Raw genomic sequence first — 63,281 nt, forward strand, 5'->3', positions numbered from 1 at the left:
CATATTTAAGATATGTATTCTTAAAACTGAATTTTGAGAATTAATTAAGCTAGAAAATATGTCTTCGATGGGTTCCTAAGTTTTCCAATATTTACGCATGACTAAAATTAACTCTCTCGTATTTTAAATTTGGGGTGTAGAAACATGTGTTTCCAATATATGTTATTGAGTTTTAGGTTTCTTTTGGAAGATGATGCAACTTTTATGCTCAATATTTTTTTGGATGAACACAACCCAAGTTTTTACTAACAAAAGAAATAACATTCTCTTGGAGATGTTGTAAGATTGACTGAGAAAGTTTCTAGGTTGCAAACTCCTTTTCCCAAAATACAGTACAAAGATAGGTGTTGTTAACATATGCACACTCACCTCATTTTCTGATATCATATTTTTCGAACTACTAAACGGTGTGATTATGCATAAAAGTTGCTTTTAAAAATCAAATAAACTCATTTGTCATGTTTGAGGTAGTTCATACTTAATTAGTCATGCGCTAATGACTTATCTCGTTTTACCTGGCACGAAGTTGCCACGTTTAGTAGCTGGATCAAGTTCACACTAATAGCTATTGTATTTGAAGTGAAATGCTAAATGACATGCCTCAGTTTTTTCTCCTCCAGCTTCGACAATCTCATCGTCTTTTTCAACGCTAACGGCACCCCAACTCTAATAGAGAATGTACAAACTAGGATTTAGGGTTAGGACGAAGGAGAGATGGGAGAAGAGGGTTTTGTGAGGGATTGGAGAGATGGGCTTGGGGGCTAGTAGTAGATATGAGAAAGTGATGGTGTTGCAGCCACAAGGATAAAGGAGGGTGGTCACTCGATATTAGAGGTAGGGTTGAGTGAAATGAGAGGGTCAAGAGATAGGGACGACAGTGGTGTTGCTAGCGGCAAGGTAGTCGCCATTGATGAAAAAGATGGCTATGGCTGGGGCACTAACTACAGCAAAGATTAAAGATGAGGAGAGGCGGGGATGGAGAGGAGGGTTGGGCAGCGACAAGTTGGTTGGAAGTGGTGGCGGTAACATCGAGTGAAGCAAGTGATGCATAAGAGGATATGAAAATGGAATACGATGAGTTTACTGTAGTGGCATGGACCTCGAAGCGATAATGGACCCTGCAAAAATATCTAATTTTTTAGAATGTACTGTGCAGTCCTATATTTTAAAACAGAATTTTAATTAGAAGTTGTTATATTTCAGCTTAAATAAAATAGTTTGTACTAATGTTTGTGCATAAGTACAACTAGTACTGATATGAAAATACACTATTTTGAAGGTGGACGGAGAATAAGAAGATCATCACACAAAACAAGTTATTGTAAAATTAAAAATCAATTCATATGCTTTTTTTTAAAAAAATTAGACAAGAATTTTAAATACGCTATTATCAGTTTAGGAAACATGCTGGAATTTTTTAGCCTATCCATTAGAAACGAACGTACCCTAAATAAACATAGCACAATCGTTATAAATCCTATTCGAAACGCCCTCTGTGTGTACTCGTGTACTACGATTTGAGTCCTAACGGTTAAAGTTATACCAGTACCGACAGACATATGGATCACCATGCAGTTTCGTGACAGATAAGCAGCACCAGTGAACGCACATGATAACACGTGCTCAATATTTAAGAAGGGGTGATTATCCGACATTTTCAGAAAAAAAGCCAAATAGACTATTTATATATTAAAAAGTAATTTATGAATAAAACTTTTATACGCACTCTTCGCAGTTTAAAAGCAAATATAAAAAATAAAGTACAATGAAATAACCTAAAACTAAATTCAAATTTAAATTCAAAAAATTTAAATTTTGGCTTATAAGCATATGCTGAAGCGAACGGTCGATGGAAAGTACCACACTTTCTAATTTAGATTTATGATACCTTGTTCTGCCCTAGTATGTTTCTTGCTGTCGAACTCCAGGAAGGCAGGAATGCGTTTTTGGCAAATTCTAAGCGATCCTAGTACAGAATCACTGAAGCGGTACCAATAGCATGGAGTTTTCTACAAGAACAAACGAGTCCTGGTGTTGAAAAAATGGCTACAGTCTTTTGCATGGGCCTTGCAATGTCCCTCTTCACCTCTCTAGCAGGACCCTAATTACAGGTCCTGGGCCTTCGTTCCTAGAAGCCCATTTCTTGGGGCCCAAAGCTATTGTGCCGAAGCCTGGTTCAACCAGTTCTTCGCTAGCTCTGATAAAAGAACCAAAAAAAATCCATTTGACTCTCTCAACTATTGATACTTACCTCTCAACCACGAAACCGGGTATAAGATATCTCTTAACTATTAATATCGGTGTAAATCAACTTCGTGAATTTTAATGTGGTTTTATACTACATGGCACTTTAGCATAGTGCGTAGCATCTATGTGACGCTTAGGTAACATTTGTATCCAAATAAATAAATAAATATGTGCCTACATCCCAATCTCATGAAAAATAAAAAAACAGTCCTCTACATAAGCATCGTCAATCCATCCTCCCATCTTAACCTCCCCCCGCCCATCATGTCAGCACAGGCAACAACCTCCTCTAACCGAGCTCAATGTTCGAAGCCACCATAGACGCTTGTGGAGAATTGGACCCTAGGTGACACTAGCAGGAGAAGCTCAATGTCGCCGCCCTATCATTTGGAGGCCGTAGTCGTCAGACACTCTCCCAAGATTTGGAGGCTGTCGCCGCTGTTAAGGACGAGTGATGTTACTTCTTGAGGGATGTAGGGTAACAGAAGAGCATCCCATGAGTTCCAAGGGCCATGACCACTGACGAGAAGGGAAATGGAGCCACAATCGAAGTAGAAGAGGATAGCAAGGGCATGGTATGGACGGTATCCTACATGTCGATGAGATTATGCTCGTCTGCACCAAGATGAAGTGGTTCATGCTAAAAGAGTGGTCTTCACGCATGATGTTCAGCAGTGACGAGGCCCTGATGTTGATAACGTGCATGTTGCATGCGATGGAGCTCAAGGCTTCCTCCCGTTTTACATCGCCGTCCTCTTCGCTCGCCGTCTCTTCCCTCTTCTAGCCAAGCCAAGTTTGGTGTCGAGGGACCGAGGCAAGAGGGAGCATGGAGAGGTCCGAGCCTGACGAAACTAGCCTATTGCTCCTAGCTAGGGGTGGAAATAGGTCAAGACCCGTGGGTTCTTTCACAACCCTATTTAATTTTTAAAATTTTTTTAGCTCAAAACTCTATACAATTTTATTTTCAACCCGTTTTGAACCTAAATTTTATAGATAAAATAGTTGAGCCCATTATCACCCCTACTCGCAGTAGAGGTGATGTCCAACCTCCTACTCTTGGTGGCAAGCGTCTTGAGCTCAACATCATGGGGGAGCTTGACTGGAAGGGAGGATGGGAAGAGAAAAGATGGAGAGACAAGCGATAATAATCAGACTCAGCCAATAATGGAGAGAGTTCAATTGGACCTTTTTTCCCCTATGATATAGACCTGACTGGGCAGTCTGCAGACCGTGCAGCCCAAACATAGGAGCAAGCCAAGGCCGCTTGGTTATACTAGGCCAGAAACTGTTGAATATTAAACTTTAGCGGACGAATTACATGTACTACTATTTGATTTCAGTTAAAGTAAAGACGTCGGTTTCAACAGGGACTATTTCGGAGCGACTATTTTAGAAGTCTGAGAATGCTCTTGAACGTGAGAAAATTTATAGAGTTGTATCTAGGAAAATGGCTGTTAGAAAAATGTTAATATTAAAGAATGGTTATTACAAGGACAAATACTCCCTCCTTTCACTTTATAAGATGGTTTCTTCTTCTCTAAATTTATCCATGGGTTTCTCTTTTCACGTTACAGGATGTTTTGTTTCTTTATAGATTTATCCATGGATCTATGTATGCGTTTTGAGAGATTTTATAGTGTTTAAGAGATACATACATATACAGGGGTGTAACATAAGCCATTAATATGTAAGTGGTAAGGTATGAAAACAAAATATTATAAAATCGTTAGCAATGATACAATTATAATGGTATTTTAATGGCAAATGTATTTTGTGTAAATACCTTTCACATTTTAAAAGTATGGAGTTATTTTCGTTGTTAGGATTGTATGCATGCGCTCATTCTGTTGGTAGAGGTGTGAGTTCTCATTGTCTTTTTTACGTGGTAATTGTCAGAGGAAAAGGCGCCGGAGAGAGTGGGGCCGGAGGAAGTGGGGCGGCGCTGCCTTACGTGTTCGCCGGAGAAAGAGGTGGTGGCATGGTGTAGAGTCATCCGGTCCTAGAGTTTCTGTTATAGTTACATAGCAAATCTTTCTTGTTTATTTAGGTTGGTTGGCGTTGAATTTTGTTGGTTACGTAAATCTTTCCTATTTATTGTTCGTTGGTTTTTTTTTTGGTTACACAGCAACGTTCCGCGTGGCACAACCCCGTAAAATTGAAAAGTTATTTGAAGATCACACAAATGTCGATCTCTACCCTGTAAATCTAGCCGAACTTTAGAAATTGACTACAAGATGATGCAATTTTGGTCCCAACCACGTCAATTATATTTAACCATTACTTTTCATTCCGCTTGCACACTAGCAATGGAGCAATGGAGCACCTCTATAAATTAGTGGACCTAAATGCCTTTATATAGAATTATTTTTTTACCTTAGTACCTACATACCTTGTATAGAGTTATTTTTTTACCCTTAGTACCTACGTACCTCTAATGCTTTTTCTACCATATCTTTCACCGTGAAGCATCAGTTCTTTACCTTTTTGGAACGCAAACAACGTAAAAGACCTCATATATTTTATATATTTATTCAAATTTATTAGCACATATATATATTAATTTAAAAGAAAACATAACATCTTATAATATAATGAATTGGAGCTAATACTAGTTTAGATATGATATCCATCCTTATCTTTTCGTTTATACTTATGCTTCTAAACTAAAATTTGAATTTTTGATATTAAATTTGGAGTTGATTATGAGTTTTTTTCGTAGTTTATTTTTTGGCCTTAGGTTTAAGATCGCTAAGAATATATATATATATATATAATATTTTATTCTTAAATTATTTTTTGATTACAAATACATGTTTCACTTATTGTGGAATAAGTGAAAAGATATACACCGATTATCGGTTGGGTCTAAAGATATAGACAGACACAGCATGTGCTGGTACATGTGGACTGATGAGTGATGACTCGAACATTCCCCTCCGGTCTCCGGATCCTATCTCGGAAATTAGTGTTATTGGTTGGTATGGTTACGTTTAATCATCAGTATATATGCATGTATTATAATGAATCGCTCATCATGATAATGATATGCGAGAGAAATCAAGAAGAGTATCTCCATGCAAATGCCAAGGGAACAGTATTTGAACGTGACAAGGCTAGAGAAATGTGACACCACAGACAGGTGACAGCATTATATTAATCATAAAAAACAACTTGTTGGCCAAAGCTAAGCTGTCTCCGTACATAATCGCCCACATATTAAGTCGTAACAAACATAGTTTAAAAATATACAAACGACAATTAGTGTACAACTTTTTACCCTTTTTCTTTGGTAGGGGAGTGTACTTGTTTCATGACCTACGATACATATCGCAGACAACATCAGTTGACCACGACAAGAACAGTAACGCGGCCCAAAGTTCATATCTAGAAAAAATTTTAAGACGATTTATTTTAATGTTAAAAAATAAAAAAATTAAAATTTTTTAAAAAATCTTGTAGTGCCAAGACTTACTGATAATAAAGCCTGAACTTTTGCCTACGACAGTGAGGCTCTACCTCTGCCCATAGGTGCATATACGCTAATACATAATTTAGAGGCCTTGGGCTCTACCCTTCACCCTTAAAACAGGGGAGTAATATCCCCCATCATAATAGTAGTGTCATTAGAGTAACGGGAGTGAGACCATGGGAACCACATGTCAGTAGTTATAATGGCAGGGAATCCAAACCTTAAAGCAATGCATGCATTTGAATGCAAGTAAATGAGATAATTATATATAAGTCTATAAAGGATGTACTTTAGGAAATTTTATATATATGCCACTATAATGTAACCCAATTGTCGATGGATTGCTGAACAATGAACTCACCAAACCTCCACCTCACAGACGAACTAGACACTAGGAGGGGGAAGGGGGACAAGTGATAATCGGGAACTGAAGACGTGGAAAATATATGAAGCCGAGATGATGTCTCAATTTAATTTGCATTTTGGAGATTACAGTTCTTTTAGCCTTTCAGCTGGTATTTTCCTTGTGAGGATTGGGGATTTGTCCTAACATCTTTTGTTTCTTTATTACTACCCCGTCTTACAAATGCTTCATTTTTAACTTTCCTTATTTGTCTCAGAAAGACTTCATTAGAGCAATTATTGCATTCAAGTTTGGTAAAGAGGGGGACATATACATTGAAATTTGAAAACGTTGGGAACAAATGCATTCATTAAAAGGTCAAAAGTATTTGTCTTCGTTGTTTTGTATTGATTTGTATGAGGTAAGCTAAAAATACAATCTTTTTGATAGAGAGATAAGATTAAAAAATTATTCATTGATTGATTGTGTTATGATATAGACCGGGGACGTAAAACATTTGTATTATCTAAATATGTCTAATTAATACAACAATACAACTCGTCTTGGAAAATTGTTAAATAAACTGGTCCTATACTAATACAGGAGGTTATTCTACTTAGTAAAATGCTTTTTTTCAAAAAAAAAATATTCCCCTGATCTGTGAGGTTCAACGATGCTTTCAGGTACCAACTTGATCCGTAGCAAATTAGCATTCATCTTGCATTATTTTGGTGACCCGCCACTGCACCCAGCCAAAAATAAAATGTGGCAGAACCGTAGAAAAATGGACAGCACAACGTGACCGTCCCCAGCCCTTGATGCCTCATGGCCTCATGTGGCCTACCCAGCTACCCTAGCACGTCATGGGTGTGATTGTTTAGCTTTTTTATAAAAAAAATACCTAATTGTATATTTGCAAACGAAAAATATTTTATGAATTAAACTTTTATGTACATGTTCCTAGCGATCTTAGAGCTAATGCTAAAAATAAACTGTAATAAAAGAATCCAAAATTAACTTTAAATTTAAGATTAAAATTTTAAATTTTAACTTATAAACATAAACATAAGAAAAAAAAAGGCCGCTTGTATAAGCATAAGCCTAACAAAATACCCGTCCTCACTCGTTGGTCGCCATCTTGAGCCAAAATTGGAGCACACTCGTGGGTAAAAAAATGTTCCTCTTCATGTAATGTAAAAAAATGTTTAGGCTGAGGCCATGTATAACTGCCAAGAGTAAATATTTTGGCCCAATGAATCACACTATACATCTTTTGTTGCTGGATTCGGGCCTAACGAATTGGCATCTTGAAACTTCAGCTAGTCTTGGACCTATGTGTGGCTCTGCCTGAGATAGTTGCAAGAAATCTGAAATTTTATAGCTATTTAATAGTTTGAACAATAAAATTAACTAATACAAAATTAAAAATATATTTTAGAAAAGTGGAATGATGAACTTGTATATAGATTTTTATTTTTTTGCAAATCACCCCGTTTAGTTGTTCAGGCATAAAAGCTAAGTAAAAAACTAAAAAAATATGGAAGCAGAACGCAATACTGGAAGACAAGAAAAAAAAAACCTCCTATATAAACTAGCATATCTTACTCCCTCCTGACATAATTAATGAGGTTTAGGACCAAGAAATTACAAAGAAAACAAGCTTAAAATCCTATTCAAAATTTGTGGGTACCAACTACCAAGATTCGAACCGTTGTGTATCACTGCGCAACACTACTATGGCTAGTGTCTAGTGTAATTTTACGTGTTTTACTCTCGGTCACTGTATGCAATCGCAATACTCTTATACATATTGCTAATTAATCAAAAGGGACATTTTCTACCAGTAGACACATAACTTGCCTGCCACAAATCCACAAAGAAAATTAATCGCAAAAAACATTCCATTTACTCTACTTGCACACTCCCTTCTGCAAGAACCAAACTCAGATCAAAATGCACCACCTGCAGCAAATATTCAAAATTCCCTGACACAACCATTTTATTCTTATAAATATAAATACAAATCAAGACAAATAAATGTAAAAGAAAATCAAATAATAAAGCACAAAAATGCGCAAACTTGTCCATACACCAGGTCCACGCAGGAACCGAAGCACCGAGGCCAGGGAGAGCGATGGCGCGCCACGCCATGGCGGTTCCCCTCCAAACGCGGGAATATCAATATAAGCCGCGCCCACGATCCCCTCCCCCTCCCACGTTCTTCCGCCACCGCGAACCACCACCACCCCAAGAAGAAGAAGAAGACGCAGAGAGCGCGAGGAAAAATCCCAGGAGGTAATCGGGGATCGATCGATCGCGGCGAGCTACGTACGTCGGCGCAAAGATGAGGGAGATCCTGCACATCCAGGGCGGGCAGTGCGGCAACCAGATCGGCGCCAAGTTCTGGGAGGTGATCTGCGGCGAGCACGGCGTCGACCCCACGGGGAGCTACACCGGCACGTCGCCGCAGCAGCTGGAGCGGATCAACGTCTACTTCAACGAGGCCAGCGGCGGGCGCCACGTGCCCCGCGCCGTCCTCATGGACCTCGAGCCGGGCACCATGGACTCCCTCCGCTCCGGCCCCATCGGCGCCATCTTCCGCCCGGACAACTTCGTCTTCGGCCAGTCCGGCGCCGGCAACAACTGGGCCAAGGGGCACTACACCGAGGGCGCCGAGCTCATCGACTCCGTCCTCGACGTCGTCCGCAAGGAGGCCGAGAACTGCGACTGCCTCCAAGGTGCCCAATTTTCGTTCCTTTCTCCTCTTTCATGCCATCCTATGCATTTTTCTATCTATGCGTCCATGTTCCTCGAAGCTCTGCAATTCATCGTTGATTTTGTTTTTAAGATTCACCTCGTAAAATCCTTTAATTTTTTTTGGCAAGATGATTTTAAATTCTGTTGGGCTATTTTACGATGCCACCTTTCTGTGTGTACTTTTGGGTAAGGCAGGATTATGCTACACATTATTAGCCTATCAGGATGATCTGCATGAAAAGAATCTGGATTTGTTTTGAGACAACGAGTAATATGCCAACTTGGCAGCATTGATAGGCGATCCTGTGCAGATTAGGTTGTGGGTCTTAGTTTTTTTTTTTTGAAATGGTGGCGCCGGTTGGGTGATCTATGCGTATTGTTCAATTTGAGGAGCAAAACAAATCAGAAGTGCTGCTAATTTAAAGGATGAATTTTAGTGTGCAAATTGATCATACCATTTTAGGGCGGATCTTAATAGGAATACCCATCACCACCACTTGTTTAACCCAAATTTAGACTTAGATTGTTTGGGCATATTACAGCACTTTTACGGTTTCACCAGTCGCTAAAATTTGGGATCTCTTGAAATTACTGTTTTCAGTCCCCATCACCACTAGTATCCTCTTCATCTGTTGAAATGGGACACTCATCATGTGTCAATTTGATCCAGTGGTTGGTATGATTTGCACTGGCGTGATGGGAAATTTGGGATCAGCGTGCTCTAGAAATTTAGGTGTGATATGTTGCTGGTTTATTTTTTTGTACTCCTGCATTACATCCTTAAGTCTGATATCCAGTTGTATGATCAGCTCCAAAGTTAAAACACTAAAGATGCATGCATGTTACGAACGTTATGAAAACTACAAATCAACAAAATGAGCTTTTTTACCATCTTTGTAAAAGTATCTCAAGGTACCACAGTTTTTAGTGTAAAAAGCGTGGTACCTTTAGATACCAAAAATTTATACTAAAATTATTGGTATCTTGAGGTACTTTTTAAGGATAGTAAAAAAGCCCCAACAAAATTTCATAGAATACTTGAGCTACAAAGTACTGCTTATGTGGGCTGAATACTATCTTTCCCTGTATACATAAACTGATAAAAGGTGAATCTGACGTTGGTTATTCATTTTTTTTTTGCCAAGATGTAAGATATACAATCCGCATTTGATACCGTTTGCCCAAACGAGTTTAATCCAGCATCAAACTAAGAAGACATCCAAAATGCTACTACCTGGTGGAAAGGAGTTAGATTTATCGTTGAGAGATTGTTTTCGGTTGCTCAGGTGGCAAACAAGTGGTGTTGTCGGTCAGATGCGAGTTCTCAGTACAGAAATACATCACCGTCGCATCTCTCCATCTTTTCTTTTGCTGGTGAAGAAGGCTGATGAGGTTATCATCGCAATAATAATGCAGTACGAGTAGAAAAACAATCATATACTGTGACTAGTGACAATGCTGTACGACCTAACACAGAGTAGAGTAAGGATCAGGGGATGTATCAGCTACTGGAACAGCCTCGTCGTCGGTGGTTACAGCGGATGAGACACTCGAGACAGGCTGTTGCCAGTCTCTGGTGGTTGGGTTGGGTTACATGATAGATTAGATCGATGGATTAGCGATGATGTTCTGATTACTTGCATATGTACTTGCATGATTGCCTTTGGACGTATTTGGGGGCAAATGGATTTTAGTGAACGTAATGATTAGAAGCTGAGTATAAACACATTTTTGCGATGCAAATTACATCCTAAAAATTGCAAATCGTACATCGATTGATTTGTCCCGGGATATGATAGGACAGATAGTGTTAGTGCTGGTTTCTTGAATGGTTTGCACTTCCATGCCCTCTTAAACCGTACTGGACAGCTGAACTTTTGCAGGATTGGGCTCGGATAGATAGATACATGTCTGAACCAGAATGAACTGTAGTAGGATTCGGATCATTTTTCAGTTAGTAAAATGGATTAGAGTTAATTGTCATTGAAATACTGGATTTAATTGGATCGTCGCATATCTTAACTGAACTACCATATGATCCTAAGCAAAATGGGCATTATGAACTAGTGTACTGGCAAGCGTGATTTGACTGGGCATACATGCATTTGGGAGTGCAGGATTCCAGGTGTGCCACTCGCTGGGAGGAGGCACGGGGTCTGGCATGGGCACCCTGCTCATCTCCAAGATCCGGGAGGAGTACCCGGACCGCATGATGCTGACCTTCTCCGTGTTCCCGTCGCCCAAGGTGTCGGACACCGTGGTGGAGCCCTACAACGCGACGCTGTCGGTGCACCAGCTCGTGGAGAACGCCGACGAGTGCATGGTCCTGGACAACGAGGCCCTCTACGACATCTGCTTCCGCACCCTCAAGCTCACCAACCCTTCCTGTAAGCAGCTACCCAAATCCATATCCATATCCATGGTGTCGTGTTTTTTGTTTTGATTTGATTTTGCTTGGAACATCATCGATGGATGGATGAATGGTTGCGTGTGTGGTGGTTGGTTGGTAGTCGGCGACCTGAACCACCTGATATCGGCGACGATGAGCGGGGTGACGTGCTGCCTGAGGTTCCCGGGGCAGCTGAACTCGGACCTGAGGAAGCTGGCGGTGAACCTGATCCCGTTCCCGCGGCTGCACTTCTTCATGGTGGGGTTCGCGCCGCTGACGTCGCGCGGGTCGCAGCAGTACAGGGCGCTGACGGTGCCGGAGCTGACGCAGCAGATGTGGGACGCGAAGAACATGATGTGCGCCGCCGACCCGCGGCACGGGCGGTACCTGACGGCGTCCGCCATGTTCCGCGGCAGGATGAGCACCAAGGAGGTGGACGAGCAGATGATCAACGTGCAGAACAAGAACTCCTCCTACTTCGTGGAGTGGATCCCCAACAACGTCAAGTCCAGCGTCTGCGACATTCCCCCCGTCGGCCTCGCCATGGCCTCCACCTTCGTCGGCAACTCCACCTCCATCCAGGAGATGTTCCGCCGCGTCAGCGAGCAGTTCACCGCCATGTTCCGCCGCAAGGCCTTCCTCCACTGGTACACCAGCGAGGGCATGGACGAGATGGAGTTCACCGAGGCCGAGAGCAACATGAACGACCTCGTTGCCGAGTACCAGCAGTACCAGGACGCCACCGCTGAGGAGGAGTTCGACGACGACGACGACGCCGCCGTCGCCGACGACGCCTGATCATCATGCTTCGGTTTGCCCTCTGCCACGCTACATATTTCCAGTGCTACAAGCACACACATATTCCGTTGCCGTGTCTGCTGCTGCTGCTTGCGTACTGTATCGATCTGTGTGCTACTACTACGTGTTGTCACCATCCTAGCTTGTCAATTTGTCATCGTTCTCCAGGTTACTTTGTATGTCTAAATTTGTTTGTTCATCACTCTCTTCTCTTCTCTGTATATGCTAGGGATGTATACCATATATATCTACTTCATTTTCATGAACTAAATTTTATTGTATCGATCTTTATCTGTCAACCTCAATCTGCAGTTTTTCATTTGCAATTTTTTTACTACCGTCATGACCTTTCGTGGATAGAGTAGAAATAAAATGGGTCCCAAATATATATAATAAATCTCTCTCCCTCAACCTCCCAATGACTCTAATTCAAAAAAAAAAAGTATATTTTATAGGCATCTTAAATGACTATGGACTCTTTAGCAATTAATGTTACAGAGACTACACTTATAATGTATAAAGACAACTCATATGGGAATATTTATTATATAATAAATACTTTTATAACATATTTTGGATGTCCTAAAGAGATATGACTTAATCAATACTCCCTCTGTGTGATATTATAGCATATTTTAATTTTCTTGAAGTTAACTTCTCTAATTTTCATGAAAATTATATTAAAAAATAGCAACATCTATGACACAAATTAGTTTGGTTAAACAGATCATTGGAGATATGTTGATAGTATTTTTGTTTTATTTGAAAATCACATTGCGAGTGATTGTTTGGTTTTTTATTTACAAACCATAAACAATTTGTTAATAAAACTTTTATATACATGTTCTTAGAGCATCTCTAAGAGATGTCTAAAATTGATGCTAAAAACTAAATTTGGGGAATTGAGGTAGAAAATATATCTCCAACAGTTTACCAAATACATTCCTAATATTTACACATGCTTAAAAATAGCTCACTTGTGTCCTAAGTTTGGGAGAAGAATATGTGTTTCTAATACAAGTTATTTATTTTTAGAGTTTTGTTGGAGGAGTGTGTAATTTTTATGCCCAATAATTTCTTAGATTAGCCCAATATAAATTTTTAAAAAGTAAAATATTAGTATTCTCTTGGAGATGCTCTTAGTGATATAAAAACCAAGGTTGAAAAATAAGCTATGATGAAAAAAATTAAAATCAACTCCAATTTAAGATTGAAAATTTAAATTTTGGCTTATAAGCATAAGCACCAGCGAAAAGATGGGATGATTATGTTTTCTATAAACTTGGTCAAACTTAAAAATTTTCACTAAAATTTAAAACATTTTATACTAGGAAACGGAGAGAGTAGTAATTTATATATTTTCTTAAAAATAGTAATTTACATTGCATTTATCAGCATAGGCCGCTTTAAATTACTCCGCGTAGGGATGGCAATGGGACCCGTCGGTCCAGGGCCCCAACGGGTTTTGTACCCGGTGGGTGCGGGTATGGGTGGATATTTTCACACCCATGGGTTTATGGTTATGGAGCCCCGTGAAGTTATAAGCTGGGTACGGGTTTTAGATTTAACCCGTGGTTATCTATTGGGGCTCTAAAAATATAACGACGCCTTGAAATACTCGGTCAAGAGTATGCTTATTGTGTTCAGTATTATAAATCAGGAACGAGATAATTGTTGATGCATGGTTGGATGCTTGCATCGATATGATGTGATGACTTAGCGTTAGGATTCGACGAGCTTAGTTTTACTTGGTTCTTGTTGTACTCTTTCCATGTTACTATATTAATCAATTATCAATAATACTTGTTTGTTAACTGCAATTATATATTAGGAAATCTCAATATACTTATGAAGATGTCTCGTTTAAGATGTTTTTGTTTGACATGGTTTCGTCCGATGGGTACCCATTGGGTTTCGGATACCCAACGGGTATAGGTACGGGTTTAGTTTTGCACCGGTATGGGTTTAGCTTACTGTCACGGATTTTGTGACGGGTGGGTTTTTACAAAATCCGTCCCAAACCCGACCCATTGTCATCCCTAACTCCGCACCTGTGATGGCCTAATGGGCTCTGCATTTGGAGAGCTTTGCCAAAGGGCTCCTGCATTCTGCCTGTTGCTGTGTCACTGTCATATTAGCACAAACAAAAGACACGGTCCTAGTGTTGGAAGCACTGGGCTTTTTTAGTTGGTTTCAGTTGTTGCTGCAGATGTGGTGATCTCACTCCTATCCATCTAGTAAGATCTAAAGCAACATCATGACGCTTTAAGGATGCTCAAAAAAAAAAAAATTTGTCTTACGGGTTGTGCCTATCTCATGCCCAAATGAAACCCAAATGAAATAATGGTACTTCTAATATGGGTATGACCTTTTGTCATTCGGAAAACAAAGTCATAGTTTAGTGGTGACTTTCAGGCTAATGCTTATCCTAACACGCTGAATTCTAACCTTATCCTCTTTTATTATCCCTTTCTCCGATCCATGCCTGCTACATAGTACACGTTTTCAACCATAAGCTCCTTTAAGCTGTAAACCGATAGATATTCCTGTCCTGTATGAATGTCACAGTGCAGAACAAATCAATACGAGTGCATGTTTAGTAGGCTCTAAACTTCATATCCTAGTTCCAAACTCCAACTCCAGTGAGAGTTGTTTCTGAGGGAGCTGGAGAGCGGATCAAAATTGTTTGGCTAGTTTGATCTGCTCCAGAACTTCTAAAAGAGAGGATAAAGAGTATGTTGACAATAATACCCTTATGGATTATGTGTAGTCATGATTACGTTATAATTTAATTATGTTTCTTTTTTATGTAATTAAATACCGATTATTTTTTAATTTGAATAACATAACTATATGGTTACAAAATACTATATAAAAGTTAACCTACAATATAAATGTTTAGTAATAATATAGAGTAGTAGCATCGTCATTAACACAAATGAAATAAGCACAAAATAATATGCTATGATATAAATCTATTGTGCCGCAAGCACCGCTGCCAAGTCCTACACGCGACGTCGCCGCTACGAACCGCTCTACGCTAAGAACGGAGGGAGATGAAGAGAGAATAGATTATGGTACATGAGTACGTGACGGACTCGAGTAATTACAATAAAATAATAAAGAGTGTGGAGTGGAGCTATGGAGCAGTAAAAACTAGCTCCACCCAGTTTATTTTTTAGGAGCAGTTCGCCAACTCCGCTCCAAAAAAATAGAATACGTACTGTTTGGCACAACTCTACCTTTAGGTAAGTTGGAGTACATGATCATTGGCTAACCAAATTGATGGCACTCGTTCCATCCCAAAAATACAGTAACGTGTAGTATACAAAATTTATTCCAAGATATAACAATAATTTTGTCTATATTTTCTTTGTAACTAATAATAACTTTTCACAGTCTCACTACATCTACATTCTTAGTACTTTTTGTATAACCCCATAACTGTTTATAGTTTTTGAAACGGATACAGTACTTTACTTAAGCCAGAATAAGGCATAAAAAATGTGAGACACTCAGGGATCTTCTTGCTAGCCAGTTTAGGTTCAAAGGCTCAATTCAATCTATTTTATTTAATTGATATTAGGTCCTTCCTAATGTCTAAGTTTTTTTAAGGCAATAAAGAATGTGGCTGAAGCAAACACTGATGCTATCAGAAGGTATCATTCGTCGGCAATGGTTGAATCGATCGACCAGCAATTTTTCTGAGGTTCGTTAGCGACGTGTACTCTCGCGGATCGCTTAACGCGATGGCGGCCGACATGAAGCAGCAAAAGTAGCTATAGTGCGGCTATTTTCTGAAGCTCAAGTTGGTGAGGAATTCGCACCTGCTTTCCAAGCACAGGGCCACGCAAAATTCGCAAACTCTATTTCACAATAGAGCAGGTACCAATTATTATGCTATTATGGTACAAGACACTATAGTGGTTTTTCGGAAAAACAAACAACACATTTACAAACAAAGATAATTTATAAATAATTTTTTTATATGTTTATTCTTAACGATCTAAAATATAAAGCTGTGAAATAAATTATGATTAAAAAAACTAAAGTTAACTCTAAATTTAAGATTAAAAATTTAATTTTAGCTCGTAAGCATACGCCAATGCGAAAAGAGGTGACTGACAACTTTTTTTTTTTTTGGCTGATGAGATTTGGCTTTTGATAACAGCAACAGCAGCTAGCTGGTGTTTTTAGCGAAGGGGACATGCACGGTGAAAAGAACAAATGAAAGAATCAAACGGAAGATCACAACGAGTCGAATATTCACGTGATCATCAGTATATATGGACGAAATGTTTGCAGTGGATAGCCTTTATTCTTAGAAGGACGTTAAAAGGGGGAAAGGCAAAAGGAAACGAATGCAGCTGGGCTTCTTTTTTCCTTGTTAATTTTGACTCCGAAAAAAGGACAACGGAGAAAATTGATGATTTGCAGAGAATTCTAGGCTCTGATTTCAGTTCGCCTGGTAACTTTATTGGCGAAGAAAAACAGGTGAGATTCTGCTGAGTTAGGTCATCTCTAACAATAGAGATAACATACTATCTCTAAATATTTAAAAAAAATATTTTTTAATGCTCTAGCTGTTAGCAAATAGCTCATAATATAAATTACCTATAATTCATTCTCACTTGATATTAAAATATGTGTAAGAGACTATCTTTTGATTAAGAGATAATTTTTATCTCTCAATCTTCTATTAAAAAAATTGTATAGTATATCTTATAGATAGCTCAGAGCAAGTATAATAGCAGGCTGTAAGCCAGTTAAATGCTGAGGTGGAGGAGAGAGAAGGGGAGAGAAGAGAAGCAGGCTATAAGCTTATAGCCAGCTCTGGTATGAGAACCAATAAACTCTGTAAAAGTGACAAATGCCCTGTACTAATTGTAAACAGCTAAATATTATATGGATGAGTTAAGAGAATACTATAAAGATTTTTATAGGCAACAAATTGACTATATTATTAGCCTGATACCCATTGGACTACAGTCCATTTGACAGTGATGCTTGGCGTGGCACGCAATATATTCAGGATTCATGACAACGATGTGTATGCTAGGACATGTAGCATGCATGAAAAGTAGGTTTAATCAATCAGATCATGCAAAAAAGGGGGCAAAATGGGTGGTTTTGTTGTTTGGGCATCTTACACCACGTAATCTCTATTATTTGAGATTCTCACTGGAATGCAACAACAAGCAGCTAGGATCATTGTCGAGTTAGAAAGTGAAAATGAAACGAAACAGAACGGACCAATCACATTACTCACGTTCACTTTGGAGGAGCTTCAGAAGTTGCCCTGTTTGATGGTAACACAGAAAATGGTGCACTGATCCTGCGTTTTCTTTCGTGCATCTCATATAATGCTGTAGCTTTTGTATGTGTGCTGTAAAAGAGCAGTTATAGCATCGCCACGCCACTTTGTACAGCTATCACTGTATCATACATACCGTGTCACACTGTCACATGCTGTTTGGAAGGTTCTCCAGACACTAATCATCAGGCGTGCACTTGCTCTAGCCGCGCAGGGTTCGGGTTCACTCCATTCGTTTTAAAGAAAAAAACAAATGATCCCGGTCGTAAGAATTGGATTTCTTTGAAAATCATATGGTTTATATGAATAAAGTATAGTAAAAATTAAAGAAAATTTTCCTTTCCTAGAAGTTGCAGAGAGACAACATAGGAAAATCTATACCCACTTAAACCTCTTGAAAAAATTCATATAGATTGATGTTATCATACATTCATATTCCTTCATTTTTCATATTCTTATGGGTTGAAATTCCTCCAGACCGAATAAACCCATTTTGCAGTCAAAATGAGAGCGTGAGACAATAAATTTCATAAATGTCGAGTATATTTATGAAATTCACTCAATTTTATTTAATATTTGACAAAAAAAAAGGCAAGTTGAGGGAACTTGCCTCAAACTTTAGGTTTAAAAAAACAATTACATAGCAAAAGTGTCCACACACCACTATGGATGCAAACACATGTGCATATGTCCCCTAACACACGCTCAATGAGACGGAAACATGTTGAAATCACATTAACATATGTATAATATTAGTTTGTATAATGATTTGAATCCTGATAGATAGAGTCATGCAATGGGTCATAGTTTTGAATAAATTGTAACCATGTGTTCATACCCTGCCAAAACCAACTAGCAGGATCTGAACTGTGCCATTATATTCTTTCGAGAAATGCTCTACATGTCATATATGCATATGTCAGACGATGAAACTCCTCTAGCGGAAATCCGCGGGCCCCCTTTGTTGGTTCGGACAAGGGGCGTGGGTGAGACTGTGAGTGTAAGAAGAAGGAGGGGGTTAGGCCCCTCGGGTGTGACAAGACACAAAACGAAGTATACAGGTTCAGGCTGCTAAGAAACGTAATACCCAACTCCTGTGTATGGTTGCTTGAGGCGCAAGAAATTACACTCTAGCTGGGCTCAGTGGCAAATCGCACTGAGTGGCTGCTGGTTGTCTATTGGAGATAGGTCCTCCTCTTTTCCTAAGCAAGGACCTTCTTTTATACTATAAGGGGCTCCTACAGACGTCTAGACCAATCTTCTAACAAAAGGGAAAACAATCTTTAATGAACAATTAATGTCCGTCAAATCTAGGGGGCGCGGCGATAGCACATGCCTTTTCACGGAGTAGGCGATGTCCCGTTGCGACGTGGGCATAGAGGTCCACTTCACTTCATCGTTTGATGCCAGAGACTTCCGGTTTCGTCGTCTCCACGAAGCAACGGTGATGATGATGAGCCTCGAAGACGGAGCGTCGGCTCTCTCTGTAGGGAGAGGCAAAAAAGCCTCACATTAATGGTCGACGAGACGGGCTGACACAGATTACAACCCCCTGCCAGGGGCAGGTGCATGCAGACTCTGACATGCCTCCGATCTGCCATCACATCCGTCGGTCCCATTTGATGACTTAGCACGCCTCAGGCGCGTCGTATTCAATGCAGCGCCCTGCGTGTGGCAGAGCGCATTAAATGCGGCAGTAGGGCATCGCGTGCTGGGCGTTTCCTATGCCATGTGTCCTCCGCCACGTGGGGCGAGAGGACGCAGCCCGACCACTGACACGAGAAGGTGGTTGCCTCTTTGGTCTTGAGCCCGACCCCCTCGAGACGTGTCACGTGGCCCAAGGGCAGCTTCTTCCGTGTAGCAAAGATATTAAGTCAAGGTTTGCAACGTATTAGCTTTGACCTTACTTTTATTGAAAATAACATGGTAATGTGTTGGACAGCGTGCTCCCTTCATATGACATACCCTCGGGCCCATATCGCCGACAGTAGCCCCCGGCGTTGACTCTTGATCGGTGCCTCTTACAGGTGGGCCAGGGTTGATGCCATTGACGTTAGCTGATGATGTGTGGGCTCGGCTTGCCAAACATGCGGTTGTTGGGAGCACGCGGGTTGGCGCCTAATGTCGAACCATCTCCCGTAATGATGGGCTATCACATCACGATTTTCTCATCATCTGGGGTGGCGTACGACCGTTGCCCTATCACCATGGACGTGTTCACCGAGGAGAGCGGATCTCCCAGTAACCGCGCACGATTTTAGGCAACCAACTCGAATTTGAATGATTTTGTTTGTTTTTCGGTGGTTTTGGATGATTTTCTTTGTATGTGAATTTGAAATTATTTTAATTCTTAAACGTGAATATGGAGATCTTGATCTTGCAATGTGGATGGGTTCATAGCATCTGCTCGATCAAGGCGGCCTCTATCACTTTTTTTAATAGTTAGATATTAAGCTCTTAGGCGATCCTTAAAAAAGGAAAGAAAAAATTTTAAGTGGGTCCTATTTATCAGTGAGCGTGATGACACATCATTATCCATGTGGCATGGTATGTCAACACCACATACAATTTTGGAGGGTCTATGGCAATTAGGGACCAAAATAGCACACTTTGATAGCTTTTGAGATCCGCATTTTTGAGAGTTTTGGGACCGAGATGACACATCCTTGTAAGTTTAAGTACTTCTCATGCACTTTACTTTTATTAGAATAAGGATAATAAAATCAACAAAATCTAACATTAGACCGGATTTAAACATTTTCTAAAGTGAGGTCAACTAACATGAATGATAAAAGTACATGTTGGGGATGAGATCATGAAAACTAGAAGAAATGTAATGAACTGAGCAAAACTCTAGAGTAGGAGAAAAACTCATATAGACACATTATGAATTTCCTCATGATTAATAGAAGTAGATGTTTTAGGCCATGTTTGTTTCTACTCAGGATTATTGTAAAGTAGATTATTAAAAATAATTTAAAATAAAATAATAGATTATTATGACCAATTATTAGTGTAATATGATAATATTTGCCAAGTTTTTTTTCTAGATTATTAGGTAGTTAAAGACACACCACTCTTAGCTACTTTAAAGTAATTATCTACATTGACATCCATCGCTTACTTTAACATATACTCCTCTTGTTTCAAAATATAATTAGCAACTATAACTAACACAAAAGACAATAAAAATATAACCACCTCTTGTTTATAGTAACTTAGTGCATGCACATATGTATATAAAATGGTCGAGCATTTTGACAATGAAGAATTTAAAAGAAACCAAATTCAGAAAAGTGATATGTGTTACTTTTTTTTCCATGCTTTCGAGCACGTCTTATATAATAGAGAAAAATAGAAATAACTTATATTTTGCACGAAGAAACTAATAATATATGTTAATAATCTAGATTATAATAAAACTAAATGAAAATAATAAGGAACTTGGTCAGTTAGATAGAGGAATGGTTTTTAACCCGGCGTGGGCAGACATGGCCCATTGCTATCTAGGAGACATACAGTACAATAACGGGGCCCGAGAGAATATAGTCTGTTCTTCTCGTTAGCACACAGCATCAATCTTGATCCACAACAATAAACCTAGCAAGATTGCGAGACGTCAACAGGATCCTTTCGTATGCTTGTAGTTTACTGTCACCTGAAAGCATGTGACGACCCTGTTTACAGAATTGACCCCATTTCGAGAGTCATGATCAAACCTTAATTTTCGCTTCACCTTCCTCGAGTCACATCAAATCGAAATACATTGCGATAAACCACCAAAAGAAATGAAGCGAGCACTAAAAGGACTGAGATCCGGTGCAGTCATCATACTAACTGTATGTTAAGAACTGTACCGGATCTTAACCGTTCTTTTTTTCAACGAAAGACCATGATGTGATGCTACAGTATCCACGCTACAGTGCCTTCTACGGTGCTTTTTCCATGAACGGTGCCGTAAAATTTTTTGAGCCGTTGGATTGGGAGCAAACAACTATATTATGACTCTGCATAAGTTGCAGTCACAGTATCCACTAGACCTAATTATAAACTTTGATTAAGTACTATGGAATTATGATCGATCAATCAGAAAACAGTGATCAGTTAAGTGACTACGTGGAGGATAGCAAGGGCACTCTCAGGCACTGCAACGCCATGAGACCGGCACGAGATAGCCAGGCGGGTGGGTACGGTTGCCGGTTGGTTCAGGCAACGAGACCAATTCATTCCCTCTCTCTGGTCACGTCACACGCCCCGCCGCACATGAATCTCGAGAAAGTTGCAGGCGTAGCGCAGTTCTCGTGACAGATTAATCTCGTCATGTGGAAAAACAATCACTTCCCTTCTCATCGAAACAGTTGCTAAACTCGTCTGCCTTTTATCCTCGAGTCTCAAATTTAGCCATTCTAAAATTGACCAGCCCTGTTGTTTGGACTAAAAGAAATTACTTATTAATAATTCAAAAATAATATATACGTAAAATTTTATACTTAATTGGGAAAAATAAATTGGAGAAAAAATACACTTTTGCTATTGATCAAACGTTTGATTTTTTGTTTTTCTCTTAAACACGTGCGTAATATGGAGGGAGAGCGTGTATTAGTTTTTTGACTTACTTGCACGCCTTTAAATTATCATTTAACGATAATGACTGGATTTAATTGATAAAATTAAAATTTTTAAACATTTGACCACTGGACCGACCAGAAAAAATGTTGTCTTAGAACAAGTTCAATAGTAGTACTGGCTCCAATTTATCTATAGTCAATCTAATAATCAATTCATATAATGTTATCTATAAAACATTAATATATGGTCTCACATATCATACACGCGGCGTTTTGAAGCCCACGATACAACTAGCCATAAAATAGTAACCCACTATTTTCTCTTTTTTCGTATCTCTTTAAAATATATTTATAGCTTGTTTATAGCATGCTATTATACCTGCTCTTACGGCCGGAAGAGAAAAACGAAAACGGGGAGGTTTTCTTGTTCGCTGGAAACGCAAACACGCGCCACCTGTGTCGTCGTCGGTCGTCCACTACTATTCTGGCGAGTCGGTCCGTCTCCCACGGCAGGCACGCGCACAAAGTGTGAGGCGAGCTAACCTACCAATCCGCCACCAACCCAGACCACGGAGACCGGAAGGGGGGAGCCCAACCGCGGCGAGGGTGCGTGCGTGCCTCGGGGCCGCCGCGCCGGGGTCCTCCTCCTATGCCCGCCGCCGCCCGGCGATGCCCAGCCCACTGAAGGAGCGCTCCACCGGCCGACTCGGCCGCCTCCTCGCCGCGCTCCGCCCCGAGCGAGCTGGCCCGCTCCCCGTCCAGACCGGCTTCCCCACCTCCCTCGCTGACCTCGTCGTCAAGAACCATGGACGCCTCAAGAAGCCCTCCGCCTCGGCGGCCGCGGCCTCCAGGCGCAAGAAGCGCGGCGGCGGGGCCGAGGCTTCCCCCGCGCCTTCCCCTTCGCCCTCGCCCTCCACGCAGCCTTCCTCTTCGCCGCCACCTCCGCCGCCTGCGGCCTGCGCCTCCGTCTCGGTCTCGCCGTCAGCCCAGCCGAGACCGGACCTCCCGCCGGTGGAGGCTGTCCTCCGCCATCAACCCAAAGGCCGCGTCTTTGGCCTCGGTTTGGGGTTCGTCTCGCTCGTCGGCGTGGTGTCGCTCGCCCTCCTGGTGATCTGGAGCAAGAAGGTGGTTGCGGCCGTCACCGTCGCCTCATTCTCGCTATTCTTGCTCGAGTCCGTCAGGTCCTCCGCGCTTTGCCGGCGGCGGCCGCCCTCGCCGCTTACCAAGAAGCTGGATTTGGACGGACGCGGATACGTCTCGCCGATCCGGGAGGTGGAGCAGCTGCCAGAGCCGCCGAGGCCAAGCTTCTCCGGTTCCAGCAGGCGGAGCGAGTTCTCCATCCTTGCCATTGAGGAAAGAAGCGAGGCAGGGGATGATTCAATCGGCGCCATTGAAGAGAGAATCGAGGTAGGCGACGATCCAAGCAACCCGAAGGCGAAGACCAAGAAACGGTCTTGGAGGAAACTAATCCCCCGCAAGTTACAGAAAGGCAGGAAGGGCAAGGAGGCGGATTCGCCGCCGGGTTCCTTCCGCACCGAAGGCAACAGAACGGATCCCACGGCCAGCGGCAATGCCCAGGCCACGGATAACTCGGAGCCTCGCCATGGAATGCGCACCCAAGCGGACGCGGTTGCCCAATCGGTGGATTCTTCGGGCTCCTTCCGTAGGAACGGCGACGGAATGGACGCCGAGGTGGACAGCAACGCCAGGCGGATAGCGATCGACGCTCCGGCCGATGATCTCGCCGGAGGGGACGGCAGCCTGGGAGGGATCCGGTTCCCCGTCGTAGTGGCTGTCGCCGTCACTCTTGTAGGCCTGGTCGCCGGCAAGCTCGCGGCCGTCGCGTTCACCGTGCTCTGCGCCGTGTTCTTTAACTCGGTCCAGAGACCGCCAGGCTATGACGGCAACGGTGGTGATCGGAGGAGCTTTCCATGGTGGTTTAGGAACCAAAGAAATCATCTTGTTGTAAAATAGGGGCAGAAAAGAGGGGGAGAGCGAGTGACAAAAGGTGCAGATATATATATGTTTGTTCTTTCTTTTTCATGCTTGCATTCCTTCCTGAACTGGAAAACGAAGTGCAATGTTTAACTTAACAACATTAGAATCTCGCCCCCCTCTCTGTGTGCAGTTCATCCTAAATTGAATTACAGCTTTCTTGGCTTCTTGCACCGTGTTCTTGGTGATGGCACGTTTTTTTTCCCTTGGTGATGTGATGCAGGAATATTCAGAAAGAAACTCTTCTCCGTCGATCACACATCGCGCACAAACAATTCGCTGCCATCACGTTCCCCGACCACTGCTGTCGCGACGAGGTTGACACTGGGGGATAGTAGTAGTAATAGCACACCATTTCCCGAGACGAACAGAAGCTGCACTGCACGGTTCCATGGCCGGCCGCCGGCCTATGGGTCTCACTCTCACCGCATCATCAGTCGTAGCGACAGGCTAGTGAGACAAGCACAAGATGCAGCGGCTCGTCCATGGGATTCTTCTTCCGACGGGTGTGCGGTGGACGGACAGGACAGAGGAGCACAAGGCTGCACGCTGCGGCCGGGCAGGGGAGAGCAAAAGCCTGGGAGAGCCATCATTCCAAAGCCGGCGGCAGGCAGAGCAGCCGCCGCACCGATTCCCGAGCTCGCGTTGGCGCTGTTGCACTAAAATTTTTCGCTCGAGCCGGCGAGGTCCTTGGGCTGGCATTCAAGTCCGCGAATGGACTTTCCCAGCCGTACTCTAATTAAAAACTTTTTTTAAAACATCAGAACAAATTTTAGATTTTGTCTGAAAACCAGGAGACGAATCTTTTGAGTCTAATTAATCCACCATTAGCACATGTTGGTACTGTAGTACTTATGGCTAATCACGTTTCTCCATAACTATATAATTAATTTTAATGTTTATATATATTTAACGTTTCATTTAGGTGTCCAAAGATTCGATGTGATACATTTTTAGAAAAAATTTTAGAAACTAAGTAGGGCCTGACTCTTCTCGTCACGAATGGATCGCGATCGGTCTGCGTTTGCCAACGCGACGAAATTGTGCGTGTGGATTGCAGTAGTGCACAGGCTCGGAGAGACGTAGACATTCGGGAAGATCGACAAGGGAACGCACCCAGTTTTAATTTTGTGGCCGCGAGCATCATCGAGTCGCAAGCGACGACAGGGGGACTTTCCCGCGCAGATTAACATCAAAAATTTAATTTTTCAAAGTATGTTCGGTCATCCTGGTTTATTTTTATCCTTTAAAATACATATATAATAATTTTATTTATAAATTATTATTTTTACTTATAAATATGTCGTTTGATTTTTGTACGACCACCCTCTTAATCAGCTTGTATTCCTTCGGAAAAGGGAATCAAAATCAGCTACTAGCTCCATTTGACTGATCCTGGAGGGAACCTAGTTTAGTTAGCCAAGCTCTTTCTTTTGAATGATTCTCTCATGACAGAGACGAATGACGATATGTCAGCGGTTTATTTATAACTTCTCTTGCCAAACGAGCATACGGTTTGACGCCTTCTTCTCGGTGTTTCTTGGGTTGGGCCTACGCGTTTGTTCGCCATGGACTTAAGCCGGTGATTGGGTACTTGGGGTTGAAAATATGCTCCTAAAAAACTGACGAGTTGGAGATCCCTGCAGATTTGGTTGGCCTTGTTCGGAATTTTCTATCAATTGTTCAGCTTCTTATGGTCAAAGCCTACCCTTTATTTTTTCCACCACGAACCTGACGATTGAGGCCACATTACAGTGTAACGTTTCAAATTATAAGATGTAGTAGTGTTTTTTTGTTAGAATAAGATTTTAATTAATAATTAATCCATCCGTATTTCAATAGATGACATCATTGATTTTGAATCATATGTCTAAACATCCGTGTTATTTAATTTTTTTTAAATATGCAAATCCAATCATAAAAAATTAAATAATAATTACATAAGTTTACATAAGATGAATGGTCAAATATGAAAAAAAAATAGTGTTACCTATTAAAATCTATGTGAGTACTGTATTAGAATATAAGTTTTATGACACAAAATTAATACACTAATTCATGTTCAAATGTACCTATGAATTTTGTGCCACATGAAAACTGCATTAGTAAAGTAATTGTTGGTTGAAATTTTATCCTAACAAAATAAAACAAGTGGGTATATTTTATTTTTAAATGGAGGGAGTACATGCAAGGAAATTCTTGTTTGAAAAAGCAGTATAGAAAGGTATATTGACTGCGGTATAAATTTTGTGTGCGTGTAATATAGCAGGGGCCATGCCGGCGGGGGCCTTCTAAGGCCAGTCCCAGTACATGTTTTATGGAGGTGTCATATATCTTAAATAGGTGTCACATCAGCAAAATTATTGATTCGACAGGGTTATTAAATGATGGAGTTTCATGAGATGAGAGAGAAGTTTTATCCACATGAAACTCATCTGGCTCGGTTACCTAGTTTACAGTCTTGGTAATTACGCCATAAAACTATGCATTGAGACTATGCCCATGCTAACACCCATGATAACGATACTGCTCAATTTAATAATACGAATAAGATATTATAAAAATTTTAAATGCAATCATATATAAGCCAAGCATTCAGACTTGTTTGTCTATCAAGCATTTATTAATCTGATGATTTAAGCAAACTCTAACAAAAAATAGCATCAAACCAACAGTTAACCATGACAATTGCAACTTTACATAATTAATTATAGGTTGGACCATATTATAATAAACTATAATTTTTCAATTTTGAATGGTAATTACAGAACTTGCAAGACCAAGTTTACATGCTAATTTCATAAACATTATAACAACAAATTGATACACTAATTTGATAATCCTGCAATATCAAGTTCACATATTGCAAGCATAATTATAATTAAATAATTTATTATATTATCTAATATTAACGTAAAATTCAAACTTTATAAAGCTAAACTTAATGAAAATCACTCTATACAAATATGAGTTGCATCGCATATAATAAATGAAATTTTGTTGGCGTTTGTATATATCGTTGAAACAAAATAATTGTGGAACTCTCAAATAACAACTAGTTAAAAGTCTAAATTATTATGAGTTTACAAACAAATTTCATCGTGTCCTCTATATTACACAAATAATATTTAAATCTTATATTAATTGATCATATTATACATAGCAAATATTTATCGTATTAGTTCTTTGTAGTTTTAAAAAATATATGATAGTTTTTAACAAAGTAAAATTATTAATGATGTTTTTTATTAGTTGTGTTTTTCGTTATTATCAGAAGGTGCACATATTTTTCAATGATTTATAAAGAAAGTTTTGCCCTTCACTTGTTTCATGCATGGTCAACATTTTTTATATATTTTTTGTGAGGACGAAAGTTTATACTAGACTATTATGTATTGATGGTTGTATATCTCTTCTTATCTAAATGTTATTTTAATAATGTGACATTATATTAATCCTTTAAATTTAGTGTGTTGCAGGAAATTAATTGCCATTATCTACACGTTAGCTTATAAATTGCTGATAGAATATGATTTTTAGAACTTAAAGTAGATTTTGAAAACAGATATTTTACTAATAAGATGCATTTCAGTTTTTTTTTTACTTTAAGAATATATGTTTCACCCATACACTAACGGTTTGTTGGTATAGAACTAAATAACTAATTAACGTTAGGCAAACATAAAGGATAAATATTGAGAAAGAAGAGTATAAGGGTGGAGATAACTCCGTGAGGGCAAATCGATATAGAGGAATTGAAGGGCTCTCCATACATTTATATTATTGATTTTTCAAAGGTATATAATTCTTTATCTGGCCTTCACTCGGCAAGTCCAACTTGCCACCTAACAACCATTACATATGAGTTTAATGAAATTTACGCCCTCAGAACAAACTGACTCGTTTAAACAACTTTCAGGATTTGCACCAACCATTTCCATATGAATTTAATGAAATTTACAGCTGTCTAGTAACTACAAAAGAAATGTCAACAGTCCGTTTCATCCTCTAATGGTGAGAAAATTATAGAGATGAAATTAATCTAAACAAATATTACCCTAAAAAAATACAAGTGGCCGGCCTTAATCGAATGAGTTTTAATTCCTTGACATTGACAGATTAGATGATTCATAAGGGCAAGTACAACGCCCAGACGGCATCATCGATTTAGTAATCTAGATGAGAAAAGTGTCATATGTGGCATCGATTAAATGAAGAAAGAGAGTACCCGTCGACAGTTTCGTTAACGCCAATCGCTCGTGCTCCCAAGCAAATCGACGATTCCATCGCCCGTTGTAGCAAGCACCGCGAGTCGACGGTGGCGGCGTAGGATCGGATGCGCGGGCGTTCGCCGAAGCAAAATCTTCCTCTCGCCATGCCAAAACCCATCCCCAGACGCGCGACAACTCGTCCTCCACCCAGCAAAATCACTCCGGCTAGCGATTCCCCACCACCATCGCCGAAGATGGAAGCGGCAGTGCCGGCGAGAGTGCGCCGAAGAAGAGTGGCCTCGCGAAGAAGGGCGCGGGGGCAAGGGATGGTCGCTGTGGATCGACTGTTCACAACGGCGGAGGGCGGTGGCAATGGGCCAGCTGCTTGCGGCGCCGGAGGGGCAGCAGCTCTCGGCGGAAGTGTTGTGGTGCGTGGATGGAGGAGCTTCGGCCGAAGAATTTGCTTTGCCATCTAAAGGATAGATCAACGCACGATTAGTGACTGAGTATGGTCCGTAGATAACTCCATGTTGTTACAATTTAACTTTTGCTTTGGTCAATTAGTTCGTTGTCCAAATTACTAGCAAATTCTTTCCACACGTATGCTTGTTTCTTCGTGTTGTATTGAGGTCATTTTTCCTGTTGATGTATCTTATTTATTTATGCTTGATAATCATTTATACTAGTGAAGCAACAAAATGTCATACAAAGATCAATGCATGCTTGATCATGGACCTATGTATATATTAAAAGTGTGTTTGGTTGCTCGCATCGCTGTAGCCTGGCTCATCTCTTCCATCCAGACTAAATGTGGCATGGCTATAGGGATACATATACGCTTGTTTGGTTGTTTGCATCAGATTAGCCTGGCTAGCGAGAGATTGTGTTTCGTTGGAGAGATTTTGTTTTATTGACCACATATACTGCTTTGTATGCACCCTAAAATTGATAATAAAATTCCTACTTATGTACTGCTTCGTATAACTGTCAACAATGTGCAAATAAAATCATTGTAAAAGAAAAAAGTGGAAGATGAAAAGTAAAAGGAAATAAAAGGGAGGAGAGCCGTAGCAGCATGCATTGACGGCGGGGGCATGCAATGACGGCGTTGAGCGGCGCGGCCAACGACGGGGGCAGGCGGTGAGGAGAGCAGCGGCTAGCGGCGCCGGCGGATCTGGCATGCGTGCTGGCTCCACGACGGGGTGGGCGGTGGGGAGAGCCGGCGACGGTGGATTTGATGACCAGCTCGCGTCGAACGACGCGGCGACGGCGGCAAGCGACGGGGCGGTGAGGAGAGCGGGCGACGGGGGATCTAGCGGCGACGCGACCGTGGTGGCCGCCGACGGTGTCAAGCGTCGCACCGGCGGCGGCCGGTGGCCAGGGCGGTGAGGAGAGTTGGGCGCTGACGGATCTAGCGGCCGGGGCGGTGACGGCGGCAAGCGACGGGTGGTGAGGAGAGCGGGCGACGCGACCGTGGCGGCCGCCGACGGCGTCGAGCGTCGCAGCTACGGCGACCAGTGGCCGGGGCAGTGAGGAGAGCCGACGGCGGTGGAGAGGAAGAGGCAGTGGCCTGGCTGCATCCAGGCGCTCGCGACTGCATCCGCTGAGCCTGGCCCGCGAGCGAAGCTCGTTCCCTGCGTTTCTCGCGGGCCTGGCTGTGGGACTTCTTTTGCACGAGCTAAGCTTGGTTAGAAAATACATACAGGCTACCAAACAACGCTTCGTTGCACTCACTCATTCGGCCCACCCTCCATGCAGGGGGCTACCAAATACACCCTAAACAACCTTACAGATAACTAAAAAGACAACATTATTTGAACTGATGTGCAACTTGTCTGTTTCGCTGTTTTCGCTGTCTGTACTGTCTGTATTGTTGTTTCAGAGGCCATTTGCCGATCCTGTCTTCACACTCCTTGTTTATGCTCGGCTTCAACCTCGCCGCCGACAGCTTCCCGGGCATAATCAATCCCCTATACCGCTGGGCGCTGGAGGACCTCATTTAATCTAGTTTAGCAAGATGTGGGTTTAAGATTTCTGGTTTTGGCTGTTCAAACACGTCTTTTTAAACTCAGATGACGAAGACGAGAGACCCAAGGTGAACTTTTTCCATGTTTTGCACCCAAAAAAGAACAAAAAACATATATTTGGGCCAAGTTGGCACCGTACGCAGTTTTATTCGGGCAGGGCATGTTCTAGCTTGTCCCGCCCATTGACATACCGAAACAGAGCAACACGAACAGCGGTTCCTCCTGTAGACTGCAGTTGCGCATGTCAGCGGCGCGAGTACGCGAGGCGAAACGATCACTGCACCTGCGCACATCCCAAGCGTCCAAGGACTCTCTCAACCATGTTAACATCCTCTGCCAATAATAACAAGCGGCTTTTGTTAATTTACTATTGATTTTTTCTAAATTATAAATATGTAATTAGAATGACTGCTTCAGTGACATTTATATAATTTTTAGTGGTAGTTTTACAATAACGTTTTAAACTGATGATAAATTTATAATTATCCCTAATAACAAAAGTGAGACATATAGATCCGCACAAAGGACGAGATTCACGTATAAGTACGATATGGTTGTCTGCAAGGGCTGTACCAGGCATGGAGCAGCTTGGGCTTGAACCCCACGCCTAGCCAAAAAATTATATTAAACTTACTATATTTTAGTTAAAATTTATATAAAATACTTATATTTCATAGTTGAGCTCTACGTTTACTAAATTTCTAGTTCCGCACCTGTTTGTCTGCGATCATGCGAGGCGAGACTGGGATGACCAGGACCAGGGGGCCGGCCAGCCAAAGGCATTAAGAAATTAGAATTCCAAGATCGATCGAGCCGGACCGGATGGTTGCGGTGCGTGCCCATGTGTGCCTTGAATGAAGTCTCTCATCCACGGCTGGTTCTTCCATCCGTTCAAGATTGGCTGCCCCTGCAGGCTGCAGCTTGGTCTGCTACTGGCCATCCACGCGCGTTGAACATTTTTGCGCAGGCAGAGTGGAGGAGGTCGCGTGCACGGGTCGCTCCTGCGTAACGTGTATATGTGCTTATCTCGTTTCTGTTTGGGGGCGGTCTCGCTCTGCTGTTTCATCGGTACGTGGCAAATTATTATCTCAGTTTAAGAATCCGGTCTCTGTATTTTTTTTTTCCTTTTTGGCGCTGGCAATTAAGGTCTTTTCTTCGTGGCATAATAAAATGCAAATAAGGAATTGCGTGTTCTTCTGTGTGCTTTGGCAGTAGTTTGCTAGAGGATATATGCTTGCCCGGTCCACTACTCTAGATGATGGTGGAAACTTGACCGCTTGACACAAAATCTTAATGATGTTGTCTATATATCTGCTTGGAGTTAATGCCATTCCAATTTGGCATGTGGTATCTACTTACTAAATGCTTGCAGGGTTATTGTTTAGTTTTTTTATAAAAAAGCCAAACAACATATTTACAAGCTAAAAATAATTTGTGAATCAAAATTTTGCATGTGTGTTTTCAGTAATTTAAAAACAAAGATTAAAAAATAAACTGTGATAGCAAACCCCAAATCAACTCTAAATTTAAAATTAAAATTTTAAAATTTTAGCTTATAAGTATAAACAGAAACGAAAAAATAAAAACCTTTCATTTTCTGTGCACGCTATGATCATAGTCGATTGAGTGTTACTGCACGCATTGGGTGTGCGCAGTCAATTAATGAGTCAAGGCTGATAACTCTAGCCCTGGATATGGATTTAGGGTAAAACCCCAGGGCTTGTTAAGGTCTATTAACATAGGATGGTATTGTTAGAAGTCCTTTAAGTGGAAGCTGGTGACTTAAAATCAAGTATCCCCTCTGTTGAAAATAACTTCACTTTAGAGTTTATAAATGTGGAGCACAGATATTCTGGAGTTTGTAAAGCGGGGGGAGAAATGCATTGAGTTTATTTGCTAAAGTGGAGGGTTTTTAATCCTTTTGATTTTATATTGGTATGTGTGATATGCAAAAATAAAATATTTTTTGGAATGATGATAGTAATATATTCCAACCAACTAATCAGTAGAGTGACCGTGGTATTTATAGAGGTGTTCTCGACCAAATGTATAAAGTTCAAGAGCACCAATGCAGCGCACATCAAATAAAAACCATACTGCGTGGCGATAGAGAGTCAGCTAATAAGCATATTTGTACGTGCCCAAATATCAACCAACTAAACTCGTAACCGTGTTTATACTATGAAATCCGTTCATGTATATGATCATATATATCAACGCATACAACAGGATGTTTCTATTTATTCAACGATATCACAAATCTGTTCTTGTTCGCGCCTGCAACTTATTCTATGGTATATATATCACAAATCACGGTTCACATGCATAATCATCCCAAGATCATAGATCGATCAGTCTCTCGATCGCTGCCGATCGATCATGGGCAGAAGATGACATGGTAGTTGGTGCCGCCGGGGCAAGTGTAGGTGCTGCTGGGATCGTCCTTGGGGTAGCTGTAGGCGTCCGGGCAGAGGCGCTTGAAGAACTCGGAGTAGCTGGTCGGGCCGCAGCTGTTCGCCGCCGAACCGGTGCAGCAGTACTTGTCCTCCCTGAACACCGTGCACGCGCTGTTGCACCCTCCGGCCGCCCTCAGCTCGCCGGGGCACTGCGGCGTGATGGCCGCGGCGCACCGCGGCCCGCCCTTGGGGCACCCGGCGGCGCCGCTGCCCCCGGCGGGGAGGAACGCCATGGGCACGTTGAAGCCGTCGACGAGGGAGATGTCGAAGAAGTCGAGGTTGCTCCACTGGTTGAGCGCGAACTCGGCCAGCGTGTTGGGCGCCGCGCCGTACGCCGTGCACGCCAGCTTCCCGCCGCAGTCGCCCGTCTGGCACTGCCCGTTGCCGTTGCCGTCGAAGCCGCAGCCCGTGCGCGGCCACACGCGCCCGCCCGTGGTGCCCGCCGGCACGTCGATGGTCCACGTCTGCCCCGGGTCGAGCTTCGCGCCGCCGCCCGACGGCACGGCCGCCGGCCACACGGTGTACTGGCATCTGTTGGTGATGGTGAAGGTCGCGGCGTCGGCGACCGCGACGAGGAGGAAGAGAGGGAGGAGGATGGATGGCGCCATCGTCGTGGTCCTTTTTGGTTAGAAGAAGAGGAGAGCTAGGGCTTTGTTGCCTGTAGCTAGCAAGTGTTGAGTGGGTATTTGTAGGGCTGGGTTGGGGTGCAATTCCATCTCTTGATTTGGCATTGGGAAAGACGTGCACTACTTCATTGGATAGATAAAAGATTGAACATGAAGCTGTCTCACAATAATCCATCGCAAACTGGGACTGGGAGATCAAGCACATGCACCTGTCTCGCAGTAATCCATCGCAAGTTAAAAAAACAGGAGAGTGGATTTAAACTCTTGGGGGGACGTCGAGTTATCTATTGCATACATGTTATCCAAATAGTCATTAAAAGTTTGAAAAAAATTATGAATATAGATTAATATAATATATATATCACTCCACAAACATACAAATTCAAATATGACTTCTATTAAAAATAACAAATTAAACTCTGAATAGTATATGTATACTCAGCCATATTTGCTATTTTTGTTACGGACTGTAGAACTTATATTTGAACTTACATGTTTATGTTGTATATTTAGTATTAATCTATCTTTAAATTTGATGACTATTTGGATCGATGACGTGTAATAGATAAGAATATCCTCTTAAGAGTTTAGAGTACTCGTCCAAAAAACGAATATCTCCCAAACATCATTCCCTCCAAACAGGAATCTTTAATGAAAAAAACACTACGCCTCCATATTAATATGTTAGGCCAATTTTAATGAGAGTTTCATGGACAATAAATAGAGTGTCATGTAGATATTTTTAGTGATGTGACGAAATATTAATGAAGACAGATGAAATGAGTTTCATGGAGATGAAATCTTTTATGCATTGTTACCTAGACACCTTATGTCTTGCATGTAACCTGGAAACAACAATAGATGAAACTATGCATTGAGCTATGAGTGTTTTATTCTAATTTAAACTTTTTAGATAACATGTCATTCTAGGTAATTATGTCTATAAACTTACATTGAGGATGGCCTTACCGGCTCCGCTTCCTATGCATTGCTTCGTCTCCATGCTCACCCCCTCTTACACACTGCCCCTCCGCGGAGCTTCGCTGCGGGCACGGGCTTTCCCCCGCATTGCTCCACCTACAGCCTACTATGTCTCCAATATTGTCATAGCGCTCGTTCCCCATCGTGTGCGACAATCGGACGCACCCCTCTACCCCGTTCCTCTCTGACGGATCGCACCCGATCTCCTCTTGCGCAAAATCAGAAGGATGGGTGGCTCGTACTTGGTGACGACCCAAGTAGGACACCCTACTCCGAAAATAATTTCGACCAAAGGGCTAATCTTTCACGGCAAACTCTGCTCATGTCGCCGGTCAGTGCAGGTGGCACATGGAGGGTCGTTGGTACCCTCACGTCTCCGTCAAGCGCACCACTACTACAAGCACTCATGCGGCTCTAATGGTTTCACCTTCTACCGGTCAATACAAATTCCGCGTAATGATCTCTCTGGATCTCTGATCACGTATGTGGTAAGGCTAAGATTAATGCGTAGCATCCAACCCTGGTCACAGGGGAGCTACTGCGACGGCGATGATGGCCTCAAACTCGAGGGCGATGATTTGCGCCCTCTCCTGGAGGTGCTTTGGGCTTGGTGCAGATGACGGTAGCGGCATAGTCGTGCAGGCCTGCGGCAGCAGATGCAATTAGGATGGCGGGGACGAAGGGGATCAGAAGATTAGATTGGTTCGGTTTTTTTTCCCCCTTCAGACTCGTTTGGAATTGGGCATATCGGCATCCGTGATGCGCATATTGACGCCCACCCATGCGCTAAATCAATCAATCAGGTAGCATTGCGGCCCAATCCTGCAATGCGCTAAGGCCCCGTTTATTCGCAAAAACATCACGTCGAATTTTAGACACCTAAATTAAACATTAAATATACATGAACATTAAACTAATTACACAGTTACATGGGGAATCATAAGACGAATCTTTTAAGCCTAATTAAAACATGATTAGCTATAGGTGCTACAGTAACCAACATGTATTAATGACGGATTAATTGGACTTAAAGATTCGTCTCACGGTTTTCAGATGAAATCTGAAATTTGTTTTATAATTAGAGCATGTTTAATACTTCAAATAGGTGTCAAAAATTTGATTTGATGTTTTTGTAAAATCTTTTTGCAAACTAAACGGAGCCTAAATCAATATGGCTGGCCCAATACCACATCGCTCTCTGTCTTTTGACTTGCATGTGCATGGAATCTGTAGCCCATACGCCAGGCTAGGCGATAGCCACTGTTGCTGAACTGATCGGAACCAATGCAATGGCGCAGTGACAGATACTCCCTCTGTCCCCCTGAATTGACCATATGTCTTATTTGAATCTTTTAGAAAAAAATTAGTCGCGTATAAAATAATATTTCTGTTTTATTATCTAATAACAATATATCATAAATTTTTTTAATAAGACAAAAAATTAAACATTGCATGTAAACAGCGGCGGAGGTGGCATGGGGGCCCCACTACCGGCGCCGATCCCATGGAGACCCCCTTAGCCTCCTATAAATTTTCTCCATGGTTTCATACGATGGGAGATGAAGTTCTTCAGTTTGTAGTTGGAAGTAGAAGATGAAGTTAGTTGGACCGTTATAAAAAGAAGCCTAGCAAGTTTGTTAACTTGGTCTAGCCCACTTAGTACACAACCATCGACATTCAGCCATCCATTTTCATCTGTTTCCATCCAAACCGTCCATTCTCATCCCAATCCACACCCCCTCCCCACCACAGTACCCTAATCCTCACTCACACCCACCCAATTCTAGGCGGCTGGCGGTGGACGATGGATGCACGGAGCGGCGGAGGCAGTCATCAGCTGGCAGCCGACGGCGAGCGCGTAGGAGCGGGCCGAGCGACGAGTGGCTTACGCACGCGGTAGGGGTCGGCAGAGTTGCGTGGCATGGCAGGGAGCCTGTCACATGTGGCACGGCGAAGGGCGACAAGGGCGCACCCGCACAGGGCATCCGGTTTATTCAGCCCCCTATGATTTTTTCCTAGATCCGCCCCTGTATGTAAAAACTGAAAAGTTGATTTATTTTGAAACGGGGAGTAAGTGACAAGCTGAAACTTCATTCCTTTTCTTCTTTATCCCAACACATGATTCATGCAGTGCAAAGCTCTTATTTTATCAGCATATACAAATAGTATGATTGGTCTATATATCTGTACGGCAAGCAAGCTAGCTAGCAAACAGCCCACGACGACACCAAGCTCGTCGCTTTCGTCGATTGATTGAACGGCCGGCCGGTCGCTAGCTAATCAAGTTTGGATCATGGACAGAAGACGATGCGGTAGCCGGTGCCGGCGGGGCAAGTGAAGGTGGTGCCGCGGTTGTCGCCGGAGTAGGTGATCGTCTCCGGGCACAGCCGCTTGAAGAACTCCGTGTCCTTGGTCGGGCCGCACGTGCTGTTCCCCATGCACGGGTTGTTGCACCCGGCCTTGGCGCGCAGCTCGCCGGGGCACTGCAGCGTGATCTGCTCCGCGCACGTCGGCCCGCCCCTGGGGCACCGCCGCCCGCCCGCCGGCGCGATGGCCATGGGCGCGTTGAAGCCGTCGACGAGGGAGATGTCGAAGTAGTCCTCGCCGCCGCTGCCGCTCACCTGGCCCAGCGAGAACTCGGCCACCGTGACGGGCGGCGCCCCGACGGCCTTGCACCGCAGCGTGCCACCGCAATCGCCCGTCTGGCACTGCCCAAGGCTGCCGCCGGAGACGAAGCCGCAGCCCGTGCGCCCCCACACGCGCGCGCCCTTGGTGCCCGCCGGCACGTAGACGGCCCAGCTCTGCCCCGGGTCGAGCTGCGTGCCGTCGCCCGACGGCAGCGCCGCCGGCCACACGGTGTACCCGCACTTGTTGACGACGGTGAACGTCACCGCGTCAGCCGCGGTGGCGGCGAGCATGACGACGACGACGAGGAGGGACGCCATGGGTGACGTGTTAGTGTCTGTTGCTCAAGTTGAGCTCTCACGAAGAATAGGAGCGCTAGGTCGTGGATTTTTATAGCGGATGAAATGCTGGATAATGTGAGGTGGAATTCAACGTTTGCGACTTGCATGTGCAAATTTTGCTACAAAATTCCAAGAGAGTTTGGTGGGGGAAACTAACTAGGTGATGAATTGATGGGAGTCCAGCTGGTTGTATTTTTTCCAGAGCGGTCTAGAGGATGGGTGTGAATGATTGGTTCAATATCGCGCCGAGATTTGGCGTGATAATACAAACATGCGCCTTATTTTATATCTGAGTTGTCAATTGATCTTGACTTGTTGAATTGGATGATATATACAGAATCAAAAACTGATAGAGACAAATCTATTATATATCTAATAATAATAACAGAAGGGGTAGTTTCCACGTTCTCTCATGAATTAGAAATTCTGAGATTAATTGAAAAAATATCAAGGAGATAAAAAGGAGAAAGATCGACTACCTCAAACCAAGAAAACAACCCAAGACGTGATGATTTTTATCTCTATTTCTCTATATAACTAACAAATAGATAAAAAGAAGATAAGAGATAAAAGTAAAAGATAAAGATTACTAGCTGAGCAATTTTATTAAACTGGATAATGTAAAATAAAGATCTGGATCGGGGACAATTTGACAGGAAATGTTCAGCCCAGAACGTAGACGACTAGTGTTGGGCCTATGGAGAATTCAGTCCTGCTATCTCTTTTTCTTGATGCGTTGGCTTCGTTACTATTTCTTTTATATTTTTATTTAACGTCGTTAATTTGTACGTACATATAAACAAACGTTTGTTTTATTTAAATATTGTATGTAAATATACAAAATTATAAGTACTTTTAGTAATAAACCAAATTAAATTAAAATATTTAATAATATATTTTTAATAAGACGAATATAAACAAAAATTAATGGTGTCAAATAAAAAAAATAAAGAGGGAGCTCTTTTCCTTCGAAAAGGAGATATATTGGGCCCATATAAGGTGGTGTTTAGATTGAAAAAATTTTTGAGAGAAGTGTCACGTCAAATGTTTGACCGGATGTCGGAAGGGGTTTTCGGACATGAATAAAAAAACGAATTTCACGGTTAGCCTAGAAACCACGAGACGAATCTTTTGAGCCTAATTAATCCGTCATTAGCACATGTTGGTTACTGTAGCACTTATGACTAATCATGGAGTAATTAGACTTAAAAGATTCATGTTAAGATTTCTTCCATAACTGTGCAATTAGTTTTTTTGATTCATCTATGTTTAATGTTTTATTTAGGTGTCCAAAAATTCAATGTGATGTTTTTGGAAAAAAATTTTAGGGACTAAACAGGGCCTAAGCCTGAGTTCAAGGGTTCTTCCTCTTCCTCACCACGACCTGTCCAATTGCACTCCAGTCTCCAGGTGCAGGCGCTGTACATCCAGCTGGCAACTTGTGCTAGACTGCTAGTCAAACTGCCCCTGGAAAAGGTTATAAACTTGGATAGCATTCGTTCATGCCTGTGTACGCAAACTATACGTGAAAAAATCACTTCAATTATGAACGAATTCTGCATATGGATAACCATATCATGCATGGTCCAACTTCATTACACGGATCAGTAGCTTCTTTTCTTATTCCGATACAAATCCTGCACAAGGGATAGTATGCTTATTTATTGTTTACATATACTACTAGCTGCCAAGATCACTCAGATGCTCTCTTCCTGTTGATCATGGGCAGAAGACGACCTGGTAGTTGGTGCCGCCCGGGCAAGTGAAGGTGCTGGTCTGGTCGTCCTTGGGGTAGCTGTAGGCATCGGGGCAGAGCCCCTTGAAGAACCTGGAGTAGTCGGTCGGGCCGCAGTTGTCCGCCGACGAGCCGGTGCAGCAGTACTGGTCCTGCTTGAACACCGTGCACGCGTTGTTGCACCCGCCGGGCGCCCTCAGCTCGCCGGGGCACTGCGCCGCCACGTCCGCCTCGCACCGAGGCCCGCCCTTGGTGCACCCGGCGCCGTCGCCGTCGGGGAGGAGGTCCATGCCCACGTTGTAGCCGTCGATGAGGGAGATGTCGAAGAAGTCGAGGTTGTTGAACTGGTTCAGCGCGAACTCGGCGAGCGTGTTGGGCGGCTGCCCGTACGCCGTGCACTGCAGCACGCCGCCGCAGTCGCCCGTCTGGCACTGGCCCCTGCCGCCCCCGTCGAAGCTGCACCCCGTGCGCGCCCACACCCGACCGCCCGTCGTGCCGGCCGGCACGTCGATCACCCACTGCTGCCCCGGGTCCAGCTGCTTCCCGCCGCCGGACGGCACGGCCGCCGCCCACACGGTGTCCGGGCACTTGTTGGTGACGGTGAAGGTGGCGGCGTCGGCAGAGGCGGCGAGGAGGAGGAGAGGGAGGAGGCGGAGCACGGATGAGATGGCGGGAGCTGCTGCCATTGTGACCCAGTTCTTTGCTTAATTGGCTCGTCTGATCATGTCTTTACTTTCCAGTGCTGAAGTGGGTTTGCAGTGGAGTGCCCGAGTGCGTACGTTGTTGTGGTGGCTCGCCGATGTGGGAGATGGAAGTCGGTATTTATAGGCTGGGTAACGTAGAAATTCAGTGCTTCCATGGAGAAATTTGTCAGAATTTCCACAAGTTTGGCGCGGCAATTAAGGATGCGACATCGGCCGCACGCTGAACGAATGGTCCAAGTGCTGCGAAAATAGCACGAATGGCATACATGGGGCTTGCGTGTGCCGTGTACAAAAAGTGGAGACTTTTACTGCCTCCATTTGAGAATAAAAGACTTTTAAGTATTATATTCATGGATGTAATGAATATAGAGACACATATAAGCAATATAATTGATCAATAGATAGATTATTACAATATAAAATCAAGGGATTAAAACTTAAAGCCAAAGTATACGTCAGTGTTTCAAGCATGGCGTTTGAAAAAAGAACTGCTATAATGTAATTTTTTAATTTAAATTAGAGGATAAAGTTATTTTGGGATGACTGGACATATTATAATTTCATTGGTTATGTATTAAAAATGCCAATCAAATTTAATGTGTACAGACAAAATAAAACAATCCAGATGTCCGTAGTGTCCAGTATTCACAACCAAACATCATTCATTTATTACTTCTACGTGCATATGATGGCAACCATACGAATATTCACCCGTTACTTGCATGTCATCTAAATAGTCATAAAAAATAAAAAATTTAACAAGATAGATAAATATGAGTTGTATAACTCCAATTCAACTTCTATAAGTTGTAGCAAAAATAACAAAAACAATTTTAAATATACATATACTTAGTTTCAGTTTTATTTGTTTGTTTTTTTACAACTCGTAGAAGTTAAATTTAACCTTATATGTTTGTGGAGTGATATAATGCATATTTATCTATCTTGTCAATTCTTTTTTATTTTTTATGACTTTAGATGGTATGCAAGCAACGGATGGACATCCATCCGTGTGCTAAAAATTATTTCCCGCATATCATGTTATCATGTTTTTCTTAAAATGCTGTTTATAAGATGTGCATGGAAGAAGGACATACAGACCCACGCCTCCTCCATTTCTATGATTTAAAGTTTAATCCACCATATCCGTATCTTTAGCACTACTTACTATACTATTTATCACATCTAGGCCGCGTTTAGTCCTCTCTTAGGAAATGTTTTGTCACACCCGGAGTTTTATCCTAAGCCTAAAATCGTAAAAAGAAATGCGTAAATAACAATTGGCTTAATTAACTCAGGAGGAATCCCTCTAAAAGAAATTAATTCAATTAAATCGAGGCTCGCAAATTGACTAACTGGATTTAAATTCAAATTGCAGAAGTCTAAAATTTGGCCAAAAAAGTTAATTTAAAACTCGGCAAAAGTGGGGTTTTCCTTTTTCCCTCCTTTTTCCTTTCTTTTTCCCTTCCTTCTCAAATTGGGCCGAAGTCCAATTTTCCTCCCTCCTTTTTCTTTTTCTTTTTCTCTTTTCTTTTCTTCCTTCCCGGGCCGGCCCAGCCGAGCCGGCCCATTTTCCCTCGGCCGGCCCAGCCGACCGGCCTCCTCCGCCCGCGCGCGCTCCTCCCTCCGCCTGGGCCGCCACTCGGCCCAGCTCGCCGCGTCGCCCGCGCCCACGAGTCCGGCCGCCTCCTTCCTCCCTCGCGCCACTAACAGGTGGGGCCCACCTCTCAGCGACAGAAACCCCGCCTCCGCGCCGAGTCCGACTCCGCGCCGCCCCGCCGCAACGGCCGCCGCCGAGACCGCGTCGTACCCGACTCGGTCTCCAACCTCCGCCCGCCCTAGCCGGTGCCGCTGCCCTTTAAATCTCGAGCCGCCGCGTGCCGTCGCCCACTTTCCGCCTCCGCCCGAGTCGCCACCGTGCTGTCGCCGTTCGCCGTCGCCGGTTGATCTCGCCGCCAGCCGCCGGTCGTCGTCGTCCAGCTGCGTCACCACCTCCACCTCGCTGTCGCCGACTTGCTGCCGCCCTCGTCGTCGCCAGGGAGCCTCCCCAGTGCCGCGCATTCTTTCGCCGTCCGGTCGCCGCCGCGTCCGGCCTCCTCGCCGTCGCCCGTCGATCTCCGCCGCCGTTGCCGATCCCCCGCTCCTACCCGCGTCGCCACCTTCGCCTCGATCTCGCCGACCCGTCCGCGCTCTCGCCGCCGCCGGTGAGCGTCCCCATCCTCCTTCCCTCTCTCTCTCCCCCTTCTCGGCCGACCGCCGCCGTGACGCACACCGTCGCCGGACGGGTGCGGAGCTCGTCCTCGTCACCGGCCGCTGCGGTCGTCGTCGCCTTCGCGACGCCGTCATCTAGCCGCCGTCACCTACGCTCGTGCGTGCCCGCGTTCGTCGCTCGCCAGTCGTCGCCGTGCAGTCGTCGCCGCTACTTTGCCGGGTTGCGCCGCGTGCGTCGCCGCCTCGGCCGTCATCGCCGTCGCGCCGTCGCCGAACGCCGGTCGTCGTCGTCGCGCCGTCGTCGCCGTCGCCGTGCGCCGCCGCCGCCGCGCCGCCCGCAGCTCCCGTCGCCGGCCGCGCTCGCTGCTCCCCTCTCTGCTCCCCTCTCGCTGACCGACGGGGCCCACCCGTCAGTCACCCCGCGCCACACCTCCCTCTCTCCTCCCGTGGGACCCACGTGTCAGTCTCTCCCTCCCCCTTTCTCTCACCGACAGGTGGTCCCCACCTGTCAGCCGTCAGCCTCCTCTCTCCTCGCTGACGTCAGCAGCCCCATGAATTACGCAATAATTGATTTAGGACTTTTCTGTTTAGCTAAAAAAAACCCAGAAAACTTCTAAAATTCATAAGTAATTCATCTAGTCTCCGTTTAGGTCCATTCAAATTTCATTAAATTCATAAAATTGTCAAGAATCCATTAAAAATAGTTTCTTTTGCTGTTTCAATAGAGTTTGTGCCTGTTTTATTTATTTTTGTGCTTTGTCGCTTAGATTCGGACCCCGCCGAAGAGCCGGTTTACTTCGAGATCGTCGCCGAAGTTCCCCAGGGACCAAAGCAAGGCACGTGACACTCATCCTTGAACATATTGAACACATTATTGCAAATTCCCCGCTTTATTATTTCAAATATGCATTGTTTTAATTAAAGTATTTACTTTATGTTATTTTCGGGTAAACCTTATTATTATGCCGTTGTTTATCCAACTTTATTCATTGCTGGACCAGGGGTAACTTGATTAGAGTTAGGCTTAGGTTAATGCTTAGCCATGCTTAGAACAAATAGCTCATGGGATCACATTTAATCATGCTTAGTTCTGAATAGCTGAGACACTGATTCATTACCCGGTTCGGGTTAATGTCCACTAAAATATTGATAATGGTGGGCTGTGGGTGCATGGTTTTGAGAGTCGCACCCATGGCAATTAAGGACCGGTTCACGGGAAACCCTGGAAGTAATTAAGTGCTAACCACATGCCGAAATGGGTAAGGTGGGATTTGAAGCATGACTTCGAACTATTTGACGTACCCAGGCAAGGGTAGGCGTGATGGAGTATGGACGGGCAATCGTGGTGTAACGAAAGCCTCTGCTGCTTTCGGATCTACCAAGGCACAAGAGGGGACTGCCCGACTTGGTGTAAAGGAGGGGGTGAAACCTGAAGTGTGGTACGATTAAATAGGGAGGGTTGTGTAACGGGTCCTATCACGGTCTCCTTTCCGGTATACCATGGTGGTATGTCGGCGCACGTTCAAGTGTAGTGGAGTCGTGTCTTGTGGGTACAGTAGTACACCTCTGATTAGAATATAAACGATTCGAATAGCCGTGCCCACGGTTACGGGCGAGCTCCCAGCTTCACTGTGATTAGTGAACCTTTAATAACTTGAGTAAATTGGTTATCACTCGGGACTACTGCAACGTGGTGTAACGTTGAGTAGTGGTTGGGCCTGTTGCAACGTGGTGTAACGTTGGACAGTGTTGTGGTACTTTACAACTGTTTAATTACTTATGCTTTACTGTATTTAATTATCTTCGTTCTTATAATCTCTGTTATTTGTTTAACTGCTGCTTTATTGCAACTAACCCTAGCCTGTCCTTGTTAATCCCTTTGCATCGTGTATTTCCCCCTTGTCCGTGTTACTTGTTGAGTACGGTGGTTTGTACTCAGCCTTCCTTAACTTTCCCACCCCAAAGCTAGAAGTCGAGTCCGATGGAGGTGCCTCTCAGGAGTGAGCTGTTCCGCCGTTGAAGCTTTGCCTGTGGACTGAAGCCGTACCCGCTGGAGCTAGTCTGCCTTTTTTTTCCTTTCCGCTGCATTTCCGCTAGAATAAGTGTAATTTTCAGTTATTTCTAAGAACGATGGTTATGTAATCAACATTGTCTTTTTGTGTACCCTGGCTGGTACTGGACAGGGATTTAATACACAATTAAGTTCAGAAATTCGTGTGAGGAATTTCTAGGCGTGACAAGTTGGTATCAGAGCCAGGTTTGACCGTAGGATCAGCCCAATGGAAACCCTAAGAGCCCTCTGCTTTTCATGTTTGTGCATAATTTGCGAAAGTTGGAGTGTTTTGAAAATGGGTTAGTGCTTTTCAAAAGCGTGAGTCATTTAAAAAGACAAAACCCCTTTGGTTGAAAAGTGTGAGTAAATCGATTTAGGGTAAAACTTTATTTACCTTCTTTCTTTTATGATTTATTTATTTTGAAATAAAATTTTGCATCTAGTGATTCCAAATCCTTGTGTTCTTTAGATGGCCGACCACCCCTTGTATCATCGTGGAAACGGAATGGCTAGATTCGTGGCATAGTTGGCAAGAGTCTCGTTCACGGCAGGATACCCCTATAAGTCGGAGTACACTACGGTCCACCCTCTTGAAGGCGAGTTTCCCCACCGAGTCAGATTGGAGCTGTATGGAATCCCCGGTTTCCTCCCTAACTTGGAAGCAGAAGGAGCTGGAGGTTCGCATGAGCATGCCTGCTAGGAAGCTGCTTACAGTCTGATGACAACGCTCAGGGCCAGGCATGACCTGACGTTTCGTCATTCGGCTTACCGGTATCACCCTGGTTGTGGACCCAATTCCATGGTCAGTAGGTTTCGGTCTGCCCGAAGTGAGCAAGACCCTACCTTCGGTACGATGTGCACGGTGCTGCAGGGCCTCGACCAGATGCATCACGATCTCCACGAAGCGTCCAAGGCTTTGAACGACGCCAAGCTCACTCAGATCGTCCGTCTGCAAGATGAGGTCGATCGATTGAAGAAGGAGAACGCCAGGCTCAAAGGACTCCCAGAGCCCGGTGGTGCAAGGCTTCGCACCACGGCAAGGAAGCGAACCCGTGGGCCGCCAAGAGTTCAGTCTTACCCCGGTGCCGCGGATGAACCAAGACCCCTGATGCAGATGGTGCCAACCTCTCTGACCCCAGTGCCTGAGGAAGGTGTCTCCCCTTTCAACGCTGCAAGGAACCGCAACAGGATCGTCACAATCTCTAGCAGCAGCGAGTCCGCTTCTGGTAAAGATGAAGATGGTCTCCCCAGCAACTCCAGGAGCCGTTTCGAAGACGAGGAAGAAGATCCGTCCCCTGTCGTCGACCGTCGCTCTCCTTCCGTGCCCTAGACGTCGCCCTTAGCTTCGTTCTTAGTCGTTGTGTGCTAGCTTTGGTGTGTTAGGTTTGCTTCGCTTGGGGCTAGTGGTGAACCATAGCAGTAGTGGGGTTATGGTTGTACCGCCAGGAGTTGTGTGGTTTTTAAGTGTGTTTCTTAAGCAAGACAATTACAGTTCACTAATTAAATAAAGCCCATGTTTACTTAGTCGTTTCTTTTTCTTCTTTCTCTTTCTGTTCCCTCCCGCTCCTGCAGATGGTGAACACCCGCCACGGCAACCGCGACACCGACTAGTCCAGCACCAGAGGACCGTCCCCACCGCCTCCACTAGAGAACCCGTCACTCGCCCAGATTCTTGCTAGCCAGACTCAGATGCTCTCTTGGATGATGCAGCAGATGCAACAGCAACAGCAGCAACACCAACAAGTGCTACAGCAGCTCTTGAATCAGAATCAGAATAACCAGCAACAACATGGACCACCCCCTGTGCAGTCCAAGTTACCAGAGTTTCTCCGTGTTCGTCCCCCGACCTTCTCAAGCACTACCAACCCCATGGAGGCAAGTGATTGGCTCCATGCCATCGAGAAGAAGCTCAATCTACTGCAGTGCACTGACCAAGAGAAAGTCTCCTTTGCCGCACATCAACTGATGGGTCCCGCCTCTGCTTGGTGGGATAATTTCCTCGTCACCCGCACCGCTACCACGGAAGTGACTTGGGCGAAATTCTGTCTTAACTTTCGCAAGGCCCATATTCCCGATGGGATAGTCACCCAGAAGAAGCGTGAGTTCCGCGCTTTGCAGCAAGGTACCAAGACGGTGACAGAGTACCTTCATGAGTTTAATCGCCTAGCGCGATATACTCCCGAGGATGTCCGCACTGACGCTGAAAGACAAGAAAAATTCCTCGGAGGTTTGGATGATGAATTGAAGAAGTAGTTGCTTTCGGGCGACTATGCTGACTTTGAAAAACTAGTGGATAAGGCCATCCGTCAAGGGGACCAGCACCTCTAGATGGATAGGAAGAGAAAGGCTTCCCAGTTCAGGTCTAACCAGCCGCCTCCCCAGAAGCCCCGATTCCACACCGGCCCCTATCCTTAGAATCAGCAGCACGGGCAATCAACCTTTATTGTCCGCCAACATCGTCCCTACAACCCCAGCAACTTCTCCAGTGGCTCGTCCCAACGTGCTCCACCTCAGCGTGCTCTTCCAGCACTAGCTCCCCGACAACAGAATGCTCTTCCACCAACAGCTCAACCTCCTCCAGCCAGGAAGGATGCAGGTGCAAAGCCTGGGGTGTGCTACAACTGTGGCGACCCAGGTCACTTTGCCGACAAGTGCCCGAAGCCGAAGCGCAGCGGGCAGAGGTTTGTACAAGCTCGTGTGAATCATGTCACCGCCGAAGAAGCACAGGCTGCACCAGAAGTAATACTGGGTACGTTTCCTGTCAACTCCGTACCTGCTACAGTACTTTTTGATTCTGGTGCTACACACTCTTTTATTTCAAGAAAGTTTGTGGGAATGCTTGGATTAAGAAGGGAAAAGTTAAGAAACCCGATGCGGGTTAGTACTCCAGGGCATAGTATGTTTTCGGACCTTTATAGCCCTGATGTGCCCATAGAAATCCAAGGGATATCCTTTCTAGCCAATCTCATCCTTCTCGAATCTAAAGACCTAGATGTCATTTTGGGAATGGATTGGCTTACCAAGCATCAAGGAGTGATTGATTGTGCTAAGCGTACAGTCACCTTGACCAGTGAAGGTGGTAAAGTGGTGACTTATCAGTCGCCGGAGTCAGTGTCAATCGGTACTTGTTTGAATCAGATGGAAGCCGAAGAGCAACCCTCGGAAACAGTCAAAGATTCGAAGAAGTTGGAAGACATACCAGTGGTTTGTGAGTATCCGGAGGTGTTTCCAGATGATCTCACAACGATGCCGCCAGGAAGAGAGATCGAGTTCCGTATCGACTTGGTACCAGGAACTGCACCGATCTATAAGAGACCCTACAGGATGGCAGCTAATGAGATGGCTGAAGTAAAGAAGCAAGTGGATGAACAGCTTCAGAAAGGTTAGATCCGACCGAGTACCTCGTGTTGGGGTGCCCCGGTTATTTTTGTTGAGAAGAAGGACAAAACTAAGAGAATGTGTGTGGACTATCGTGCTTTGAACGATGTTACTATCAAGAATAAGTACCCTCTGCCAAGGACAGTGTTGTGGTATTTTACAACTGTTTAATTACTTATGCTTTACTGTATTTAATTATCTTCGTTCTTATAATCTCTGTTATTTGTTTAACTGCTGCTTTATTGCAACTAACCCTAGCCTGTCCTTGTTAATCCCTTTGCATCGTGTATTTCCCCCTTGTCCGTTTTACTTGTTGAGTACGGTGGTTTGTACTCAGCCTTGCTTAACTTTCCCACCCCAGAGCTAGAAGTCGAGTCCGATGGAGGTGCCTCTCAGGAGTGAGCTGTTCCGCCGTCGAAGCTTTGCCTGTGGACTGGAGCCGTACCCGCTGGAGCTAGTCTGCCTTTTTTTTTTCCTTTCCGCTGCATTTCCGCTAGAATAAGTGTAATTTTCAGTTGTTTCTAAGAACGATGGTTATGTAATCAACATTGTCTTTTTTTACCCTGGCTGGTCCTGGACAGGGATTTAATACACAATTAAGTTCAGAAATTCGTGTGAGGAATTTCTGGGCGTGACATGTTTAAAGGTAGAGCCTGTTGTGGACTCTATCTCAAGCCACGTCAGCAACACAAGTCTATTTTATAATGATACATATAAAGTTAGAGTCAGGTGTGGTTTCTTCATTAATACAATAAAATAATTTTTATTAAGCTAGTTTTCTTTTTATATATTCTCATGCAAGAAAGTTTACTTTAATAAATGCTAAGAGTCGACTCTAAGTTGTTGTCATACATGGCAACAGCTTTTCTCTCTCATTCCCTATCTTTCTTTCACATCACCAAATTTGCTTACGTCACGATTGAGAGAGTCAGCTAATAGACACCTTTGTACGTGTCCTTAGTTAACTTATCTTCTTGTTTTCTGGGCCTACGCTTCCTGAAATGCTAAACGATGTATTTTTTTAAAAAATTTCTATATGAAAGTTATTTTAAAAAATCATATTAATTTATTTTATATTTTTTAATAATTAATAATTGATTAATCATGTACAAATATATTACTATGTTTCCGCGCCGGGGTAAGTTAACTTACCGGTACTCAAACAAACGCGGCCCGAATACTATATTCAAATTTCTTGCACCTCCAATCATCCGTCATTTAGCATCAAAGTTTTTTCTTCTCAACCTTAATCCATAGTAAACAATCTGAATTGATTAATGCCATTATATTTGTTATGCCTTGGAATATCATTTTGTTTCCTAAGTGTAAAGAAGCTATAAAAATTCAACAATATAGGCCTACTGGCTATTTGTCTAGTGAATATGTGTTTCTTTCTTTTGGGATTCCTACCGTCATTCTCCAAAAAAAAAAGAATTATTACTGATTTATATTATTTTGATAAAGTGAATATTCTTCGCTATAAAACATACAAGGTGGGATATCATTTGTCAGCCAAAGGAAAAAGGTTGGCTTGGAATCATCAAAAGGATATTCAAATCAATTGCCTTCTAAATAAATACTCCCTCCGTTCCAAAATAAATCAATCTTTCATTTTTTATCTATAATGTTTGACTCTTTAAAAAATTACGATTAATATTTTTATTTTTATTAGAATCGTGAATAGTACTTTACGTGTGCCTAATTTTCTTATAATTTTTTGAAAAATTTTCAAATAAAACGGATGATCAAACGCTGGACATGAAAACCAAAGAATTGGTTTTTTATGGGACGGGGGAGTAGTTTTCTAAATTGATAAATGAAGATCGTGTTTGGCAATAGTTACTTAGAAAAAAGTATCTTAGTAATCAGACAATCATCCAAGTTGCTAGAAGACCAGGTGACTCCTATTTTCTAGTTTGAAGTAGAAGATAAGTCTTTGAGTTTCAGGTCCTTTATAATTAATTATTGGAAACAAGTTCCTGGATGGACAAATAGATCAGAAACTACTCTTTTAAAGATGAGTATCCATATTTATACAACACTGTTCGTCGAAGTGCATCAGTTGCAATCGTTTTAAGTTATCTCTCGCTAAATGTGTCTTTTCAAAGCATATTGATGGATCTTACCAATTTGTATAATTTGGTTTCTCAAATCATACATGTTCATCTTAATGAAAAAAAAAGCAGCGATGAACTTGGCGGGACTTTGGATGATTTGCCATCCTCCCGGATGGCGCATTCCCAAATGCCAATTTATTCGTGAACTTTAATTATTTTAATTATTTGTCACTGGTCTCATATGTTTTATTTATTCAATGCCACTTTTGCCTAGTTTTGTAGGATTATAGCTATACAAGATCTTTTATCTTAATAATAATTATTTTTTAATTGTTAATTTGAATTTAAAATTTTCTAAATTATGTTTTTACATGGAACTCATTTACCTATATTCTAAATTATACTTGTTCATAAAATCTTTCTACATAATATTTAATTTATATTTTAAATTCTAGATACTTCTAAATTGTATTTATATATTGGCATTTTCTCTTAATTTACACATGGACCCTTTTTTATTTTTAAATCTTAAATTATATTTCTAATCTGATTCATTGAAATTTTAGTTGTTTACAAATTGTATTTATAGATGGACTCTTCCCTCAATATCAATTTTAATATCAAATTTTTTATTTGCAATAATTTTCAATATATAAATACAATTTAGAAGTATCTGGAATTTGAATTATAAATTAAATATTATGTAGAAAAGAGTTTATGAACAAGTACAATTTAGAATATAGGTAAATGGTTTTCATGTAAAAATATAATTATAAAATTTTAAATTCAAATTAACAATTAAAAAATTATTATCAAGATAAGAGATCATATAGCTATAATCCAACAAAACTAGATAAAAGTGGCACTGAACTCAATAAAACCTATAAGACGAGTGACAAATAGTTAAAGTTAACGAAGAAAATGCTATTTAGGAATACGCCATCCAGGAGGATGGCAAATCATCCAAAGACCCGTCGATGGCAGACCTGGCAAGTCGAAAAGTGAACAGTATATGTGTTCGGCTAATTTATGATAGTGATGTATTTTGTGTATAAAACATAAATATATAAGTTAATTTAAAAATTAAAGAAATTTATTTTTAGTTTTTTATAATAATTAATACTTAAATAATTAGTATATACTACTCGTTTTAAGTGCGGCAAATCAGCCGGTGAAAACAGCCGAAAAAGAACGCAGCCGCGGACGACTTGGGCCAACTTGATCGTACAAATATGCGTGTTTTGATCGGATTTCCCGGTGAAGGCCCGCCTGCCTGTGAGCTCTCCCCCCGGTACTATATGGGCCGAGTTGGACGCCACATCCGTGGACTGGACAACGAAAGGCTACGGCTGTTGTGCAGCCTGCCTGGCGCACGTTTATTGATCATCCAACATCTCCAAACGAGCCGGCACGCATGATGCATGTGGCGGACGTGCCCCCCTGAAACGCGTGCACAAAAGAACTTCACCATTGGGAGCAGGCCTTTAATTAGCACGCACCACTACCCTACGAATCATGGCGCCCATCATAACAACAACCGGATCCCTGCTCGGTCGGCTACACCGCCATCGATCCATGCAGTTTGCAGCGCAGGAATTCATTCCCTCGATCAGCTCGGCCCGGTCCCGGCACGGAGGGGGGCCGGGACACGACATCATAGGCCTCTTACGTAGGTACACGCATGGCGTGTCTCATCGATCATCCTCCTCCTCGGCCTCCTTTCCGCTCGCCATCATCATCCCCCTTCCCATCGACGACGCGCACCATTTTCTCGATCGATCGGGCGGGCATGCACGCCACGCGATGCGACCGTGCGTGCACGGGGCCGGGCACTCGCTCTCGATCCGTGGCATGCACGCGCGAGACTCATGCTTGCGTAAACTCGTAACCACAAACACGAGATCGATCGATCGCTCGCCATCATAAAGTGCGCCTTTTACGTACTACGCGCTGCTGCCTGCCTGCGTGTCTCTGGACCTAGCTAGATGTGATCACCCGTCCGTCCGGCTCCGACTCATGTTTTGCTGTTTGGCGTGCAGCTAGCGGTAACTTTTATGCGTGGGAGTACACGTCTTTGGAGCAAGTACTACTGGCCTCTCCGGTCGCCGTCATCACTGGTCCACGCGACCGACCGGCCAGCCGAGCCCCGCGCTGCGCTGCGTCGAGTCGTGCCACCTGCAACCTGCCTGCTAGTACGAGTATGCGCATCGCTGACCCCCGTTTACTCTGGCCCATGGGCCAGCCAGCCAGGAGGGCATGATGCCTATATGCATGGGAGCATGGCGGATGAGGGTGCCGTGCATGGAAAACTATAGCTAGAAAACGACTCGAGAGAGAGGCCCTGAGCGTACGGTGCCCTGCCATGCACGGTTTGACCTTGGAGAAAGCAGCAGTACGTACTGCAGTGCTACCACAACTGAAAAATCAAACAACAGAGGTCACTGCTTGCGTATATCATCAGAGACGATAGGAGTATATTCTCATCCGCTGGCTACCGACGGCCGGCGGCGCCAGCGATGTGTTCTGACTCGTGACCCTATCGCCTGTCAGAACATGTACCGTACTGTAACATATACAGTGGAGACCACGTAGCAACCACGTCTTTTCAATTATATTTATGGTTGTAAGTTAAAATTTAAATTTTTAACTTTAAATTTAGATTTAATTTTAGGAGGATTTTTATCATAATTTATTTTCAGTTGTAGCTTTTAATATCGCTAAAACACATATATAAAGTTTTATTTATAAATTATTTTTTATTTAAAACAATATCGACTCGTTTATTCTAAAATAAACCAAAAGGTGTGCACCTACATCAGTACATGTACAGATAAACTGCTAGCTTGTAATACTACTGTATAGTATACTATGTTTGCTCGGTGTTTTCTAGGGAATAATTAACTTTTTGCCACTCTTAGAATTGATGCTAACATATTTACCACTGGACCCACATGTCATAGACAGCAGATGGCAAATATGTTAGGTGTCATTTCTAAGAGTGGCAAAAAGTTAAATGTCCCGTTTTCTAGCCAGGTCGGTCCATCCATTTGATGATATATAGCAGGAGCTCTGCTGCATGCTCTTCTTCTGTGAAGAATTTTGAACGGTAGCTGTTGGGCGTTTGCCCTCTGCAGGACTGCAGCAACAAAGACACAGTGAAAAAACCATGCAACTGGTTGTGGCCCAGCTGGTTGGTCTAAACCTTGGTGAGAACCGAGGGAATATATGGAATGGAATGGAAACAAACCGTTAGGAAGGAAAGGACTACTATTACATGCCGGCAATAGGCGACTATTCATTATTCCCTCTATCTCATATAAACCAATTTTTAGAGTCTAACATGTCTCAGAATAAATTGATTTCCACACTCTAATCCACCATTCAGTGTACATACTAAATTGAGAAATTTTGTCAATTTAACACCTCTTACCAACCCATGACCAATACTATAGTTTTCTTTGTTGACGAGGGTTGTTTTAATTATTTTTTTCTTCCATAGTAATGTTATAATGGGATCCAGTGAATCCATTATTTTAGGACATCATCTCTTCGGTTGCCACGAGGCAAAATAATACTAACATTAACCCTGTTGATATAAAAAAGAATAAACAAGCAGAACAGTCTCGTGTAGAAGGCTGATATATATATATCTATATATATATATATATATATGATTATTTGGGTTTTTTAAAAAGAAAATCTAAACGATATATTTATAAATTAAAAAATAATTTATGAATATAGTTACAAGCATGCGCGCTAACTCCCGGCCGTCCCCAAGATTCCGGACCAGGGACTTGCCCGGCGTAACCCATGTCTCTCTCTCTTTTTTTTTTTTTGCCAAAAACCCACGTCTCTTGTTAATTTTACATTGGTTGCATTGCTGCACACATGCACATCGTATTCGTATAGCTATACTGTCCATCGATCTCTTTTCTTTACAAAGATGATTCCTTTCTCCATCTCACCCATATATTCCTGGTTTAATTTACTGAGGATATTACGTGGCCTTAATTTGTGACAAGGATACATGACCCAGAAAGATAGCACAAGATATATATGATGCGCCCCATACAGTCATGCGTGTACGTAATATATGCATGGTTTCCATCATATCCAGCAAACTAGCACTGCAACTGCCTAGCAGTCTAGCTACTGCATGGATGTATGGCCCTTGTTAACCGTTACATTGTTTTCTGCTGGATAGACAAGGCATAAACGCATATTTAAAGGGTATATATCCACTGTGCATGCATATGTTCAAGATGCCAATACGGCCTATGGCAATCTACGACAGTGATCAAGGTTTCTACTTGCAAAAGCATGAGAAGTTATTTGTCCTATGGAGATGGATTTTCCTCCATCGGTTACGTGCAGATCATAGTCGTGATTAGTATTTTGGGATAAACAATTGGCTTGTAAATTGATTTATTAATAGAAATTGGTTTAAAAATATTTTTTTTATATTGGTGTGAGTGTGGGTAACTAATGTGGATCAGGTTGCAATATTTGTGTCTGTATAAGGTTGGTTTATCTATGTGTGCAGGTAACTTAAGGTCAACCATAGTCAATGGTGAGAATCAGGATTAGATTCGGGAAGAAACTGGGGCCTAGACATCCATTGCTCTATTGTATATCACCTAAATAGTCGTTAAAAATTCTTAAATAAAAAAATTGAATTAATATAAGATATATCACTCCACGAATATACAATTTCATATTTGGCATCTATGAATTCTAACGAAAAATACAAAGTAAACTAAAACTATTATGCGCAGATTCGTAGTTAAATTTGTTGTTTTCGGTGCAACTTGAATAAGTTAAATTTGCACTTACATATTTATGGAGGGATATATCTTATATTAATTAATCTTATCAAAAAATTTAAAAAAATAGTGTATTTAAATAACATGAAAGAAGAAAGTAGATATTCAATTGAGTGATAAAAATGAGTGCATATCCTCTGTAGTACTGCAGCCTAACATGTAGGCCCTATGGCCTATGGGGCCCACATGTTAGACGATCTCAGTTCGATGAAAATACTCTGGGCTAGCTCTACGCATGGACAGTAGGGGCGATGGCCTAGGGGCCATGCCTGGTGGGAGCCCACTATCCCTACCCCATATTATGTTTGCGTATTATCGTACTCCCTAATGCCTTCAACTTTGGTTTAGAACTATGTGCACGGCATATCCTACTGCTCACAGTACCCGCCAAGTCACCAACACCGAAGTCCTAGTTGGTCACTTGGGCAGATAGGCAAGGTGCCCACGACAACTCCTTGTTTAGTTGAGGGTTGATCCCTCTGTTCCTGTGAGGGTGTGACCCTGTCTCCCTATCTATGAGGGTCTAACTTGACTGCCGACGCTACATGAATCTGACTCCTTACCTGCAACCTGTTACGCCTGTCAGAGGAGAGGACTTATAATGGACAGTTGGATGGTGACCCTAACCTGTGACTGTCTAGCTAGTGTATGTCCTATGAAGTATAATCCATATTATGATACACCATCTTTAAATTATAATCTATAGTATATTAGTAATATTTATTTGTGTTTTGGGAAATGATCGTCGAAGTTCAACATAACAGGTATTACTATACTAGTAATATTTATTTGTATGATTGTTTCGTATGGTTAGTGCCGCGTTTATCTAGAACCCTCAAAAATAATTAGCCGGCCCTAAAAATACTTTTGTGTGTACTATGGGTAATGAATATTGCTCGGGTGACAGTAACTGAGATATTATCCATACATCTTATGACTTATTCCACGGCCCCTAATAAACCCCGTACATAACTTTTAACACTTGCGTTGATTCGATTCGATTCGCTCACAAAGTCATATGGGAAAGAAAAACGAAAAAGTGACTTACTTGTAGCTAGCTAGACACATCGCAAGTGGTCAAGAACCTATGTAACCCTGTCGCGGTCAGCATTGGGCAGATATTCTTCCGTTTCCACAGTGGTGATATGATCATCTGGCCACATATTTATTCCATTTCACCAACCTAGCAGCTGCATAGTGATATATCGATGGTGATCAGCGCGGCGTCCACCTTAATCGCACGCATCAGCTCAACAGTCTGTGACCTAAAACATCCACATCGATCTCGAATCCACCACGCGCATCATAATTCACGCACAGTCCCCCCCTCCCCCCCCCCCCCCCCCCCCCCTCCCACCTGACACGCACAGGCCGATCGAGCTCGCCCCCCCCCCCCTCCCCCTCAAAAAAGAAAATCCAGACCGATCTCTGCCGTCGATCGCCGGACGGACGGCCCAGATCTTCGTCGAGACCAATCACGTCCCGGCACAGTTACCTCAGCCTGGCCCAGCTCGCAGCGACAGGGCACCTCCAAAAAAAATCAGTGCCACCCTGTGGCCATGGGGTGCTTACTGCTTAGGGAGGTGTGGAAATCGGAATCATCATGTGCTTATTGAAAAAACAAAACCAACTTTGGAGAGGAATTAAGCTGAGGTTGACACACCGGCGTCAGGATCGAGCGTGGTAGTACGAGTGGGGGCAGAACAGCGGATCAGCTGTGCGATCAACACTCAAGCGCACGTAGCTTAGTGATTAGAGTGACCTAAGTAACATTTAAGGTTCTTGGTTTAAATCTTCGTAGGAGCTATCTACTGTTTCTAAATCAACTATAGCCAATCTAATAACTAATTATCTGCAAAGCCTTAATACATGGTTTCATATGTCATATACATAGTGAGGATGACGATCACGTAGAATGGAATTAATGGGGGTTTATGAATGATCTGATGAGAAGAGAATTGGAATACAGCGTTGTGCGCAGATCGATCAACGACGGATGGGCCGGGCGGTTCCCTGTCCAACAGTAGCCATGTGGTGCTGTGGTAAGCAGCGCACATATAGCAGGGTGGACTGTCTCTGTGATGTCTTAGCGGTTAGACTGTTGACAGTACCAAATTAGGAGTATTGATTTTTAAAGATATATTTTAACCATTTGTTTTATTTAAAAGATTTATTCTAATGTTAATTAATTTATTATGATTAATTTATCATTAAATGTGTTTTCAACATGATTTATATTTTTTTATGTATTTATAAGAGAATTACGAATGATTGAATGCATGCCCAAAAATAGAACACATTATCTATTAAAAGGGGTGAATTATTTGGCAAGACAAAGTCGGTCCAGAGGGATCCATCTCTTTCAACTGTATCCGTATTTAGAATACAAATTAGTAGTTCTACGTGGTTATTATTTACGGAACTGAGCATTAACTAGCGTAGGCGTAGTGCACGCAACCTATTTGAGTTTAATCCTAAGGGAAAGCAAAATCTAGTTATCTCACAAGTGGTTGCGTACAAATGTAGAGGTCGTATCTAATCTTTTTTTTAAAAAAATGGTTATTTACGTTTAAACTGTCGAGCACAGAATGCATATACTCTTTTCACATAAGTATTTGATGGCTAAAGTAAGGTTCAGTAAAATTCAAAACAATTTTATATAAGAATAAGTTTGTAATTAAAACATTAAGTATGTGAGACTATGATATCACGGTAGAATTTTCGAGGTAAATCTATACACACCATTTTTCTTTTACAAACTAAGCATTCCAGAAGTTCTATGATCAAAATTATCCGGTTGATATATTTACGATGGTGTAGGATATAAGCTCCAAGTGAAACATACGTGTGCACTGCATTACTATACATCATAGCTGCTTTAGGATTTCTCCTTTTTAACGAATCAAAGTGTATTACTAAACATTACTATACATCAGGTTTGTGAAAGAGCATACAACTTAATGATAACAGTGATCTTAGTAATACCCTGAGTACTGGGTTCAAATCTACATAAAGTACATGCTCGTATTGCTGCTAGAAAACTACACTAGATCACCAAATATATGCAAGCCACGTATGAGGCATCAATTCTGATCAGAGCTTTCGCTTTACTAAGTTCGTCAATGCATATTATTTTGTACTAGCTTTCGGAGTATACCGAGTGGATGTCTACAAAAGCATGCGACCGATTAAACGTGGAGCAAGGGGCTAATAGGATGCCGACCTGGCTCCTTTTACGCTTTTAATGATTAGATTACGAGAAGTTTATGTAAAGCGTGAAGCGATTTTGCGCCGCTCTGCCTCCCAACTTCCCCTGCTTTACCCAGCAGATTAATATACTCCCCCTTTGCTTTAGCCAGCAAAATATGAGTACACGACGGCTTTTGCTAGCAAGATTACGTGCTAATTGCAAGGACGACAAGGTAAGCTCAGTGGTGGTTTAAACCTTAATCAGTCCCAAGTTGATGTCGATTGAATCTTGTTTATGATGCCACTGTGGCAACACTCATTTACGTGCCGGCCCTAGAGTACAGTAGAATTCATTTTTAAATCAAATATTTTTTTCTCCTGATTCTTTAAGAATATAATGGTTAAAAAGTTGAAAATTATAGCTGTCTCGCCTCCATACTGTGCACGACGAGGTGGACCCGAGAGGCTTGTGGCCACACCGAACGATGACGTGTGTATATTTATACGATGTTTCCAAAAATATATATTTACAAAAAGAATTGTTAGTAAAATATAGAGAAAATATAACAAATGTCATTGACAAACAATTAATTCTATGAAATATCACAAAGAATTAATTCTATAAAATATCATCGTATAAATAAATTTATCTATGAAATATTATCGACATTAGGGTTCCGTCGGCATTTCTCCGTAGTATGAACGGTGAATGGGAACTCTAACAGTAGTAGTATTTTTTTTTACAAAGTAGTTTGTATAATGGTATTTTGTAGAACTCACTCTTATCCATGATATTTTTTAGACTTAGACATTTGTTAATGATATCTTTTTAGATTCTCTCAAAAATTGCACATCTTGAGAGAAAACATATTACATCTGGCCATCATGTTGGGAATAAGCCACTTCGACTTGCACACGCATTTTGACACATGCATGTCAACATTGTTTTCACCTCCTTTTTCCATCCAAGTGAGTTGGTAACTCGACGATTTTAGGACGCGATCGATGCTGTCCTGACATTCTGGCTTGATTCAGGCGTCTTTCTCGTGCGTCCGATTTTGAACACCTGCGACTCGAATCAATATATGTCCCAGAACCTGATCATCTGCGACTGGATCAACATGCCTCAGGACCACTGGCAGTAACCAAACACTTCCTTACTCTAGCTAGCACATGGCTCAGCTAGCAGCCATGGAATAGCAAAGAACCAAACAGTGCACGTACATGTTACAAAGTTGCCTGCGAACAACAAACTGAAACAGTTCCGAAACTTCCCCTGCGCCTGAAGCAGAAAGCAAGCGGTAGACATAAGGAGTCACTCAGGCACAGTTTTGACCGGAGGACAACGATGCATCCGAGCATTTCCATCCATGTGGGTACACATCTAAACCACTTACTGTCGCCAGCTAGTGGCACGAACGCTAAAAAAAACCCTATCTCAACAGTACATTTCCACGATCGATCATTCCATGGGCTTGAAATGGAGGACCGGATCGATCGAGCCGGTTGATGCGCCAATCAAATCAACGAACAAAACGCAACGTACAAGGTCAGGCAGGCGCACCACGTACCCAGTCACCCAGGATCAAAATTTGAAGCGATCACCATGTACGTACGTGTGGGTGCGACTTTGATGGTCCAAGATGTCCCTTAACCGTGTAACACTGGTACGTCCCCAAAAGGCACTCGGCCCCATTAAGGTATAGCCAGCCAGCTCTTTTGCCCCCCCCCTCTCCGAGTTAGTGGAAGCTTCACTAAGTACACGACACATTAATTAATATATATGTAGATGGGGTATATAAGTGTATATGTGTGTTAATTTGTGCCTTGATCGATCTGTTAATTGTGTTGCGGTAGCCCCCAGCTGCTATAGCGAGCTATGCTAGCTCAAGGTGACCAGTCTATGCTAGCGTATCATCTATGCAGCCGGCCGGGTGGGCGGACTCCATTATGGATTGTTGTTGCAGGTGCATAGCATAGATACATGGGGCCGGGCCCTTCGGTCCCCGGGGGCGGCCGGGTGTTGAGCTGCTCGATCGCTCGCTGCTTTAGCCGCGCGCCCTTTGCGTTGCGCGGTTGATCGATTGGGTTGGGTCTCGCGGCTCGCGCGTCCGGGCCACCACGCAAGGAGCTCGCGCGCCGGCCACCAAAAGGCGGGCATCATTTGCTGGCTCGTGCCAAAGCAGCGCCCCTGGTCATCATGCGCGTACCCAGCTTGCCGCTCGCCCCCCGCCTCCCGTTTTATTCTTGTAGCCGCCGCGCGCTGCCCGCTGCGCGCCGCGCCGACGCCGACGCCGACACGTACGCTCGGTCCGCGACAACGCGACAGGGGCAACGCACGTACTACCAGTGTACCGCCCGCGCCGCCGCCGCACGCCGCCATTGACCAACACGGCGACGTGGGTGGGGGGCGCGCGATTCGCGGACTCGCGGAGAGGTGCTGCCCGGCCGCCCGTTTTCGCGGGGCGGAGAAGGGCTATGCGTGTGTATGTGTGTGTGTCTGTCACTGTACTGGCTAGTGCTACTACGACATGCGCCGATGTCTCGCAGCGTTTCGCTCGTGCTCCTACTACTTAGCAACGGACCACGTAAGCTTTAATTACGATCTGGCACGATACCATGGTGAGGTCGACCAAGGCGAACGCCGTCAGGGCCGTTCGATCGGTCGTGTACGTACGTGGATGCGATCGGTCGTGACAACTGTTCCATTGGAACGAAGCATGTACGTACGTGCACAGTCCAGTCCAGTCCAGTCCAATCCAATCCAATCCGGCCATGCTGGCCAGAGAAGAGAGATCAGCTGTAGTCCAGCAGCTAAACACGGGGCACTGTGTCCGTAGGGTTTGGCTGGGGGCAGCTGACCTCGTAAGGCTGGGGCAGCGACGTTACATCTCGCGACCCTCCTTTTCATCCTGTCGCCCAAACCCTCGGCACGGCAGCCATGGCCGCCAGCTGCGGTGGCCGGCCAGCGCATTCTCCCTCTGTGTGCGCGCTCGAGCAGAGCACTCCAGCTACCGCTTCTCTACGGCTTTGTATTGTACTAGCCTGTAGGATATCGATGCATCTCGACATGATCTCTGAATCTCCTGATGAACAGAGCCAGCACTAACCCTCTCTGCCTACCTGATTGATTTCAGTAGCTTAGCTATTGCCGAAAGATTGATTCTTGCGATCCCTAAAAACACATACTACACCTATAGTATCTTTCTGCTACTATACCTAGCTCGAATCTCCACAAAAGCACGGATTTTTTTTTCTACAGCTACTGTACGACGAACTTCGATGGGATTGCAAGGCTTAACATTTTGGAAAAAGAAAATCATTCAGGCGCCACAAAGTGAAGATCTTTCGATTCTTTTCACTAACATTTGGATACATCTGTTTATATATATGGATGTGGTGAGGCCTATGACAACGAAAGCAACAACTTGAGTCGGCACTATGGTGGTACTTGTGCAATTGTGCGCCCCTGCATATAATTCACTACTACCCCATTGATCATTCGCGAAAAAGCTAAGCTGCATAATGAATTTTTCTCCCCGAATGAGAGAGAGACCCACCAGAACAAAAGATTCAGATTATATTACTCAAAGCCAAACAGAAAAAAAAATAGTAATGCTAATTTACAAGAGGAAAAGTTTGACTGGATTATAATATATATCCTGGTTTTGAGATGGCATTGTTGCTTGCTTTTCTTGAGGCATGAATGGACTCTGACGATGTTAAGAAACAGTACGATTAAAATCACTCTGTCCAGTCTAAATTCCTATTCTGGTAGTAGAAATGCAGAAAAAGGAAAATGAAAGGATTGCTAACGAAAACGGATGGCTAACAGAAAGCTTACCACATGTGCGGCTTCAGGTACTGTTACTCGTCGCACAATCAACAAAATAATTGGCATTGATTAGACATAAATACGCAAGCATAATTGCAGTATACTATCATGTGCCTAGCCGCTCCATCCACTCGTGCAATTGCGATGGGGACGTAAGGTTGATATGTAATCAATCAAGACTTAATTTGCTATCGCTGTATGACACCAGATGGGCATGCAGATGGGACTACACGCACGGCCGGATCTGCAGACGTGGTGAACATGCCACCATCTGTGTAATCTTATAATATACACACTATAAATAAGAAAAGTCATATTATATATACGTGGACCATCTAAAAACAGTACTCCTAAATGATCAAGAAAACAAAAATGTATACTGATGCGTCAGGGGATCTGGTCGTGTTGGACGATTAAAGTGGCCGTGTGATGCACCACAGATTTTGAGGAAAGGGAGCAGAGCTGAGCTGGTGGGTATGCGCGCGTACATCGGTACATGTACTACGGGAGGACAAAACAGCTACGATTGCATGGGTCTCCGGGCTACACGGTACAGATACAAACAACGCGCGCACGCACAGTACGTCCTGGTTGATACGATACGATACGATACGATACGCGCTGGTGTCTCGCGCGGTTGCCTGCCCTGGCTGGCCGTGGTTGTCTCGCGCGGCGGCAGCGGCGGCAACGCGCGCGTGGAAGATGCGACGCTGCTGCTGCTACGGATCAAGTACTACTACGAGTGGCTGCGTTCAAAACATGCTGTTACAAAAGCTGATTAGCAACACGAAAAACGATAAATATAATTAGTATATAATAAATTAAGTATTATTTATTAAAAATTTAAAATAGATTTATTTGATCTTCTAAAATAATTTCTATATAAAAAATTTCACATTATTTAGTAGTTTAAAAATCGTGCTAACTGAAAGCAGTTCATCTCAATATGCCGAAACGAACGCAGCCACTGGGTGTGTCAACGGCAGCGCGGCATAGAGACCACGCCGCGCGGCAGGGCGGAGTGGCGAGCCCTGCGGGTGGTGCCCGGCGCGAGCGAGAGGAGCACCCGGACAAACGAAGGCGCGCACAGCGCGCGCGCGCGCGGGCTGCTCTCGTCGGATTTGTCTTGGGGAGGGGGAGGGGGAGGGGAGGGGAGGGGAGGGAGGGGAGGGGCAACGGGTGGGGTGCGTGCGGTGTGCTTTGGAAAGTAGCTGGCGTGTGGGGGCAGGGCCGCCGGTTCGGGGGACCACGTGTAGTGCCAGCCGGTGGAGCGGGGCGGGTGGGTTTCTTCTTGCTGTACATGAGGTCGAAGCGTGCAACGCCACCCTTGTGTTTTACTCTTCTTGTTATTCTTTCCAGCGTGGCGTGGCTGCGTGGGGTTTATTTTTGTTTGCAGATGGAATGTTGGCTACTTATTATTGTTGTGATTTTTCTTTTCGATAGCAACGAAGATGTGGCGTGCATGCGAAAAAAAGGGGGCATCAACGAGATTGACTCTTGAACACACTCACAGTTAGATGGAGTTAGGGGAGAAATCAATGAACCTTTCATAAATTGCATCCAGGTGAACTCTGCAGCAACACCCTTGTTCGCTGCCTTTTCATGGACTGAAGGGGAATTTAAAGAAAGAAATATAATGAGATATACTGTCTTGGGTCGAAAAATAAGTCGTTTTAAAATACATGTAGTCCATACGAGTTAACTATAACCATAATAATAATTTAGTTTAAAGCATAGAATTTGCGTATATAAAGATAATATATGCAACTTATCGTAGGAAGAGTTTCGTAATATCATGTGACTCTTTTAATTTATGCTAAATAAATTAGGTACTCGAAGTTGTATAATTTGAATTTGGAAAGTCCAACCAACTTGCAGGCTTATCGTTTGGCTTGGTAATTTTGCAAACAAAAAATAATGTATAAATAAAATATGTATATACATGTTCTTAATAATCTAAAAGTAAATGCTAAAAAATAAACTATAATAAAAACCCCAAATTAACTCTAAATATAACGTTAAAAATTAAAATTTTAGCTTATAAGTAAAAGAAAAACATGCAATGTAGTACCCCAAGCTTTATACTTACCAGATAAATTTAAGTTTTAAACCTAAAATTTATAATTGATTTTGAGGTTTTTTGTCG

The 63,281-nt window shown here is 43.2% G+C and overlaps 5 protein-coding genes across 5 annotated transcripts; 2 read left to right on the plus strand and 3 right to left on the minus strand.

Annotated features, from left to right (window-relative positions):
- Window positions 1–8,262: 8,262 nt before the first annotated feature.
- LOC102703567 (tubulin beta-8 chain) lies at window positions 8,263–12,286 on the plus strand. Its single transcript, XM_006650315.2, has 3 exons — window positions 8,263–8,797; window positions 10,934–11,203; window positions 11,327–12,286. The coding sequence occupies exons 1-3, from the start codon at window positions 8,404–8,406 to the stop codon at window positions 12,001–12,003; spliced, it is 1,341 nt and encodes a 446-aa protein (XP_006650378.1). The 5' UTR covers window positions 8,263–8,403; the 3' UTR covers window positions 12,004–12,286.
- A 10,126-nt stretch (window positions 12,287–22,412) lies between these two features.
- Window positions 22,413–24,048, plus strand: LOC102709355. The gene has a single exon (XM_040522260.1). The coding sequence runs from the start codon at window positions 22,555–22,557 to the stop codon at window positions 23,857–23,859; it is 1,305 nt and encodes a 434-aa protein (XP_040378194.1). The 5' UTR covers window positions 22,413–22,554; the 3' UTR covers window positions 23,860–24,048.
- An 8,189-nt stretch (window positions 24,049–32,237) lies between these two features.
- LOC121053908 (alpha-amylase/trypsin inhibitor-like) lies at window positions 32,238–33,225 on the minus strand. The gene has a single exon (XM_040522424.1). The coding sequence runs from the start codon at window positions 33,180–33,182 to the stop codon at window positions 32,496–32,498; it is 687 nt and encodes a 228-aa protein (XP_040378358.1). The 5' UTR covers window positions 33,183–33,225; the 3' UTR covers window positions 32,238–32,495.
- A 3,039-nt stretch (window positions 33,226–36,264) lies between these two features.
- On the minus strand, window positions 36,265–37,288 carry LOC102709636 (protein P21-like). The gene has a single exon (XM_015834516.2). The coding sequence runs from the start codon at window positions 37,124–37,126 to the stop codon at window positions 36,473–36,475; it is 654 nt and encodes a 217-aa protein (XP_015690002.2). The 5' UTR covers window positions 37,127–37,288; the 3' UTR covers window positions 36,265–36,472.
- Window positions 37,289–38,669: 1,381 nt separating this feature from the next.
- On the minus strand, window positions 38,670–39,671 carry LOC102703852 (alpha-amylase/trypsin inhibitor-like). Its single transcript, XM_006650316.2, has one exon. The coding sequence runs from the start codon at window positions 39,566–39,568 to the stop codon at window positions 38,867–38,869; it is 702 nt and encodes a 233-aa protein (XP_006650379.1). The 5' UTR covers window positions 39,569–39,671; the 3' UTR covers window positions 38,670–38,866.
- Window positions 39,672–63,281: the final 23,610 nt, after the last annotated feature.

This window comes from Oryza brachyantha, chromosome 3 (assembly GCF_000231095.2).
Source record: "Oryza brachyantha chromosome 3, ObraRS2, whole genome shotgun sequence".
NCBI lineage: Eukaryota > Viridiplantae > Streptophyta > Magnoliopsida > Poales > Poaceae > Oryza > Oryza brachyantha.

Excerpts from the sequence above, each read along its gene's own strand:
- LOC102709355 (XM_040522260.1), top strand. The coding sequence starts at position 22,555 with ATGCCCAGCCCACTGAAGGAGCGCTCCACCGGCCGACTCGGCCGCCTC.
- LOC121053908 (XM_040522424.1), bottom strand. The coding sequence starts at position 33,182 with ATGGCGCCATCCATCCTCCTCCCTCTCTTCCTCCTCGTCGCGGTCGCC.
- LOC102709636 (XM_015834516.2), bottom strand. The coding sequence starts at position 37,126 with ATGGCGTCCCTCCTCGTCGTCGTCGTCATGCTCGCCGCCACCGCGGCT.
- LOC102703852 (XM_006650316.2), bottom strand. The coding sequence starts at position 39,568 with ATGGCAGCAGCTCCCGCCATCTCATCCGTGCTCCGCCTCCTCCCTCTC.
- LOC102703567 (XM_006650315.2), top strand. The coding sequence starts at position 8,404 with ATGAGGGAGATCCTGCACATCCAGGGCGGGCAGTGCGGCAACCAGATC. Across the intron at positions 8,798-10,933 it reads GAACTGCGACTGCCTCCAAG|GATTCCAGGTGTGCCACTCG; the intron begins GTGCCCAATTTT and ends TTGGGAGTGCAG. Across the intron at positions 11,204-11,326 it reads CAAGCTCACCAACCCTTCCT|TCGGCGACCTGAACCACCTG; the intron begins GTAAGCAGCTAC and ends GTTGGTTGGTAG.